The sequence below is a fragment of the Podarcis erhardii genome (assembly GCF_964252035.2).
Source record: "Podarcis erhardii genome assembly, chromosome: 15".
NCBI lineage: Eukaryota > Metazoa > Chordata > Lepidosauria > Squamata > Lacertidae > Podarcis > Podarcis erhardii.
The window spans coordinates 7,381,542-7,453,630 of NC_138505.1; the positions used below are offsets into that span (position 1 = coordinate 7,381,542).

Consider the following 72,089-nt stretch of genomic DNA (forward strand, 5'->3'; position numbering starts at 1 on the left):
TCTGCTTCTTTTCATTCCAGAGTCTTTTCTTTACAGTGTTTTGTTGTATTAGAAACCCTCTCATCACCGCTTTACTTGCGTCCCAGATTGTTCTTTTTTCCACCGTAGTGTTCAGATTTATCTCAAAGTAATCTTTCAAAGTTTTTTGGGCCTTCTTCACAATCTCCTGATCTCTGAATAAAGTGTCATTCATTTTCCATCTGAAGGATCCGGTTATATTTAGTCTCAATTCCATTTTCAAAGCATTATGGTCGGAGCAAGTTTTTGGGCAGATTTCCACTTTTCTAGTTTTAGGTGCCAGTCCTTTAGTTATCCATATTTGGTCGATTCGTGTCCATGACAAATGAGCTTCAGAAAAGAAAGTTCCTTCTTTTCCTAGGGGGTTCTTGACTCTCCATATATCAATCAAATCCATATTGTCTGTCATTTCAAAAAAAGTTTTAGGTAGTCTGCCTTCTTTTGTTATATTTACACTCTGCGACTTATCCATATTTACAGAGACAACCCCATTCATATCTCCCAACATAATAATGTTGCCATAATCCAGATAGTCCAATAAAGTCTCATGCAGCTTCTTAAAAAATTCCGATTTTCCATCATTTGGCGCATAAATTCCTAAAATCAAAAATTTTTCACCATGTATGTAAATTTCAATAGCCAAAATTCTGCCTTGTTCATCTTTAAATAGAAATTTCGGTGACAGGCTCTCCTTTGCGTAGATCACTACTCCTCTTTTCTTAACTCTGTCCGAAGAAATAAATTCTTGGCCTAGCCTTTTATTGATTAGCACTTTCCGATGAAGCCTTGTCACATGTGTTTCTTGCAGGCAAATAATGTCCAATTGCTCTTTCTTCAATATATGGAATACTTTCCTTCTTTTTTCTGGGGAATTTCCGCCATTTATATTCCAACTAAGAAGTTGCAGAGACATCCTGAGTCAATTTATAGGCCTTACAATGGGGTGTCTAGATCTCCCGTTCCCGGCGGTGGCAGTGATGGTCCAGCTCCAGGCTGTTTAGTTCCTGGTGGTAGAGGTGGCCAAGACGCAACTGCTCCTTTCTGGAGGTCTTCCCCGTTGTCGTGAAGAAACTTCTGCTGGTCCTCTGGTGTTCTGATTCTAGTTTTCCTTCCTTTATAGCTAAATGATAGTCCTTGCGGGAACTCCCACCTATAAGGAATTGTGTTGTTTCTCAGCAACTTTGCCAGTTCCAAGTATGAGGCTCTAAGATCCAATAACAATTTAGGTATATCTCTGTAAATTTCAGCCTTTTTACCTTCTATCTCTAGAGGTTTTTTGAAGTGTAGGCCTAGTATCTTGTCTCTTTCCTCTCTTGATTTCAGAATAACCAAACAATCTCTGGACTTGTCTTTCTTCACCGATCTGCCCAGTCTGAATGCAGTTACAATTTTGAAGTCTTTATCCTCTTCAATTCCCCAAAATTTGGAGAATAAAAGTGTCAAAAATCCCTCCAAGTTGCCTTCCTCCAATTCTGGGACAGCTCTCAACCTGAGGTTATTCTCCTTGTTTCTCAATTCCACCATCGACAGGTAGGCCTGTTGTTCCCCTACCTGTCTTTGCAGAGGCTTGATTTCGCCTTTAATCTCATCAACTTTTTTACTTGCTTGCTCCGCTTTTTGATAGGCTTCCACAGCTAATTTATGATTTTCAGCTGTAGCTCCTTGTAGATTCTCAATTGCCTGTGTGTTCTGAGAGACCTTTTCAGAAAGTACGCCAATAGTAGTTGTTGCTTGGTCTATTTTTAGTGATTGACTGTCCACTTTTTGATTTAAAATTGCTAGTTGTTCTAGAATTTGTTTCAAAACTGTGTCAGATCCTCCTGTTGCCATGTCCTCTTCAGCAGGCTGTTCGGCCTCCACCTCCTGTGCTATCAGGACGGTTGGAACAGATGATCTGCGATGATGAGCTAAAGTTGTTTGGACAAGTTGCACAGGCTTCCTTTCTTTTTCTTTTTCTTTTTCTCTTTCTTTAGCTTTGGCTGCTCTTGTTTTCCCTGTGCCACTCATTCCACACCTGCCTCTTGTTCAAGGTCAAGTTATCCTTTATTCCATGAGAAAGCAAGTCCGGAGTACACACAATTAAACCACAGAAATTCCAAACAAAAAATGTTTCCCAGGCCTCTATAGCTCCACAGTCCTCTAGGGGGAGTATCTTAAAATTTCAGGGAAGGAAAAGGTTTTTCCGCCATTTAAAGTTTCTGTAATCTCTTTTTTAGTTTGTAATTCCAAGACAAAAAGGAAGATTCGCAGAGTCCTTTACTTTCTAAGCTAAAGCCACTAGGAGCCAGACTGGTAATTGCAACAGTATTTCAAACGTTTAAAGTTTCAATATATGTAGCAGCTTAAAATCTTGTTACTGTAGTCCGCAGTTTGACAGCTCAGTTACATACTGACAGCCCGACGACTTGCGTTCTTAAAACAAAGTCCCAAATTTAAATCCCATAGGCAAAAAATAAAGTCTCTCTTGATCTTTTAAATAAGAAGACTGCAAATTCTGTAAATGCACGATAGTTCCACTTTACAAAGTTCCCATTAAGCGCCTCAGCGCTCCTCTGTACTTTTGCTTTTGATCTTGTAAGCAGTATCGGGAGACGGACTTCCTTTTACTCGTCACCCGTTTTCAAACCCGGAGAAAGGATATTTAAAGTCCAAATTGTAGTTCACTTTACTCACGGGTATGTTGCTTGCCGAATTGATGTTCACAGGAAGAAAGGTCGACGCTCATCAGCAGCAGCTGCGCGGCTTCGCCTCCCGCAGAAAGAGCGATGAACTCACAGCGCCACTCCCCCTTTCGCGCTCCGGAGCCCCTTACGGGGTCCCTTCCGCACTTCTGGGGAAGTTCCTGGCGCCCGCCGAGTCCCACGGCCACGGGCTCCCTCTGCCCGTGGTTTTTTCAAGCGGGTCGTCGCTATGCCGCAGCGAACGACCCTTTTCTGCGGAGCCCCTCTTCAGACGACGAAGAGGACCGCCATCGCTGTTTCGCGCCGCCTCCGGGGGTCTATTTTGAAGTGTGTGTTTCTGCCTGAAGCTCTACTTTCTTTTCCTCCTCCTTGTAATTTCTGAATTTGATCATTGTGGTTTGCAGAACTTTCATTGGTTTTATTAATAAATATATCCTTTCCACCTTCATGATGCTTCATTGTGAGGGGGGGGGGGGATGACAAATACCTACAAAAAATAATAACAGAACACTGAATGACTTATGGCATGGAAATATGGCAAAATGAGCTTGCGAAAGAGAAAATGAGAATCTGAAATTCTTTGTCCATCCTTTCATCCAAAATTGCAAGAGAAGACTTTCAGTTCATCTCTGTGCCCATCCTCACATGCGAAAGAGAGAGACAGGAGTAGGATAAACCCATTGCTTCTCTCCCCAATGACAACTAGTGGCTGTGTCCCTGCTCTCACCTGAAGGAGAGATGCCAATCATTGTTGCACAATCTACAAACATGGATCAGAATAGAGCTGAGATGGCATTCACCAAACATACCAAAATCTGAAATGATGCATCAATTACTGCAACCCAGAACCAATGCTGATGAAAGCAACAATACACCAAGCATGAAAGAGCAACATCACAAACCAATTAGCAGGAACAGAGTGAATATCCAAAATGAGCTGCTGCCTCCATCTCAAGCTGAACCACAACTGCAAATGAAAAACAACCCTTTTTCAATATAGCACATGAAATTCCCCAGATAATATGAATGTGTAATCATTTTGGCCAGCATACACATAGGAATCTTAGTTCTTTAGGACTGACTCAGTACCTCAAAGCTCCTAAGTGGCTGTAACACCCATCCCTTCCCTATATCAGCATCTATTTCATAATCATTTATTTCTCTTTTATCCTACGTTATTTTGTAAAGGTTGCATGAAAGCTTCCATCCACAATAGGGTCATTTTCCTCAAATGAAAAATACAGAAGTATACACGGTCACAACATTGAGATTGCTGGCAATGAAACTGATTTAATATTTTGTAAGCATTTTTCATATGCAAGCCTCCTGGAGAAACACTGGTTGACACGGAAATTGCTCCCCCAAGAAATAGCTCCACTGATTCTTTGTGATCAGTTCCAGTCTGGCTGGCAGATAGCGGTCCTGAACTCTCTGCAGAAATTGAGCCTTGCTCCTCAAGCCATCTGAAATTTGGGATTGGATCAAGCAAGATCCATGGTCAGGCAAATAATTATGGACATAGAGAGACAACAGGACTGCTTGAGGTCCCCGGATTACTTAATTGCAGAACACAAGAGATATTGCTGTCCCGACAGCACACCTCCCTTTCCTCATATCCAGAAATGCAAGATGGGCCTTTACTCTTGCCAGAAGTTTGGCTCTGCCCTCGCTGGTACTGGAATAAGGTTACCAGATTTCTATACACTTTTTTGGAAAGAGAAACAAAAAGTTTTTAAAAAATATTTTAAAATATATATTAAGAAGTAGATAGATAATTTATTACGGTCAAAGACTAGCTCACATAACATAACACAATAAAAACAATGTTCATAAAGATAAAATATACAGTTGGATCAGATTGCAGCAATAGCTCATGAGTTAAAATTGAGATATATATATACACCGTCAAAAACTGAGATTTGGATTACCATAAAGGGCAACTTCAGCATTTCCCTAGTAAGCTATTTTATTCTAGAGGATGATCTGTGCCTACAAATCTCGGCGCAGAATCTGGCTACCGGCCAGGTCTTCTTATGATCTTTGCCTAAGAGGAGAGAATTAAGTTTAGACTTGTCTGAAAGATCGACGAGCCTCTTCAGCAAAGGATCAATGGTGTCTCTATGAATCTCAACATAAAAAGGACATCTAAAAATATATATGTTCGAAGCTTCCTGTTTCCCCCAATGAGCAGGTGCCAGTTCTCTGCGCATACGGGACCCTTCTATAGGAGCCTTCCAGGCAAAAATCACAAGATGAAAAGGATGGTCGCCAGATTCTGCGTGCACAGATTTGTAGGCGCAGAACACCCCCGGGAACAAATAGATCACTAGGAAAACTGCCATGACCAGCCTCCTGGGTGTCCTAGGGGCAAACTGCATGTTAGTTTAACCTTAAGTCTTTTTGTGTTCATGCGACTATTTTAATTTCAATCTATAAGCTGTTATTGTTTAATGTTTTAAAATGTCTATTTCACTCTTGTGAAAGCAGTCTCAGTTGTGCTTCTTGAACTGGTCTTTGACCATAACAATAAATCATATAATAATGCTGAGTTGTTGCAACAGAATGGCGTTCCCACCTTTTTTAGAAATGGGAGGGAAACGCAAGCTCCTGACCCAGTCGCTTCTGTGGACTTCTCCTGTGCCTGCGTGGCTATCAGGTCAGAATCCAGCTGCCCCCTAGACTCTTCCTTCCCCAGACAACACAGGGGAGGGGAGAAGCATGAAGAGAATCAAGAAGCTGGGGGGGGGGGCAACTGGAAAACACAGTAAAACAAAGATCATCAGAATGATCTAGCAAATAGGATGAAGGAGAGGACTAGACAAAGGGGGAAACCCCACAACACAAGCACTCAAGCAAGGGTTTCTCTTTACACACAGAGAGAGACATGAAGACATGACCACCTTTGCAGCAGGCAGGGTTGGTTTGGAGAGACGGGGTGATTCCTCCCCTCTGCAGAGAATGTCGCAAGTTGAAGACCCTGCCTGTCTCCCATGGGGGAGTCATCCCTATCAGGAATGGTGTCCTCTTCCATCTGGTAAATAACCAGATACTACATGAGATAAGAGGCATCCTTTCCCTCCTTTCCTGTCAGCACCATGGCATTGTGGGTTATTTTCAAAGCTATAGCCAACCTCCACACATTCTTATACTACGAGTGTCTTCCCAAACCTTGTAGATTCCACCATGTTTGGGCAATAGTAAGTCTCTCAGAAACAAGCAAAATTATCAGGAGTTCTCTTCTCCTAATGAACTTATGGACCCTTTCAAAAATCTGTAAGCTATAACAGGAGTCAGCAACCTTTTTCAGCCATGGGACGGTCCACCGTCCTACAGACCATGTTGTTGGCCGGACTATTTTTTTTTGGGGGGGGGTGAACGAATTCCTATGCCCCACAAATAACCCAGAGATCCATTTATATTAAAGGACACATTCTACTCATGTAAAAACACGCCGATTCCCAGACTATCTGCGGGCCAGATAGTTGCCTACCCCTGATCTATACTGAAAGTACTCCCGATATATATATATATATATATATATATATATATATATATATATATAAATTATGGAAGTGAGAACTGGACCTTAAAGAAGGCTGATCGCCAAAGAATTGATGCCTCTGAATTATGGTGCTGGAGGAGACTCTTGAGAGTCCCATGGACGGCAAGACGATCAAACCTATCCATTCTGAAGGAAATCAGCCCTGAGTGCTCACTGGAAGTACAGATCCTGAAGCTGAGGCTCCAGTACTTTGGCCACCTCATGAGAAGAGAGGACTCCCTGGAAAAGACCCTGATGTTGGGAAACATGGAGGGAACAAGGAGAAGGGGACAACAGAGGAGGAGATGGTTGGACAGTGTTCTTGAAGCTACCAGCATGAGTTTGACCAAACTGCGGGAGGCAGTGGAAGACAGGAGTGCCTGGCATGCTCTGGTCCATGGGGTCATGGAGAGCCGGACACGACTAAACGACTAAACAACAACAACATTGGCACAGAAACTGCTTTGGTTGCCCTGTATGATGTCCAGATAAGTCTGAGACACTGTTAGTGGGTGGTTCCCTAGACCAGATGAGTGGGAGATCGAGAGGTCTGGAGGGTGGGAAAGCGAGAGCGAAGCCTTCTCTGTGGTAGCTCCCCGTCTGTGGAATGCTCTCCCCTGGAAAGTTCACCTACTGCCTTCATTATACACCTTTGGACGCCAGGCATAAATGTTCCTTTTTGATTTGTTTGACATCCCATGCCCTTTTAAAATGTGGGGGTTTGGAGGGGGAGGGGATTATTGGGTTGTTGCTCTTATCCTGTTTATATATTTTGTGGTGTTATATTTTGATTTTGTTCTCTGAACTGCCTTGAGACCTCCTGGTATAAGGCAATATATAAATTCTTAATAATAATAATAATAAAACAAACAATGCATTGAAGTGTAAAATAATTAAAAGACTGTTTTAAGGTTGCCTGCTGTGATTTATTCAAAGGTATACAGAGAAAAACAGAGCTTCTTGGGAAACTGGAAGCATCATATTCAGAGATCCATCAATGAATGACAAGCGTATGTCATTCACACTTTGGTGTCCCACAAATTTTGGTCAAAGTACATTAGGTACAAGGGGAGAGAAAGATACATATCCAAGAGAAAAGGGAGGAAAACCAAAAGATGCACTGAGCAGAGAGGTGTAGACCTGAGTGTCAGAGATGCTAAGAGATCCTTGATCCAGTCCATTTGGGCTTGTCTAGAAGCGAAGACCCAGCATTTCTGACACCTGAGCCCATACAATCACCAGCCATTCATCCAACACATGCAATTCAGGGACCATTTCCCCCCTTTCCTCTGGGGATCATGTTCAGATTCAAAAGAGGAATAAGTTAATCCTTCTCTCAGTAAAGGAGCTGTCACCAGAGGGGCAGAGCGCTAGTTGTATTTCAGGCGAGATGCAGTGAGCCCTGCATTTATTCACATAAAGTTGATGCCGGCTATTCTACCGAAACCGCCTCTATGTATTTTAGACGTTGTAGTACTTCGACCAGGAACAGGAAAAGGAAAAGGAATAGGAACAGGAATGGGACGTGGCTGGATGGAGACACTGATGTTCATAGATGACATCTTGAACGGCAGCTGTTAATCTGAAAAAAAGGAGAGAAACACTTAAAATCATAGAATCATTGAATTTGATTATGGTTATAGATGACATTGTGGAAAGGCAGCTCTGAAAAAAGAGGGACATCTAGTCCAACGCCCTGCAATGCAGAAATCTCAACTCAAGCATCCATGACAGATGGCCCTTGACATCCACATAAATAACAGAGGCAAGGAAAGATTGGAAAAATATATAAAATGGAAAGAAAAAGAATTAACAAATTCCCCTCGAAAAGAGACAGTAAAACAGGACATTAAGATATTACAAATACAGGTTTCAATTATAGCTGTTTGGGGAGTTGGGGACTCTGTAATGAAATCTTCAGTGAAACCAATGGCTTCACTTTTGCAAAGACAATGCTGAGTTTTCGACAAAATCTGTGGCTCACACAAGTCCTTGTTTCCAGAAAAACAAGGACTTCTATCTCACATAATTATCCATAGAAACTCAAGGTGGTAACAATTCTAGGAAGCCCAACAATAATATATTATGTACCATTCCCCATTCCCAACCCAAACTATTAAGCTCTGAACTCAAAAGCACAATAAGAAATTCCAAGAAGAGAGGTCCTCTCCCACAAAGTTTAGTTTAAAAGCAGACATAGCAACACCAGGAGAAAACACGGGAGCTGGAGACAAGGGAAGCCTCAACCTGCTATTGGAGAAAAAACTTCTATGTGGAGCCCTTTTATACAGTTTTGTTCGTTTAATTAGCCCCAAAGAGATAATTATTATATGCAATCTGCCTGGACTTCCTGGATATTTGCTTTTTGTGACCCTAAGCCCTAGAGGATTCCTATCAAATACATCTCAAAAAGATTTCAGTTGTCATCAGGCCACCTCATTTAATTGCTGTGTGGTGTGGTTTCTACCCCAGTTGATTAGTGTTTTGGAGGCTTAATGGGAGGGAGGCAATAAGCCAATGTTGGCCACAGAAGAGTGCCTGGTGGCTGCCAAGATGAGCAGTTGTCCATTGCAGTTTCAGTAGTGTTTGTACTTCTTTGGCACCTCCTGAATGGTGTTTGCACCACTTCCTCTTGGAAGAAGAAGGATGGCTTAGTCAGGGAGAAGGGGACGACAGAGGACGAGATAGTTGGATAGTGTACTCGAAGCTACCAGCATGAGTCTGACCAAACTGCGGGAGGCAGTGGAAGACAGGAGTGCCTGGCATGCTCTGGTCCATGGGGTCATGAAGAGTCGGATGCAACTAAATGACTAAACAACAACAATAAAAAAAAATGTTGGGCAGCCTCAGCACAAGTGCAGATATGTCCCCCTATGATTGCAACCCCTGCCATACATTTATGCTCTTCCAGAACTAATCTGGAACAGTAGCATAGGTTTCTATTCCAACTATGTCACAGCTGTGGAATGCCCTTTGGAAGTAGACCCTCAAGCAGGATTGACTCCTCCCCTCTCCACCTGTAAAATGGAGATTCAATACTGTGTGTTGTTCCTTTGCAAGGGCACTGCTGCTCATAATGCATTGTAGGGGAAGTTGCAATGTGAAAGTGTAGGCAATATTGAGCTAGATGCACCAATGGCGGACTTTGCTTAAGGAAGCTCCCTTTGAGACGGATGTCCCCTGAATTCAATTTGGAGGGCTTTGTTTAAAGCAAACATATGTAGGGATTATAAGGGAAGTTTAAAAGGGCATCTTTAAAACAGATAAACCCATCCCAGCATGGGAAGATGTGGTTTACACAAATCTCTAGAATTCAGTAGACGTGGAAGGAAGCTTACATTACACTTATACCGAAAACTGAGTCTGAGAAGAAACAATTTAAGAATAACCGCCCCATATCTCTGCTTAATGTGGATTATAAAATTTTTGCAGATATTTTGGCCAAAAGATTAAAAAAAGGACTAGTGGAAGAGATACATAAAGATCAAGCAGGCTTTCTCCCAGGCAGACACTTTTCTGACAATACAAGAAATATAATTAATATTTTAGAAAAAATTACAAGTGAATATTAATACTAAAGCAGTCTTGATATTTGTGGACGTGGAGAAAGCTTTTGACAACATTTCTTGGAGTTTTATGAAGAAGAACCTACAGGGGATGGGGGTTGGTCAAGGTTTTGGAAATGGTATAGGTGCAATTTATTCAGAACAAAAGGCCAAACTAATTGTTAATAATGTGGTGACGGAGGAATTTAAGATAGAGAAAGGACAAGGTTGCCCAATTTCCCCATTGCTCTTTATTTCGGTCCTGGAGGTTCTCCTAAATATGATCAGAAGGGACCAATTGGTCAAAGGTATACAAGTCGGAGCCAAACAGTACAAATTGAAAGCATTCGCAGATGATCTAGTACTGACATTACAGGAGCCAGAATCTAGTACTAAAAGAGTAACAGTGATTGAGAAAGAGAGGTTTCAGAAGGAGACAGGTTTAACACTGGTTAAAAAAGTAAAATACCTGGGGGTTAATGTGACTGCTAAGAATGTGAATTTATTTAAAGATAACTATGAAAAATGCTGGTCAGAAGTGAAAAAGGATTTAGAAATATGGTCAAATTTGAAGCTTTCTTTGCTAGGCCGTATTGCTGCTATAAAAATGAATATATTGCCAAGAATGTTGTTTTTGTTTCAATCATTGCAAATTTTGGATAAAATGGACTGTTTCAAGAAGTGGCAGAGAGATATTTCCAGATTTGTCTGGCAGGGCAAGAAGCCCAGAATAAAATTTAAAATACCAACCGATGCAAAAGAAAGAGGTGGATTTGCCCTGCCAGACTTTAACTTTATGATGAATCAGCTGCATTTTGCTGGCTGAAAGAATGGCTGCTTCTTGAGAACACAGACATTTTGGACTTAGAAGGTTTCAATAATGTATTTGGGTGGCATGCATATTTGTGGTATGACAAGGTCAAAGCACATAAAGTATTTAAAAACCATATTGTCAGGAAAGCATTGTTCAATGTCTGGATAAGATATAAAGACCTACTTGAAAATAAAACCCCAAGGTGGTTGTCACCGATGGAAGCGAAGGCTCAGAAAAAGCTCAATATGGAGGCCAAATGGCTGAAATATTGGGAGATTTTGGAACAAGAAGGAGATAAATTGAAATTGCAGCGCTTTGAGAAACTAAAAGACAAAGTGCGAGATTGGCTTCATTATTATCAAATAAGGGAGGCTTACAATTTGGACAAGAAAATTGGCTTCCAGGTGGAAAAATCAAAATTGGAAACAGAATTGTTAGATCCCAAAATTAAGAATTTGTCAAGAATGTATAACTTGCTGTTGAAATGGAATACTCAGGATGAAACGGTGAAATCTGCTATGATAAAATGGGCACAAGATGTTGGACATAACATTATGTTGGCTGACTGGGAACAGTTATGGACCACAGGTATGAAATTTACGGCATGTAATGCTTTAAGAGAGAATATTGCTGAAACAACTATTGAACTAGAATACAAAAAAGGGAGGTGTGAGGAGGTCAGGGAAACAAGCAAATGAAAGACAAAATATGGAAAGACTGACTTGTTTTTAATTGTTTTTATTTTTCTGTATTTTGTATTTTTTGTTTCTTTTTTTTTTCTTCTCTTCTTTTCATTTTTGTAACTTTTTTGAAACTTTAATAAATATTATTTAAAAAAATAAATAAAGCAAACATATGTAGGGATTATAAGGGAAGTTTAAAATGGCTTTTTAAAACAGATAAACCCATCCCAGCGTGGGAAGGTGGGGTTTACACAAATCTCAAGAACTGAGTGGAAGGGGGGTTGCAGCATAGTTCCCCTGCTCTCGCTCGAACAAGAGGCACCAACCATGTATACACATTTGTAGAAACATGGAGCAGAATAGATCTGAGCTGGCACATACCAGACACTCCAACCTTTGAAATGATTCATCAATGACTGAGGTTCAGAACCAATAAGGATGAAAGCAACAATACTTAGTGCTAATTAAAAAGAACACAGAATCTCATAAAATAAGGTAGAAATTTTATTGTCTTAGGAACACCAACTATTAAAGGAACAGCAGCACAAACCAATTAGGAGGAACAGAGTGAACTTCCAAAATGAGCTGCTGCCTCCATCTCAAGCCTAAGCACAACAGCAAATGAAAGAGAACCTCTTTGAATATAGACCATGGAATCCCCACAGAGAAGGGTGGGTGAACACTTATTTGAATGTCTAGCCATTCTTGCCAAGAGAACACATAGCAATTTTGATTCTTCAGGACTGACTCAGTACCTCCAAGCTCCTAAGTGGAGTTTAGAGGAGGCTGGTGTTATGGAGCCTGGATGAGCCAATAGTCTCCCATGCTCTCCAATCAGCCCTGCAGTTTGGGAGGTTTGCATTGACTAAGCCATCCTTTCTCCTCCAACATCCAGCGGCACCGTGCAATGTGGTTGATTATGTGGGGCATACCTTGTTTTCTCCTTCCCAGCCTCAATTAGCCTAAAATGTGGAACATTTTATGGTGAAATTTATCTTTGAAGAGTAAAATACCCCCTCACAAAAAAGAGTTATGTTTCTCAGGGATATGGATTTAAGTTGGGTGTTGGTGCTGCAGTGAGGGAAAAGCAAGAAAGAAACCCACAGAGAACAGCTGCTTTGCTGAAGCTAAGTTTAATGCATAAGAGGAAGACAGAGAACATTTTCATTCCAGAAACCAAGGAAGAATTGCCTTCCAGGCATTGCAGTAAGGGAATTCAAACATTGATCTTGATGACACTGATAATACATAAACATTCAGAATTGTATTGTGTTTCTATGGCATTCAAACGCAATACAAGTTGGATGCATCCAAACATTTGCCCCTCAACTGGAAATACATTTCACAGCAAAAGCAAAGAAGAAGAAGAAGAAGAAGAAGAAGAAGAAGAAGAAGAAGAAGATGATGACAGGGTGGCTCAGGATGAAGTGCATGTCCAACAATTAGTCAGGGAAGGTAGGACACCTGAAGGCAGTTTTTGTCTACAAGGGAGGGGCTTGCGGTCCTAGAAATGTATAAAAGGACTTGCTGCCCACGATTTTAACAACAGCTCCTCTCACCTTCACCTGAGTACTTCTCTTGAGACCTTGGTAAGTGAGAGAACTCCGTGCCTTTTGCTGCCTCTTCCTTGCTGCTATGAAGGAAGACTCCTTTCGTATCAACTCAGAGCTATCCTACATCTAGTTCAGTCCTGTCTACAGGAGTGACGTGGAATATCAATGGTCCTCCCAGAGTTGCTGGACTACAATTCCCATCCTTTCTGGCCATTGCCTGTGCCAGCTGGGCCTGATGGGTGTTGGAGTCCAGCAACACCTGGAGGTTCACAGATACCCCACCCTATTCCTGGTCCATGTGGACTGGTGCTGGGGGCTCTCCTGATTTTCAGCAGGGCCCCTTTCCTGCCTCACCTTGGGATGCCAGGCATTTCTTTCTCCAAAGTGTATTTGGCAGGGCTCCTAGAACATGTTGCAAAAAATCAGAAACGAAAACAAAAGGAAACACTGAAGGGGTAGCTTCTTGTTTCAAGTTTAGCTTTGCAACTGAAAAAGCACAGCATAAAAGGGAAAGGGAGTGAGGAAGGAAGAGGTGATTATGAGGCCACATACCTTCCATATCTGCTTTCTGTTGCTGGAGAAAGAATGGAAAACCTGTGGCTGCCATGGGATTGATGCATTCCAAATAGCATCAAGCTCAGCTAGTTTGGCCAAGGATGATGGGAGTTGAAGCAAAAAGTTAATATTACAAGAAACTGGATTTTTTGAGTTTTATGAGATTCCAACCAAACATGAAGATGAACAGTACCATGGAATATGCGACCACTGAAGGCATTGGCCTATCAATAGTCAGATATTTATTTAATATTTTTATAGTATTAAATCTTAACAATCAACAACATAGGTAAACACAACATAAAATGGTCCAGTCAAGAGAAAGGGTTTGTGTATGAGAAAGGGAAGAACACTAATTGATATCTTACTTTTCTTTGAGTTTTCCTGTGCTCTCACACCCTTCATAGTTGATTCTGAGGGGTCTGGACAACTCCTAGAAACCTAAAAGAAAAGCATGAAAATGTAATAATTTCAGGGTTTGCATGAACAGACAAGGGTAAACAAGAATGCTATCAGATCTGTTCTCAAAGTTAATCATAAGGATGATAGACACACTTTGGTGTGGAATGTGTTCCAAAAGGGGGGAGCTGCGTGGAAGAAGACCATCTCATGAGGTCGCAACAGAGACAAACCCATTGGTGACACCACCAAGAGGCCTCCAATTCTGGACTGCTGCACCCTTGCTGGATTGGGTATTTTTAAAGATAGGGTTTTTTTTTAATGGTTTCAGATTGTGTTATAATCTCCTTTTCTTCCTCTCCGTCTTCACTGCTGGTGGTAGGGCTTGTTGTTAGGGTTGTTGTTTTGTAATAAATTGGATGTGTAAATCATGAATAAATTGGATGAATGTTTGCTTATCATCTTTTCAGATCCAGGACCCATCACTCCGAAATGTATCCTAGCTTTGGCACTGCCTACAATGCTTTTGTGCTAATGGGGATCGATGGGGGCTATGGAGCCTTTGGGGGCTTAAGTGATGGTGGAGTGCCATCAAGTAGCCTCGCCATAAATCCTGCTGCCAGTGTTGATCGCATCACTCAGGTATCAGCATCACAAATAATCATCGAGCCACCTCCAGTTGTTGTGATCTTCCCAGGACCAATACTCTCTGCCTAGTGTGAGGCAGTTCGTGTGGGGGGATATACTGGCTGTGGGGGCACATCCTCCTCTGGAGCTGGCCTGGGATATGGCTGCTCTGGACGCTATTCATGCTATTAAAGGGAGCACTCAGACCAGCAGGATGCCCTCACCGGCAACTGATGAACTCAGCATGGCTTCACGATTGATGATCTCATGGGCCTAGGTGCCAGAAGTGCCAAGCGTCCCCAGTTAAACCACCAAGTTTGCAGGATTCCCAGATGTTTGGCTCATCCATGCTTGTCTTACCTGGAAGGCAATTCTTCCTTGGTTTCTGGAATGAAAATGTTCTCTGACTTCCGCTTATGCATTAAACTTAGCTTCAGCAAAGCAGCTGTTCTCTGTCGGTTTCTAAAATGCTTGTGCCCCACTCCAGCACCAACACCCAACTTAAATCCATATTCCTGAGAAACATAACTCTTTTTTGTGGTGGGGTATTTTACTCTTCAAAGATAAATTTCAACATAAATTGTCCCACATTTTAGGTTAATTAAGGCTGGGAAGGGGAAAAACAATTCCTGTTAGCTAGGGATGATGTGATTTGTAGTCCCGAACATTTGGAGGGCCACGTTTGGGGATGCCTGAGGTAAGCTATGCCCCACATAATTGACCACATTGCATAGTGCCACTGGATCTTGGAGGAGGAAGGATGGCTTAGTCAATGCAAACCTCCCAAACTGCAGGGCTGATTGGAGAGCATGGGAGACTATTGGCTCATCCAGGCTCCATAACACCAGCCTCCTCTAAACTCCACTTAGGAGCTTGGAGGTACTGAGTCAGTCCTGAAGAATCAAAATTTTCTTGGCAAGAATGGCTAGACATTCATATTAGTGTTCACCCACCCTTCTCTGTGGGGATTCCATGTGCTATATTCAAAGAGGTTCTCTTTCATTTGCCGTTGTGCTTAGGCTTGAGATGGAGGCAGCAGCTCATTTTGGAAGTTCACTCTGTTCCTCCTAATTGGTTTGTGCTGCTGTTCCTTTAACATTTGGTGTTTCTATGACAAAATATTTTCCTACTCCATCTTTTGAGTTTTAGTGTTCTTTTCAATCAACTGGAAGAAGTGTTGCTTTCTTCCTTATTGGTTCTGAACCCCAATCATTGATGAATCATTTCAAAGGTTGGAGTGTCTGGTATGTGCCAGCTCAGCGCTATTCTGCTCCATGTTTCTACAGTGTGTATACATGGTTGGTGCCTCTTGTTCGAGCGAGAGCAGGGGTACTATGCTGCAACCCCCCCCCTTCCACTCAGTTCTTGAGATTTGTGTAAACCCCATCCTCCCACGCTGGGATGGGTTTATCTGTTTTAAAAAGCCTTTTTAAACTTCCCTTATAATCCCTACATATGTTTGCTTTAAACAAAGCCCTCCAAATTGATTTCAGGGGACATCCGTTTCAAAGGGAGCTTCCTTAAGCAAAGTCAGCCATTGGTGCATCTAGCTCCATATTGCCTACACTTTCACCCTCCAACTTCCCCTTCATTGCATTATGAGCAGCAGTGCCCTTGCAAAGGAACAACACACAGTATTGAATCTCCATTTTACAGGTGGAGAGGGGAGGATTCAATCCTGCTTGGGGGTCTACTTCCAAAGGCCATTCCCTGTGTCTTCCTGCCTGATGTTCAACGCCTTTATAGCCCTTGATCTTTCTGGGTGGGCTCACCCAGGGTGTTCCAGGGCTGTGTCCTCCCAACTCGACCATGATCCTCCCAAATTGGCTCAATTCAGTGAAGGTTCAAAGTCTGGATGAATCCAGTGAACAGTCTCACCATCTAATCCAGCATCCCTAAGCTGTTTTTGAGTAGCTTGGCGTGGGAGGTAGAAAGACAGAATGTAAGATTTTAGTTCATTTATTTCAAAGTAATGCAGTTCTATTTTGAATATTATCTAAAAAGCATCTTTTGAGAGACCATTCAGTTGCAATACTAGGCTGCATTCAGGAAGGTGGCCGCCATCTGTCTTGGGAGACAATGGCACAGTCTGCCTTTGGGGATGAAGTCAAACTGTTTGAAGGTTGCATCCCCTGCTATGGCTGTAGAGACCAATACGGGAGAGACATGTTTTGTTTCAACTGGGGCAGATGAAGGCATGGGGTTTTGTTGCTGCAGATGCACCACGGCATTTATTCTGTCTGTGCCCCTCCCAGAAGCCATCCCTCCCTTGGTCTCTTCTAGGGATACATAACCTCCCTGCATTCAGACGGCACTTTATTCAGTGTTCCCAATGTTTACGGCCCAGGTGATATCCCTGTTTGATTTGTTCTTTCTCAAAATGTAAAAGCCACGAGAAAAACTGGACAACCAGCAAACGCCACTTTTCTCCTTAAAACCAAAAATTGTTGCACTAAACCACAGATGGGAGCCTTTTTTATTTGCACGCTGGAAGTTTTCTTTTTGATCCTGTCGCTGCAATCTCGCTCAGGAGAAGTGCTGGCAGCGAGGAGAAAGACCAGCAGCAGAGTCGGGGACTGAAATGGGGGCCTTAGCCATTGCCTGGCAGTGCCAACCCCTGGGAAGTCACCAACACCACAAAGGCAATGCATGAAATGGTTCCGTGTCGCATTTGGCACTTTTGCCTTTGGTCTTTGCTTCCCTGTACCTTTGGAGACGACACACCTAACCTCCAGCAGAGGCCAAGATGAGCGTCTTTCCCTTTAAAAAGGTAAAGGGACACTTGACCATTAGGTCCAGTCGTGACTGACTCTGGGGTTGCAGCGCTCATCTCGCTTTATTGGCCGAGGGAGCTGGCATACAGCTTCCGGGTCATGTGGCCAGCATGACTAAACCGCTTCTGGCGAACCAGAGCAGCGCATCGAAACGCTGTTTACTTTCCCGCCGGAGTGGTACCTATTTATCTACTTGTACTTTGACATGCTTTCAAACTGCTAAGTTGGCAGGAGCTGGGACCGAGCAACGGGAGCTCACCCCATCGTGGGGATTCGAACCACGGACCTTCTGATCGGCAAGTCCTAGGCTCTGTGGTTTAACCCACAGCGCCACGCGCATCTTCATGCTTGCCCCTCACTCCAGCACCAACACCAACTTTGATCCATATCCCTGAGAAACATAACCCCCTTTTTGTAAGTGGTTTCTTTTACTCCCCCCCCCCAAAAAAATAAAATGCATCATAAAATGTGGGAAATTGGGAAGAAGAAACACCATTACAAATATATCAATGTTGTGTGGGAACTTTGATATCGTATATCATATACTGTATATTGTATATTGAATATTGAATATTGAATATTGAATATTGAATATTGAATATTGAATATTGAATATTGAATATTGAATATTGAATATCGTATATCGTATATCGTATATCGTATATCGTATATATTGCCAACTTGAATAAAATATTTTGAGGGGAGGTAAGCTCTGCCCTACATAACTGATTACATAACATGGTGCACACACACTAATTGAATGGCAATGTCCATCAGCTTGGGGCTGGCAGCCCCCACAAATACAGTGGTGCCTCGCAAGACGAATGCCTCGCTAGACGAAAAACGCGCAAGACGAAAGGGTTTTTCGTTTTTTGAGTTGCTTTGCAAGACGATTTTCCCTATGGGCTTGCTTCGCAAGATGAAAACGTCTTGCGGGTTTGCTTCCTTTTTCTTAAAGCCGTTAATACCCAGGGAATCCGCGCTCCGCAAGACGAAAAAATTGCAAGACGAAGCAACTCGCGGAATGAATTCATTTTGTCTTGCGAGGCACCACTGTATTTTATTATGGGGAGAAGACAAAGGTGAAGAAAAGCAACAAGCATGAGCTAATTGAGTTTGGAAGAAAAGAAATACCTTTCGAAATACCTCAGAGTTGGGTGGGAATTTTGTAGGGGGAAATGGCCCCACCCCCATAAGGGTTAGTTTTCTAAGTGTCTCAACCGCTTCTCCTTCTCAGGAGATCCTGAGGCTCTATGAAAATGAAATTTAGACCTGTCACGCAAATGACATCAGTGAGAGAACAAGCCTGTGTCCCCCCCCCCCATATATATTTAGTAGAATAAGTACTTAATTCGTTCGGAGGTCCGTTCTTAACCTGAAGCACCACTTTAGCTAATGGGGCCCTCCTGCTGCTGCTGTGCCACCGGAGCACGATTTCTGTTCTCATCCTGAAGCAAAGTTCTTAACCCGAGGTAATATTTCTGGGTTAGTAGAGTCTGTAACCTGAAGTGTATGTAACCTGAAGCGCATGTAATCTGAGGTACCACTGTACATGTTTTCTTTTTTCATGTCCCATTCCATGAAGACATTCATAAACCTACATAAAGTAGGATTAAAGCCACACAATGGAAGTGGGAATTGGAAAGCACTAATGCAGATACTGTGGGGAAATAAACTCCATACTATATATCATAAGTATTCCTCTTCTTTGGAAAGCAGACAACCACCCATGGCCTATTTAAAGAACAATAACTTCATAATCGGAAAATATTTCTATCTCTAGCTGGGGGAAAAGAAACAGGTATTCCAAAATTGAGACAAAGTGAATTTATTCATCCCCTTGATCAACATAGCTCACTCATGAAAATGTGAATTAATCATCTCTGCTCATCCGCAGGCAGAATACATCACTTGTGACCAAGACTCTTCTATCTGGGTAGATCTATTAGTATTCTCACTCCAAAATCTCAGAGAGAGAGGCAGAGAAAAGGAAATGGGAGGAAGCGGGATTACCTTGAAAACCAGTGGAAGATTCATGCACAAGGAAGTCTGCCTCTGTTCACTTTGAAATTGTATTTAAAAGGGGAAAAAAACCCTCCGCTCATACTCTAGAAACAAAATGATCCTGCTGACATATTCATGAAGCCACGAAATGGGTGAAACCAGAGTCAATGGCAGACAGAGGCAGCTCTTTCTAGTTTTGTCCCCATCCTCCTTCTTCCTGAATTGAATATCTCCCCCATCCCTAAAAATGCAGGCATTTTGCAGAATGGTCATTTTGAAAATGAGTTTGCTCAGCTCCTGGGGTATTATTCTCTTTGGCCCACTTCAATAACAGATTACTTAATTTCATAGCATACAAATTTCTCATGATAGGCAGTAGGATTATAAAACTTTGCTACAGAAATCCAAAGAAATTTAGACTGAAATTTGTATTTGAGATTAAAATTGGCACCACAATTTCTCACACCTCTGGGGCATAAAATGTGATAATTCTTTGTAGAAGCTTATTATGCTTAATTGCCATGGAAGATCTGGAGGGGACATAAATTTGCACATGGCTCTAAGTTTGCTACTATGGATACATAGGAGCACGTGGGGATGCTATGTAATTTGGTTGGCTTTCTTGTCTCCTTTTGGGGAATAAGAATTCCCCCCTTTTTGAGATTCCAGTGAATTGAGGTTTCATCCCTATCTGTGTCTTAATGGATAGAATACCACACCCTCCAACATTTATCCAATGTAATTAGCTGTGTTAGACCAGAGCCAATCGAATACAGAATTAGCTTATTCTAGTTTTGTCGCCTTCCTTCTTTTGCCTGAAGTGAATCTTTTCACCATCCCTGAGAATGCAGGACATGTTGCAGAATGGCCTTTTTGAAAAACTACTTTGCTCAGCTGCTGAGATATTCCTCTCTTTGGCCCACTTCAAATCCAGATGACTCAGCATTATTATATAATTTATTGTTACGGTCAAAGACCAGTTCAAGAAGCACAACTGAGACCGCTTTCACAAGAGTGAAATAGACATTTTAGAACAATATACAATAACAGCTTATAGATTAAAATTAATATAGTCGCATTAACACAAAGAGATCTAAGGTTAAACGAACATGCAGATTGCCCCTCGGACACTCAGGAGGCTGGTTACGGCAGTTTTCTTAGTGATCTATTTGTTCTGCACCTACAAATCTGTGCACAGAATCTGGCGACCATCCGGGTCATCTTGTGATTTTTGCCTAAGAGGAGAAAATTGAGTTTAGGCTTGTCCGGAAGGTCAGCAAGCCTCACCAGATGGGGGTCGATGGTATTTCTACGTGCCTCATCATAAAAAGGACATCTAAAAAATAAGTGTTCAGGCCTTCCTATTTCCCCTAATGGGCAGGCGCAAAGTCTCTAAGCATACTGGATGTTCCCAAAAGATCCTTCCAGAATATGGTTACCAGATGTCCCCATTTCCCGGGGACAGTCCCTGGATTCACAAATCCGTCCCCAGACAAAATCTGTCCCCGGAATGTCCCCGGATTTCATTTAATGTCCCCAGATTTATATTTTAAGTGTTGTAGATTTATTGGTAGGGAATAAATCTACAGATTTATTGGTAGGGAATAAATCAACAGAGGAGACGACAGAAGAGAAGATATTACTTCTTAATAAATATTTTAAATTTTTTAAAAATCTGGTAACCTGATTCCAGAACCAGCAAGGGCAGAGCCAAACTTCTGGCAAGAGTAAAGGCCCTTCCGGGACAGCAATATCTCTTGTGTTCTGCAATTATGTAATCAGGGGACCTCAAGCAGTCCTGTTGTCTCTCTATGTCCATAATTATTTGCCTGACCACAGATCTTGCTTGAGCCATTCCCAAATTTAAGATGGCTTCAGGAGCAAGGCCCAATTTCTGCAGAGAGTTCAGGACTGCTATCTGCCAGCCAGACTGGAACCGATCACAAAGAATCAGTGGAGCTATATCTTGGGGGAGCAATTTCCATGTCAACCAGTGTTTCTCCAGGAGGCTTGCCTATGAAACATGCTAACAAAATATTAAATCAGTTTCATTGCCAGCAATCTCAATGTTGTGACCATGTATACTTCTGTATTTTTCATTTGGGGGAAATGACCCTATTGTGGATGGAAGCTTTCATGCAACCTTTACAAAATAACGTAGGATAAAAGAGAAATAAATGATTATTAAATAGATGCTGATATAGAGAAGGGACGGGTGTTACTTAGGCGCTTTGATCTACTGAGTCAGTCCTGAAAAACTAAAATTCCTATGTGTATGCTGGCCAAAATGATTACACATTCGTATTATCTGGGGGATTTCATGTGCTATATTGAAAAAGGGTTGTTTTTCAATTGCATTTGTGGTTCAGCTTGAGATGGAGGCAGCAGCTCATTTTGGAAATTCACTCTGTTCCTGCTAATTGGTTTGTGATGTTGCTCTTTCATGCTTGGTGTATTGTTGCTTTCATCATTATTGGTTTGGGTTGCCGTAATTGATGCATCATTTCAGATTTTGGCATGTTTGGTGAATGCCATCTCAGCTCTATTCTGATCCATGTTTGTATATTGTGCAAACATGATTGGCGTCTCTCCTTCAGGTGAGAGCAGAGGCACAGCCAATAGTTGTCATTGGGGGAAAGAAGCAATGGGTTTATCCTACTCCCGTCTCTCTCTTTTGGATGTGAGGATGGGTAAAGACATTAACTGAAAGTCTTCTTTTGCAATTTTGGATGAAAGGATGGACAAAGAATTTCAGTTTCAGGTTCTAATTTTCTCATTCGCAAGCTCATTTTGCCATATTTCCATGCCGTAAGTCATTCAGTGTTCTGTTATTATTTTTTGTAGGTATTTGTCATCCCCACCCCCCGCGACTCACAATGAAGCATCATGAAGGTGGAAACGATATATTTATTAATAAAACCAATAAAAGTTCTGCAAACCACAATAATCAAATTCAGAAATTACAAGGAGAGGAAAAAGGGGAGGATAATACTGAGCTAGATGGACCAATGGCCAGTCTACACAGGGAAGCTCCCTTTGAAATTCAATTTAGAGGGCTTTGTTTAAAGCAAACATATGTAGGGAAACTTAAATGGCTTCTAAAAGAAACATATAAAGCTGCTCCAGACAGGAAAGATGGGGATTACACATAACATCTGCATGCAGCCGCTGGGAGAGATCACCAGGGGGTTTGGGCTGGGTGTTCATCAATATGCGGATAATACCCAGCTCTACCTCTCTTTTAAATCAGAACCAGTAAAGGCGGTGAAGGTCCTGTGTGAGTGTCTGGAGGCGGTTGGAGGATGGATGGCTGCAAATGGATTGAGGTTGAATCCTGACAAGACAGAAATACTGTTCTTGGGTGAAAGGGGGTGGGCTGGTGTGGAGGACTCCCTGGTCCTGAATGGGGTGACTGTGCCCCTGAAGGACCAGGTGCACAGCCTGGGATTCATGCTGGACTCACAGCTGTCCATGGAGGCGCTGGTTAATTCTGTGGTAGGGCAGCTGTTTACCAGCTCCATCTGGTATGCAGGCTGAGAGCCTACCTGCCTGCAGACTGTCTTGCCAGAGTGGTGCATGCACTAGTTATCTCCCGCTAGGACTATTGCAATGTGCTCTACGTGGGGCTACCTTTGAAGGTGACTCGGAAACTGCAATTAATCCAGAATGCAACAGCTAGACTGGTGACTGGGAGTGGCCGCCGAGATCATATAACACCAATCCTGAAAGATCTTCATTGGCTCCCAGTATGTTTCCGAGCACAATTCAAAGTGTTGGTGCTGACCTTTAAAGCCCTAAACGGCCTCGGTCCTGTATACCTGAAGGAGTGTCTCCACCCCCATCATCCAGTCCGGACACTGAGGTCCAGCACCGAGGGCCTTCTGGTGGTTCCCTCGCTGTGAGAAGTGATATTACAGGGAACCAGGCAGAGAGCTTTCTCAGTAGTGGCGCCCGCCCTGGGGAATGCCCTCTGAGCAGATGTCAAGGCAAAAAAACAAACAAAAGAAAAAACTATTTTACTTTTAAAAGACAACTGAAGGCAGCCCTGTTTAGGGAAGTTTTTAATGTCTGATGCTGTATTATTTTTAATATTCGGTTGGAAGCCACCCAGAGTGAATTCAATTTCAAAGACATTTCTTAAAGGGAAGTATAAAAGGTCTTCTATGAACCAGATGGAACCACCCATGCCTGGGAAGATGGGCTTTACACCAGTCTCTAGAACTGAGTGGACTGGGAGCTTGTAACCCTGACATGCACACATTCTTTATGAAGCAGGGGGCAACACCTATTGAAAAAGGTATCATAATTAGTCATCAAAAGGAGTGAATAGGAGGATAATGAAAGGGGAATGGAATTGGATAAAACACATGCTATTGAATACAGGGCGGCTCAGGAATGGCTGGATAAAGTCCATGTCCAACAATTAGTCAGGGAGGGTAGGACACCTGAAGGCAGTTTTCGTCTACAAGGGAGGGACTTGCGGTCCTGGAATCATATAAAAGGACTTGCTGCCCACGATTCTAACAACACCTTCACTTGAGTACGTTTCTTGAGACCTTGGTAAGTGAAAGAACTCCATGCTTTTGCTGCCTCTTCCTTTCCAAACTTCATTCTCCGCTTCCTTTTTTGAACCCAGATCTGCCTCTCCTTCCTCATCTTCTTTCTCATTTCCTACGGGCACTTTGGCTATGAAGGAAGACTCCTTTCGTATGGAGTCAGAGCAATCCTTCATCTAGTTCAGTCCTGTCTACAGGAGGGACGGGGAATATCAATGGTCCTCCCAGAGTTGCTGGACTACAACTCCACTGCTTCCTGGACATTGCCTGTGCCAGTGGGGCCTGATGGATGTTGGAGTCCAGCAACTCCTGGAGGCTCACAGATACCCCACCCTATTCCTGGTCCACACAGACTCGTGTTGGTGGCTCTCCCAATTTTCAGCAGGGTCCCTTTCCTGCCTTACCTGGAGATGCCAGGCATTTCTTTCTCCAAAGTGTTTTTGGCAGGAATCCTAGAACATGGTGCAAAAAAATCAGAAATGAAAACAAAATGAAACACTGAAGTTTAGCTTTGCAACTGAAAAAGCAGAGCATAAAAGGGAAAGGGGGTGAGGAAGGAAGAGGTGATTATGAGGCCATATACCTTCCTTTGCCAAATATCGTAAGGGCTGTGGCATGGATGGCGGAACATATCTGCTTTCTGCTGCTGGAGAAAGGATGTGAAACTTGTGGCTGCCATGAAGTTGTTGAATTCCAAATAGCATCAAGCTCAACCTATTTGGCCAAGGGATGATGAGAATTGGAGCAAAAAGTTAACATTAGAAGAAATTGGATTTTTTGAGTATTACGAGATTGCAACCAAACATGAAGATGAACAGTAGCATGGAAAATGCGACCACTGAAGGCATTGGCCTATCAAAAGTCAGATATTTATTTAATATTTTCATAGTATTAAATTTTAACAATCAACAACATATGGTAAACACAATATAAAATGGTCCCATCCAGAGAAAGGGTTTGTGTACGAGAAAGGGAAGGACACAAATATATAATAGAATTAATATCTTACATTTGAGTTTCCTGTGCTCTCACACCCTTCATAGTTTATTCTGAGGGTTCTGCACAACCTTCAACTCCTGGAAACATAAAAGAAAAGCATGAGAATGTAATAATTTCAGGGTTCGCAGGAACAGACAAGGGTAGAGAAGAATGCTTTTAAATCTTTTCTCAAAGTTAGTGATAAGGATGATAGACACACTTCAGTGTGGAATGTGTTCCAAAAGCAGGCAACTGCCTGGAGGAAGACCATCTCATGAGGTCGCAAGGGAGACAGACCCGTTGGTGACACCACCAAGAGGCCTCCATTGCTGGACTGCTACACTATAGCTGGATTTGGATTTTTTAATGATGGGGGATGTTTTTAACAAACTTGCAGATTGTCTTATAATCTCCCCTTCTTCCTCTCCATCTTCACTGCTGGTGTAGGGCTTGTTGTTATGGTTGTTGTTTTGCTATAAATTGGGTGTGTGAATAATGAATAAATTGGATGAATGTTTGCTCATCATCATTTCAGATCCAGGATCCATCACTCCAAAATGACCTGTGGCTACACTTCCTCTTGCTGTTACCCAGTTGGCGGTCTGGGCTTGCTGGAACCAAGTAGTGGCTTTGGGGACTTTGGGGGTTTGGGGGAAAGTGGGGGCTTTGGCGGCTTTGGAGTCTATGGGGGTTCAAGTGGTGGTGGAGTGTCATCAAGTAGCCTTGCTATAAATCCTGCCGCCAGTGTTGATCGCATCAATCGGTCACCACCAATGGAAGTAATCATCCAGCCACCTGCATTTATTGTGACCATCCCAGGACCAATACTCTATGCCTAGTGTGAGCCAGTTCGTGTGGGAGGACACACCACCTTTGGTGGCACATCGTCTGTGGGAGGAGGCCAGGGATACGGCTGCTCTAGACGCTATTTGTGCTATTAAAGAGAGTGCTCAGACCAGCAGAATGCCCTCACTGGAAATAGACGAACTCGGCATGGCTTCACGACTGATCATCTCATGGTCCTAGGTGCCAGAAATGCCAAGCGTCCCCAGTTCAACCACCAAGTTTACTGGATTCCCAGATGCTTGGCTCATCCATGTTTGCCTTACAAATTTGCAGCTGCTTCCTAGGATGTGTTGATCCCAGCTTCTATTCACTATGCATTTTCTCCTCCTCCTCCTCCTCCTCCTCCTCCTCCTCCTCCTCCTCCTCCTCTTCTTCTTCTTCTTCTTCTTCTTCTTCTTCTTCTTCTTTGCTTTTGCTGTGGAATGTATCTCCAGTTGAGGGGCAAATGTTTGAATGCATCCAACTTGTATTGTGTTTGAATGCCATAGAAGCATAATAAAATTCTGAATGTGTATGTATTATCAGTGTCATGAAGATCAGTGTTTGAATTCCCTTACTGCAATGCCTGGAAGGCAATTCTTCCTTGGTTTCTGGAATGAAAATGTTCTCTGTCTTCCTCTTATGCATTAAACTTAGCTTCAGCAAAGCAGCTGTTCTCTGTCGGTTTCTTCAATGCTTCTTCCCCTCTCCAGCACCAACACCCAACTTAAATCCATATCCCTGAGAAACATAACTCTTTTTTGTGGTGGGGTATTTTACTCTTCAAAGATAAATTTCACCATAAATTGTCCCACATTTTAGGTTAATTAAGGCTGGGAGGGGGAAAAACAATTACTATTAGCTAGGGAGGATGTGATTTGTAGTCCCGAACATTTGGAGGGCCACGTTTGGGGATGCCTGAGGTAAGCTATGCCCCACATAATTGACCATATTGCATGGTGCCACTGGATCTTGGAGGAGGAAGGATGGCTTAGTCAATGCAAACCTCCCAAACTGCAGGGCTGATTGGAGAGCATGGGAGACTATTGGCTCATCCAGGCTCCATAACACCAGCCTCCTCTAAACTCCACTTAGGAGCTTGGAGGTACTGAGTCAGTCCTGAAGAATCAAAATTTTCTTGGCAAGACTGGCTAGACATTCCTATAAGTGTTCACCCACCCTTCTCTGTGGGGATTCCATGGTCTATATTCAAAGAGGTTCTCTTTCATTTGCCGTTGTGCTTAGGCTTGAGATGGAGGCAGCAGATCATTTTGGAAGGTCACTCTGTTCCTCCTAATTGGTTTGTGCTGCTGTTCCTTTAACATTTGGTGTTTCAGTGACAAAATATTTTCCTACTCCATCTTTTGAGTTTTAGTGTTCTTTTCAATCAACTAGAAGAAGTGTTGCTTTCATCCTTATTGGTTCTGAACCTCAGTCATTGATGAATCATTTCAAAGGTTGGAGTGTCTGGTATGTGCCAGCTCAGATCTATTCTGCTCCATGTTTCTACAAGTGTGTATACATGGTTGGTGCCTCTTGTTCGAGCGAGAGCAGGGGTACAACCCCCGTTCCACTCAGTTCTTGAGATTTGTGTAAACCCCACCTTCCCACGCTGGGATGGGTTTATCTGTTTTAAAAAGCCTTTTTAAACTTCCCTTATAATCCCTACATATGTTTGCTTTAAACAAAGCCCTCCAAATTGAATTCAGGGGACATCCGTCTCAAAGGGAGCTTCCTTAAGCAAAGTCCGCCATTGGTGCATCTAGCTCCATATTGCCTACACTTTCACCCTCCAACTTCCCCTTCATTGCATTATGAGCAGCAGTGCCCTTGCAAAGGAACAACACACAGTATTGAATCTCCATTTTACAGGTGGAGAGGGGAGGATTCAATCCTGCTTGGGGGTCTACTTCCAAAGGCCATTCCCTGTGTCTTCCTGCCTGATGTTCAACGCCTTTATAGCCCTTGATCTTTCTGGGTGGGCTCACCCAGGGTGTTCCAGGGCTGTGTCCTCCCAACTCGACCATGATCCTCCCAAATTGGCTCAATTCAGTGAAGGTTCAAAGTCTGGATGAATCCAGTGAACAGCCTCACCATCTAATCCAGCATCCCTAAGCTGTTTTTGAGTTTTTTGGGCATGGGAGGTAGAAAGACAGAATGTAAGATTTTAGTTCATTTATTCCAAAGTAATGCAGTTCTATTTTGAATATTATCTAAAAAGCATCTTTTGAGAGACCATTCAGTTGCAATACTAGGCTGCATTCAGGAAGGTGGCCGCCATCTGTCTTGGGAGACAATGGCACAGTCTGCCTTTGGGGATGAAGTCAAACTGTTTGAAGGTTGCATCACCTGCAATGGCTGTAGAGACCAATACGGGAGAGACATGTTTTGTTTCAACTGGGGCAGATGAAGGCATGGGGTTTTGTTGCTGCAGATGCACCACGGCATTTATTCTGTCTGTGCCCCTCCCAGAAGCCATCCCTCCCTTGGTCACTTCTAGGGATACATAACCTCCCTGCATTCAGACGGCACTTTATTCAGTGTTCCCAATGTTTACGGCCCAGGTGATATCCCTGTTTGATTTCTTCTTTCTCAAAATGTAAAAGCCATGAGAAAAACTGGACAACCAGCAAACACCCCTTTTCTCCTTAAAACCAAAAATTGTTGCACTAAACCACAGATGGGAGCCTTTTTTATTTGCACGTTGGAAGTTTTCTTTTTGATCCTGTCACTGCAATCTCGCTCAGGAGAAGTGCTGGCAGCGAGGAGAAAGACCAGCAGCAGAGTCGGGGACTGAAATGGGGGCCTTAGCCATTGCCTGGCAGTGCCAACCCCTGGGAAGTCACCAACACCACAAAGGCAATGCATGAAATGGTTCCGTGTCGCATTTGGCACTTTTGCCTTTGGTCTTTGCTTCCCTGTACCTTTGGAGACGACACACCTAACCTCCAGCAGAGGCCAAGATGAGCGTCTTTCCCTTTAAAAAGGTAAAGGGACACCTGACCATTAGGTCCAGTCGTGACTGACTCTGGGGTTGCAGCGCTCATCTCGCTTTATTGGCCGAGGGAGCTGGCATACAGCTTCCGGGTCATGTGGCCAGCATGACTAAACCGCTTCTGGCGAACCAGAGCAGCGCATGGAAACGCTGTTTACTTTCCCGCCGGAGTGGTACCTATTTATCTACTTGTACTTTGACATGCTTTCAAACTGCTAGGTTGGCAGGAGCTGGGACCGAGCAACGGGAGCTCACCCCATCGTGGGGATTCGAACCACGGACCTTCTGATCAGCAAGTCCTAGGCTCTGTGGTTTAACCCACAGCGCCACGCGCATCTTCATGCTTGCCCCTCACTCCAGCACCAACACCAACTTTGATCCATATCCCTGAGAAACATAACCCCCTTTTTGTAAGTGGTTTCTTTTACTCCCCCCCCAAAAAAATAAAATGCATCATAAAATGTGGGAAATTGGGAAGAAGAAACACCATTACAAATATATCAGTGTTGTGTGGGAATTTTGATATCGTATATCATATATCATATATCGTATATTGTATATTGTATATTGTATATTGTATATTGTATATTGTATATTGTATATTGTATATTGTATATTGTATATTGTATATTGTATATTGTATATTGTATATCGTATATCGTATATCGTATATCGTATATCATATATATTGCCAACTTGAATAAAATATTTTGAGGGGAGGTAAGCTCTGCCCTACATAACTGATTACATAACATGGTGCACACACACTAATTGAATGGCAATGTCCATCAGCTTGGGGCTGGCAGCCCCCACAAATACAGTGGTGCCTCGCAAGACGAATGCCTCGCTAGACGAAAAACGCGCAAGACGAAAGGGTTTTTCGTTTTTTGAGTTGCTTTGCAAGACGATTTTCCCTATGGGCTTGCTTCGCAAGATGAAAACGTCTTGCGGGTTTGCTTCCTTTTTCTTAAAGCCGTTAATACACAGGGAATCCACGCTCCGCAAGACGAAAAAATTGCAAGACGAAGCAACTCGCGGAATGAATTAATTTTGTCTTGCGAGGCACCACTGTATTTTATTATGGGGAGAAGACAAAGGTGAAGAAAAGCAACAAGCATGAGCTAATTGAGTTTGGAAGAAAAGAAATACCTTTCGAAATACCTCAGAGTTGGGTGGGAATTTTGTAGGGGGAAATGGCCCCACCCCCATAAGGGTTAGTTTTCTAAGTGTCTCAACCGCTTCTCCTTCTCAGGAGATCCTGAGGCTCTATGAAAATGAAATTTAGACCTGTCACGCAAATGACATCAGTGAGAGAACAAGCCTGTGTTCCCCCCCCCCCATATATATTCAGTGGGATAAGTACTTAATTCGTTCGGAGGTCCATTCTTAACCTGAAGCACCACTTTAGCTAATGGGGCCCTCCTGCTGCTGCTGTGCCACCGGAGCACGATTTCTGTTCTCATCCTGAAGCAAAGTTCTTAACCTGAAGCACTATTTCTGGGTTAGCGGAGTCTGTAACCTGAAGCGTATGTAACCTGAAGCGTATGTAACCTGAGGTACCACTGTACATGTTTTCTTTTTTCATGTCCCATTCCATGAAGACATTCATAAACCTACATAAAGTAGGATTAAAGCCACACAATGGAAGTGGGAATTGGAAAGCACTAATGCAGATACTGTGGGGAAATAAACTCCATACTATATATCATAAGTATTCCTCTTCTTTGGAAAGCAGACAACAACCCATGGCCTATTTAAAGAACAATAACTTCATAATCGGAAAATATTTCTATCTCTAGCTGGGGGAAAAGAAACAGGTATTCCAAAATTGAGACAAAGTGAATTTATTCATCCCCTTGATCAACATAGCTCACTCATGAAAATGTGAATTAATCATCTCTGCTCATCTGCAGGCAGAATACATCACTTGTGACCAAGACTCTTCTATCTGGGTAGATCTATTAGTATTCTCACTCCAAAATCTCAGAGAGAGAGGCAGAGAAAAGGAAATGGGAGGAAGCGGGATTACCTTGAAAACCAGTGGAAGATTCATGCACAAGGAAGTCTGCCTCTGTTCACTTTGCAATTGTATTTAAAAGGGAAAAAAAACCCTCCGCTCATACTCTAGAAACAAAATGATCCTCAAGACTTGAGGTTATATTATGAATCTGCAGCCTTCTGCTGGTTGAAAGATTGGATTTTATTGGAAAACACTGATGTCCTAGATCTGGAGGGGTTTGATAATGCTTTTGGGTGGCATGCATATTTGTGGTATGACAAGGTTAAAGTTCACAAATTGTTTAAAAACCATATTGTCAGAAGAGCAATTTTGATGGTCTGGACAAAATATAAGGACTTATTGGAGAGTAAGACTCCGAGGTGGCTCTCACCGGTGGAGGCCAAGGCACGTAAGAGACTTAACATGGAAGCCTATTGGCCTAAATATTGGGAAATAATTGAAAAAATTGGAGACAATTGGAGGTTGCTGAGCTTGGAAAAATTGAAAAACAAGGTGCGAGATTGGTTGCATTATGCTCAAATCCAGGAGGTTTTTAAAGTGGATAAAAAGGTTGGATTCCAGGTGGAAAAATCGAAACTAGAGACAGAACTGTTAGAGCCAAAAAATAAATTACTTTTGAGAATGTATAATTTGCTGCTGAAATGGAATACACAGGACGAGACAGTCAAATCCGCCATGATAAAATGGGCACAGGACTTGGGGCACAACATTATGTTTGAAGACTGGGAAAGGTTATGGAACACCGGAATGAAATTTACGGCATGTAGTGCCTTGAAGGAAAATATTATGAAAATGATATACCGGTGGTACATGACCCCAGTCAAACTTGCTAAGATATATCACCTGTCTGATAATAAATGTTGGAAATGTAAAGAGGCGGAAGGGACATTCTTTCACCTCTGGTGGACTTGCCCGAAAGTGAAGGCCTTTTGGGAGATGATTCATAACGAACTAAAAAAGGTACTTAGATTTACCTTACCTAAGAAACCGGAGGCCTTTCTTCTGGGCATTGTGGACCAGAGAGTGCTTAAGAAAGACAGAACTTTTTTTATGTATGCTACCACAGCAGCAAGGATCCTGATTGCTAAGCATTGGAAGACACAAGATTTACCCACGCTGGAGGAATGGCAGACGCAGTTGATGGACTATATGGAACTGGCTGAAATGACTGGCAGAATCTGAGACTTGGGAGAAGAAACAATCCAGGAGGACTGGGAAAAATTTAAAGACTATTTGAAAAAACATTACAAGTTGTATGAATGTTAAAAAATGCACTTTTTAGAAATTCTTGCTTCAGCATCGGTAAATTAATGAAATGGAAATTAAGGTACAAGAAGTCAAAGGTGGAATGATGAAATAACTTTATTATGTTTAAGCTAAAATATATAAGATTTGGGTTACAATAGTTTTGAAATTAGGCAACATGATAAAATGAAAGATACAATAAGCTTTGAAATAAGTTAACAAATTGCTGATATTTTGTAATACAGAGAATGCAGGGTTTGGAGGAGGTGGGGAAGTCCAATAGATATGCTGGAAAAAAGGATTATGGAAATTTGTAACTTCTATACTGTATTTTTCTATGTCTGTCTCTATTTCTTTTTTCTGTACTTCATAAAATTAATAAAATATTATAAAAAAAAAAATAGAAACAAAATGATCCTGCTGACATATTCATGAAGCAACGAAATGGGTGAGACCAGAGTCAATGGCAGACAGAGGCAGCTCTTTCTAGTTTTGTCCCCATCCTCCTTCTTCCTGAATTGAATATCTCCCCCATCCCTAAAAATGCAGGCATTTTGCAGAATGGTCATTTTGAAAATGAGTTTGCTCAGCTCCTGGGGTATTATTCTCTTTGGCCCACTTCAATAACAGATTATTTAATTTCATAGCATACAAATTTCTCATGATAGGCAGTAGGATTATAAAACTTTGCTACAGAAATCCAAAGAAATTTAGACTGAAATTTGTATTTGAGATTAAAATTGGCACCACAATTTCTCACACCTCTGGGGCATAAAATGTGATAATTCTTTGTAGAAGCTTATTATGCTTAATTGCCATGGGAGATCTGGAGGGGACATAAATTTGCACATGGCTCTAAGTTTGCTACTATGGATACATAGGAGCACGTGGGGATGTTATGTAATTTGGTTGGCTTTCTTGTCTCCTTTTGGGGAATAAGAATTCCCCCCTTTTTGAGATTCCAGTGAATTGAGGTTTCATCCCTATCTGTGTCTTAATGGATAGAATACCACACCCTCCAACATTTATCCAATGTAATTAGCTGCGTTAGACCAGAGCCAATCGAATACAGAATTAGCTTATTCTAGTTTTGTCGCCTTCCTTCCTTTGCCTGAAGTGAACCTTTTCACCATCCCTGAGAATGCAGGACATGTTGCAGAATGGCCTTTTTGAAAAACTACTTTGCTCAGCTGCTGAGATATTCCTCTCTTTGGCCCACTTCAAATCCAGATGACTCAGCATTATTATATAATTTATTGTTACGGTCAAAGACCAGTTCAAGAAGCACAACTGAGACCGCTTTCACAAGAGTGAAATAGACATTTTAGAACAATATACAATAACAGCTTATAGATTAAAATTAATATAGTCGCATTAACACAAAGAGATCTAAGGTTAAACGAACATGCAGATTGCCCCTCGGACACTCAGGAGGCTGGTTACGGCAGTTTTCTTAGTGATCTATTTGTTCTGCACCTACAAATCTGTGCACAGAATCTGGCGACCATCCAGGTCATCTTGTGATTTTTGCCTAAGAGGAGAAAATTGAGTTTAGGCTTGTCCGGAAGGTCAGCAAGCCTCACCAGATGGGGGTCGATGGTATTTCTACGTGCCTCATCATAAAAAGGACATCTAAAAAATAAGTGTTCAGGCCTTCCTATTTCTCCTAATGGGCAGGCGCAAAGTCTCTAAGCATACTGGATGTTCCCAAAAGATCCTTCCAGAATATGGTTACCAGATGTCCCCATTTCCCGGGGACAGTCCCTGGATTCACAAATCCGTCCCCAGACAAACTCTGTCCCCGGAATGTCCCCGGATTTCATTTAATGTCCCCAGATTTATATTTTAAGTGTTGTAGATTTATTGGTAGGGAATGATTGTTGCGTGATTGGTTCAACGTCACAAGAGACATCATATGGGGACTTCTGGCGAGATAAAATGGCGGGCACCACGGCAGTGAGCAGCTTCTGAAGCCAGCCAGAGCCAATTGCGCTACCAGATTGGCTCCGGGCTGCTGAGACTGCCACTGCTGTCGCCATGCCAAGGGGGAACCAGGAACGCTTGGTGCATCAACTGGGGGAACCGCTGACACACATTCCCACAACCCAAATCAAGCCGGGAGCAAGAGTGCCCGGCCACCCGCCCAGCAGCACTCCAGGGCAAGGAAAACGCAGGGAGAAGGAGGAGAGGAGAAGGAAGAGAGAGAAAGAGGAAGGAGAAAAAAGAGGGGAGCCTCAACCTTGCCACACGCTGCTGCTGAGCCCAGGTCTGACCCGAGCCTACTCCATGGTGGATAGCGCTCCAAGAGAGTAGGCTGGGGCCCAGAAGAAGGCCGCGCAACAGAGGAGACGACAGAAGAGAAGATATTACTTCTTAATAAATATTTTAAATTTTTTAAATATCTGGTAACCTGATTCCAGAACCAGCAAGGGCAGAGCCAAACTTCTGGCAAGAGTAAAGGCCCTTCCGGGACAGCAATATCTCTTGTGTTCTGCAATTATGTAATCAGGGGACCTCAAGCAGTCCTGTTGTCTCTCTATGTCCATAATTATTTGCCTGACCACAGATCTTGCTTGAGCCATTCCCAAATTTAAGATGGCTTCAGGAGCAAGGCCCAATTTCTGCAGAGAGTTCAGGACTGCTATCTGCCAGCCAGACTGGAACCGATCACAAAGAATCAGTGGAGCTATATCTTGGGGGAGCAATTTCCATGTCAACCAGTGTTTCTCCAGGAGGCTTGCCTATGAAACATGCTAACAAAATATTAAATCAGTTTCATTGCCAGCAATCTCAATGTTGTGACCATGTATACTTCTGTATTTTTCATTTGGGGGAAATGACCCTATTGTGGATGGAAGCTTTCATGCAACCTTTACAAAATAACGTAGGATAAAAGAGAAATAAATGATTATTAAATAGATGCTGATATAGAGAAGGGACGGGTGTTACAGCCACTTAGGCGCTTTGATCTACTGAGTCAGTCCTGAAAAACTAAAATTCCTATGTGTATGCTGGCCAAAATGATTACACATTCGTATTATCTGGGGGATTTCATGTGCTATATTGAAAAAGGGTTGTTTTTCAATTGCATTTGTGGTTCAGCTTGAGATGGAGGCAGCAGCTCATTTTGGAAATTCACTCTGTTCCTGCTAATTGGTTTGTGATGTTGCTCTTTCATGCTTGGTGTATTGTTGCTTTCATCATTATTGGTTTGGGTTGCCATAATTGATGCATCATTTCAGATTTTGGCATGTTTGGTGAATGCCATCTCAGCTCTATTCTGATCCATGTTTGTATATTGTGCAAACATGATTGGCGTCTCTCCTTCAGGTGAGAGCAGAGGCACAGCCAATAGTTGTCATTGGGGGAAAGAAGCAATGGGTTTATCCTACTCCCGTCTCTCTCTTTTGGATGTGAGGATGGGTAAAGACATTAACTGAAAGTCTTCTCTTGCAATTTTGGATGAAAGGATGGACAAAGAATTTCAGTTTCAGGTTCTCATTTTCTCATTCGCAAGCTCATTTTGCCATATTTCCATGCCGTAAGTCATTCAGTGTTCTGTTATTATTTTTTGTAGGTATTTGTCATCCCCACCCCCCGCGACTCACAATGAAGCATCATGAAGGTGGAAACGATATATTTATTAATAAAACCAATAAAAGTTCTGCAAACCACAATAATCAAATTCAGAAATTACAAGGAGAGGAAAAAGGGGAGGATAATACTGAGCTAGATGGACCAATGGCCAGACTACACAGGGAAGCTCCCTTTGAAATTCAATTTAGAGGGCTTTGTTTAAAGCAAACATATGTAGGGAAACTTAAATGGCTTCTAAAAGAAACATATAAAGCTGCTCCAGACAGGAAAGATGGGGATTACACATAACATCTGCATGCAGCCGCTGGGAGAGATCACCAGGGGGTTTGGGCTGGGTGTTCATCAATATGCGGATAATACCCAGCTCTACCTCTCTTTTAAATCAGAACCAGTAAAGGCGGTGAAGGTCCTGTGTGAGTGTCTGGAGGCGGTTGGAGGATGGATGGCTGCAAATGGATTGAGGTTGAATCCTGACAAGACAGAAATACTGTTCTTGGGTGAAAGGGGGTGGGCTGGTGTGGAGGACTCCCTGGTCCTGAATGGGGTGACTGTGCCCCTGAAGGACCAGGTGCACAGCCTGGGATTCATGCTGGACTCACAGCTGTCCATGGAGGCGCTGGTTAATTCTGTGGTAGGGCAGCTGTTTACCAGCTCCATCTGGTTTGCAGGCTGAGAGCCTACCTGCCTGCAGACTGTCTTGCCAGAGTGGTGCATGCACTAGTTATCTCCCGCTAGGACTATTGCAATGTTCTCTACGTGGGGCTACCTTTGAAGGTGACTCGGAAACTACAATTAATCCAGAATGCAACAGCTAGACTGGTGACTGGGAGTGGCCGCCGAGATCATATAACACCAGTCCTGAAAGATCTTCATTGGCTCCCAGTATGTTTCCGAGCACAATTCAAAGTGTTGGTGCTGACCTTTAAAGCCCTAAACGGCCTCGGTCCTGTATACCTGAAGGAGTGTCTCCACCCCCATCATCCAGTCCGGACACTGAGGTCCAGCACCGAGGGCCTTCTGGTGGTTCCCTCGCTGTGAGAAGTGATATTACAGGGAACCAGGCAGAGAGCTTTCTCAGTAGTGGCGCCCGCCTTGGGGAATGCCCTCTGAGCAGATGTCAAGGCAAAAAAACAAACAAAAGAAAAAACTATTTTACTTTTAAAAGACAACTGAAGGCAGCCCTGTTTAGGGAAGTTTTTAATGTCTGATGCTGTATTATTTTTAATATTCGGTTGGAAGCCACCCAGAGTGAATTCAATTTCAAAGACATTTCTTAAAGGGAAGTATAAAAGGTCTTCTATGAACCAGATGGAACCACCCATGCCTGGGAAGATGGGCTTTACACCAGTCTCTAGAACTGAGTGGACTGGGGGCTTGTAACCCTGACATGCACACATTCTTTAGGAAGCAGGGGGCAACCCCAATTGTAAAAAGTATCATAATTAGTCATCAAAAGGAGTGAATAGGAGGATAATGAAAGGGGAATGGAATTGGATAAAACACATGCTATTGAATACAGGGTGGCTCAGGAATGTCTGGATAAAGTCCACGTCCAACAATTAGTCAGGGAGGGTAGGACACCTGAAGGCAGTTTTCGTCTACAAGGGAGGGACTTGCGGTCCTGGAATCATATAAAAGGACTTGCTGCCCACGATTCTAACAACACCTTCACTTGAGTACGTTTCTTGAGACCTTGGTAAGTGAGAGAACTCCATGCTTTTGCTGCCTCTTCCTTTCCAAACTTCATTCTCCGCTTCCTTTTTTGAACCAAGATCTGCCTCTCCTTCCTCATCTTCTTTCTCATTTCCTACGGGCACTTTGGCTATGAAGGAAGACTCCTTTCGTATGGAGTCAGAGCAATCCTTCATCTAGTTCAGTCCTGTCTACAGGAGGGACGGGGAATATCAATGGTCCTCCCAGAGTTGCTGGACTACAACTCCACTGCTTCCTGGACATTGCCTGTGCCAGTGGGGCCTGATGGATGTTGGAGTCCAGCAACTCCTGGAGGCTCACAGATACCCCACCCTATTCCTGGTCCACACAGACTCGTGTTGGTGGCTCTCCCAATTTTCAGCAGGGTCCCTTTCCTGCCTTACCTGGAGATGCCAGGCATTTCTTTCTCCAAAGTGTTTTTGGCAGGAATCCTAGAACATGGTGCAAAAAAATCAGAAATGAAAACAAAATGAAACACTGAAGTTTAGCTTTGCAACTGAAAAAGCAGAGCATAAAAGGGAAAGGGGGTGAGGAAGGAAGAGGTGATTATGAGGCCATATACCTTCCTTTGCCAAATATCGTAAGGGCTGTGGCATGGATGACGGAACATATCTGCTTTCTGCTGCTGGAGAAAGGATGTGAAACTTGTGGCTGCCATGAAGTTGTTGAATTCCAAATAGCATCAAGCTCAACCTATTTGGCCAAGGGATGATGAGAATTGGAGCAAAAAGTTAACATTAGAAGAAATTGGATTTTTTGAGTATTACGAGATTGCAACCAAACATGAAGATGAACAGTAGCATGGAAAATGCGACCACTGAAGGCATTGGCCTATCAAAAGTCAGATATTTATTTAATATTTTCATGGTATTAAATTTTAACAATCAACAACATATGGTAAACACAATATAAAATGGTCCCATCCAGAGAAAGGGTTTGTGTACGAGAAAGGGAAGGACACAAATATATAATAGAATTAATATCTTACATTTGAGTTTCCTGTGCTCTCACACCCTTCATAGTTTATTCTGAGGGTTCTGCACAACCTTCAACTCCTGGAAACATAAAAGAAAAGCATGAGAATGTAATAATTTCAGGGTTCGCAGGAACAGACAAGGGTAGAGAAGAATGCTTTTAAATCTTTTCTCAAAGTTAGTGATAAGGATGATAGACACACTTCAGTGTGGAATGTGTTCCAAAAGCAGGCAACTGCCTGGAGGAAGACCATCTCATGAGGTCGCAAGGGAGACAGACCCGTTGGTGACACCACCAAGAGGCCTCCATTGCTGGACTGCTACACTATAGCTGGATTTGGATTTTTTAATGATGGGGGATGTTTTTAACAAACTTGCAGATTGTCTTATAATCTCCCCTTCTTCCTCTCCATCTTCACTGCTGGTGTAGGGCTTGTTGTTATGGTTGTTGTTTTGCTATAAATTGGATGTGTGAATAATGAATAAATTGGATGAATGTTTGCTCATCATCATTTCAGATCCAGGATCCATCACTCCAAAATGACCTGTGGCTACACTTCCTCTTGCTGTTACCCAGTTGGCGGTCTGGGCTTGCTGGAACCAAGTAGTGGCTTTGGGGACTTTGGGGGTTTGGGGGAAAGTGGGGGCTTTGGCGGCTTTGGAGTCTATGGGGGTTCAAGTGGTGGTGGAGTGTCATCAAGTAGCCTTGCTATAAATCCTGCCGCCAGTGTTGATCGCATCAATCGGTCACCACCAATGGAAGTAATCATCCACCCACCTGCATTTATTGTGACCATCCCAGGACCAATACTCTGTGCCTAGTGTGAGCCAGTTCGTGTGGGAGGACACACCACCTTTGGTGGCACATCGTCTGTGGGAGGAGGCCAGGGATACGGCTGCTCTAGACGCTATTTGTGCTATTAAAGAGAGTGCTCAGACCAGCAGAATGCCCTCACTGGAAATAGACGAACTCGGCATGGCTCCACGACTGATCATCTCATGGTCCTAGGTGCCAGAAATGCCAAGCGTCCCCAGTTCAACCACCAAGTTTACTGGATTCCCAGATGCTTGGCTCATCCATGTTTGCCTTACAAATTTGCAGCTGCTTCCTAGGATGTGTTGATCCCAGCTTCTATTCACTATGCATTTTCTCCTCCTCTTCCTCTTCTTCTTCTTCTTCTTCTTCTTCTTCTTCTTCTTCTTCTTTGCTTTTGCTGTGGAATGTATCTCCAGTTGAGGGGCAAATGTTTGAATGCATCCAACTTGTATTGTGTTTGAATGCCATAGAAGCATAATAAAATTCTGAATGTGTATGTATTATCAGTGTCATGAAGATCAGTGTTTGAATTCCCTTACTGCAATGCCTGGAAGGCAATTCTTCCTTGGTTTCTGGAATGAAAATGTTCTCTGTCTTCCTCTTATGCATTAAACTTAGCTTCAGCAAAGCAGCTGTTCTCTGTCGGTTTCTTCAATGCTTCTTCCCCTCTCCAGCACCAACACCCAACTTAAATCCATATCCCTGAGAAACATAACTCTTTTTTGTGGTGGGGTATTTTACTCTTCAAAGATAAATTTCACCATAAATTGTCCCACATTTTAGGTTAATTAAGGCTGGGAGGGGGAAAAACAATTACTATTAGCTAGGGAGGATGTGATTTGTAGTCCCGAACATTTGGAGGGCCACGTTTGGGGATGCCTGAGGTAAGCTATGCCCCACATAATTGACCATATTGCATGGTGCCACTGGATCTTGGAGGAGGAAGGATGGCTTAGTCAATGCAAACCTCCCAAACTGCAGGGCTGATTGGATCAGTGTTTGAATTCCCTTACTGCAATGCCTGGAAGGCAATTCTTCCTTGGTTTCTGGAATGAAAATGTTCTCTGTCTTCCTCTTATGCATTAAACTTAGCTTCAGCAAAGCAGCTGTTCTCTGTCGGTTTCTTCAATGCTTCTTCCCCTCTCCAGCACCAACACCCAACTTAAATCCATATCCCTGAGAAACATAACTCTTTTTTGTGGTGGGGTATTTTACTCTTCAAAGATAAATTTCACCATAAATTGTCCCACATTTTAGGTTAATTAAGGCTGGGAGGGGGAAAAACAATTACTATTAGCTAGGGAGGATGTGATTTGTAGTCCCGAACATTTGGAGGGCCATGTTTGGGGATGCCTGAGGTAAGCTATGCCCCACATAATTGACCATATTGCATGGTGCCACTGGATCTTGGAGGAGGAAGGATGGCTTAGTCAATGCAAACCTCCCAAACTGCAGGGCTGATTGGAGAGCATGGGAGACTATTGGCTCATCCAGGCTCCATAACACCAGCCTCCTCTAAACTCCACTTAGGAGCTTGGAGGTACTGAGTCAGTCCTGAAGAGAACTGAAGAGTCAAAATTTTCTTGGCAAGACTGGCTAGACATTCCTATAAGTGTTCACCCACCCTTCTCTGTGGGGATTCCATGGTCTATATTCAAAGAGGTTCTCTTTCATTTGCCGTTGTGCTTAGGCTTGAGATGGAGGCAGCAGCTCATTTTGGAAGTTCACTCTGTTCCTCCTAATTGGTTTGTGCTGCTGTTCCTTTAACATTTGGTGTTTCAGTGACAAAATATTTTCCTACTCCATCTTTTGAGTTTTAGTGTTCTTTTCAATCAACTAGAAGAAGTGTTGCTTTCATCCTTATTGGTTCTGAACCTCAGTCATTGATGAATCATTTCAAAGGTTGGAGTGTCTGGTATGTGCCAGCTCAGATCTATTCTGCTCCATGTTTCTACAAGTGTGTATACATGGTTGGTGCCTCTTGTTCGAGCGAGAGCAGGGGTACAACCCCCGTTCCACTCAGTTCTTGAGATTTGTGTAAACCCCACCTTCCCACGCTGGGATGGGTTTATCTGTTTTAAAAAGCCTTTTTAAACTTCCCTTTTAATACCTACATATGTTTGCTTTAAACAAAGCCCTCCAAATTGAATTCAGGGGACATCCGTCTCAAAGGGAGCTTCCTTAAGCAAAGTCCGCCATTGGTGCATCTAGCTCAATATTGCCTACACTTTCACCCTCCAACTTCCCCTTCATTGCATTATGAGCAGCAGTGCCCTTGCAAAGGAACAACACACAGTATTGAATCTCCATTTTACAGGTGGAGAGGGGAGGATTCAATCCTGCTTGGGGGTCTACTTCCAAAGGCCATTCCCTGTGTCTTCCTGCCTGATGTTCAACGCCTTTATAGCCCTTGATCTTTCTGGGTGGGCTCACCCAGGGTGTTCCAGGGCTGTGTCCTCCCAACTCGACCATGATCCTCCCAAATTGGCTCAATTCAGTGAAGGTTCAAAGTCTGGATGAATCCAGTGAACAGCCTCACCATCTAATCCAGCATCCCTAAGCTGTTTTTGAGTAGCTTGGCGTGGGAGGTAGAAAGACAGAATGTAAGATTTTAGTTCATTTATTCCAAAGTAATGCAGTTCTATTTTGAATATTATCTAAAAAGCATCTTTTGAGAGACCATTCAGTTGCAATACTAGGCTGCATTCAGGAAGGTGGCCGCCATCTGTCTTGGGAGACAATGGCACAGTCTGCCTTTGGGGATGAAGTCAAACTGTTTGAGGGTTGCATCCCCTGCAATGGCTGTAGAGACCAATACGGGAGAGACATGTTTTGTTTCAACTGGGGCAGATGAAGGCATGGGGTTTTGTTGCTGCAGATGCACCACGGCATTTATTCTGTCTGTGCCCCTCCCAGAAGCCATCCCTCCCTTGGTCACTTCTAAGGATACATAACCTCCCTGCATTCAGATGGCGCTTTATTCAGTGTTCCCAATGTTTACGGCCCAGGTGATATCCCTGTTTGATTTGTTCTTTCTCAAAATGTAAAAGCCATGAGAAAAACTGGAGAACCAGCAAACGCCACTTTTCTCCTTAAAACCAAAAATTGTTGCACTAAACCACAGATGGGAGCCTTTTTTATTTGCATGGTGGAAGTTTTCTTTTTGATCCTGTCGCTGCAATCTCGCTCAGGAGAAGTGCTGGCAGCGAGGAGAAAGACCAGCAGCAGAGTCGGGGACTGAAATGTAGGCCTTAGGCATTGCCTGGTGGTGCAAACCCCTGGGAAGTCACCAACCCCACAAAGGCAATGCATGAAATGGTTCCGTGTCGCATTTGGCACTTTTGCCTTTGGTCTTTGCTTCCCTGTACCTTTGGAGACGACACACCTAACCTCCAGCAGAGGCCAAGATGAGCTCCTTCCCCTTTTAGTATGTGGTTAAAGAGAGACGATCCCCTGCGGCAGCTCCATCGTTTGTGCTGAAGATACCGGATGCTGGAAGGTTCCTCTCCCTGGGCTTTGGTCCTCTGCTTATAGCCTAGCTGTCTTTAGTTTCTCTTGGTATCTCCACAGATCCCGGTGTCCTCGTGAGCAGTCGATTTTAAAAATCTCTCCTTTCTTTTACAGATAGGTAGCCGTGTTGGTCTGCCATAGTCAAAACAAAAAAAATTCCTTCCAGTAGCACCTTAAAGACCAACTAAGTCAGTTCTTGGTATGAGCTTTCGTGTGCATGCACACTTCTTCAGATACACTGAAACAGAAGTTTCCAGACCCTTCTATATAGTGAGAAGGTGGGGAGGGGTATTACTCAGAAGGGTGGTGGGAATGGGTGATTGGCAGATAGCTGTGATGAGCCTGTTGATAACTCTTAACGACTGCAATAGGTCTTACAGGAAAAAGCAAGGGGTGAAAAGGTGAAAAATGGCTTTGTCATGTATAATGAGATAAGAATCCAAGGTCTTTGTTCAGACCAGGTTTCTCCATGGTTTTAAGTTTGGTGATAAGTTGTAATTCAGCAGCTTCTCTTTCCAGTCTATTTCTGAAATTCCTTTGTAGTAAAACAGCTACTTTGAGATCTTGTATAGAATGTCCTGGGAGATTGAAGTGTTCTCCTACTGGTTTCTCTGTCTTGTGATTCCTGATGTCCGATTTATGTCCGTTTATTCTTTGGCGTTATGTCCGTTTATTCTTTTGTCCATGATGTGTTTTTGATGAGGCTCACCCCACGGCCTTCGGTCTCATTTTGCCAATATATCTAATGTTTCTCCTCTGCCCCCCCCCCAAATGTGTCACTTAAGCCAATGTGTTACAAGGCCTTTTGATGTTCTAGGGAGATCTTTGAATGCTGCACACATACATTGTCACTTGTGTCTATAGCCCTCTGTTGACAAGGGGCTGTGGTTTATGCTTTGACTCTGTTCTCGTTCTTTGAATTAAAACTTAGAATTGATTTTTTTTTTTTTTTTAAGTAAAAGCCACTTCTGGAAACCTAGTCCTATCTGGTTTAGCGCTCTTATTCATGTTAGTAGCTTCCAGAAAAATAAAAATAAATCTCTAACTCTGTTAAGCTGGAAAATCTTTGAAGTTTTACATTGTAATTTTCCCATTGTAATCTTCCCTCTTTTTTTGGTGGGGGAAGCCTAGAACTCTGTTCACTCCCCAGATGCTCCCCTGGACTCAGGCACGGGCACAACCCCCTCACAGGGGTTGACCAAACCAAGTTGAGTCCCTGGATTCCTTTAATGGAATACCATTCACATAAGAATGGTGAGACCGTTCTCCCATGCCTATCACCTGAACCAGTGCCTATCCGCAACCTTACAAGTTGTGTCAATTTCCTACGCGGCAGGCGAAACCCAAATGGCAACAGCCAATCAGCCAAGTGGGGAAAATTCCTGCCTCGCCCCTGTCCCAACGACAGACGACGCACAACGGCATAGCAAGGTCAATCGCAAAATGCCCTAAATGTAGGAAGAGGTGGGTGGGTGTTCCGATGCACGAGCCGAAAGAGGAAGCTCTGGGTCACGTGCATAGGTATATTTAGGCCCCTTGATCCGTTTAGACTGCACCCCATTGGCCAGATTAAACCCAGCAACGAGGGACCTACCAATTGGGTGTTGTGGCTATCCAATATACCCACCCACAACCAGGCGATCAGTCTCCAGGTCTCACCACAAAACATGCCCTCTTTTAGGGAGGACAAAATATAACAATGGGCTCTTCTTCTCTCTGAAGTTGTGAATGAAACTGTATAAAAGGGCACCCCACAGACTTTTTTCCCCAATAATGTGAATAGATGGCCCCATAGTCAGTCTCCCATGCTTTCTAATCAGCCCTGCAGTATAGGAGGTTTGGATTGACTAAGCCATCCTTCTTCCCTCAAGAGGAAGAGGTGGAAACACCATTCAGGAGGAGCCAAAGAAGTACAAATAGTACAGAAAACTGCAATGGAAAACTGCTCATCTTGGTAGCCACCAGGCACTCTGCTGTGGCCAACACTGGCTTATTGCCTCCCTCCCATTAAGCCTCCAAAACACTAATCAAGTGGGGTAGAAACCACACCACACAGCAATTAAATGAGGTGGCATGATGCCAAATGAAATGAATCTTCTTGAGATGTATTTGATAGGTATCCGGTTCTGGATTGGGTGTCACCTGTGGTAGGGGGGCTGCTATAGTGGTTTCGTCAGGAACAGATGGAGTCCCAGACATCTCAGGGTCCCCTACCTGTACCTCGTCATCCTGAGGACTAGCAGACCCTGGTTCATTTGCTGAAGCCCCTGGTGACTGCACCTCTGGGCCATTTTCACCCTGGTCTTGCAGCTCTGCGTCGTTAGCTAGGGATGAATTATCAGACTCCTCTCTGCTGAGCGCCCGGCGCCTCAGCTGATCTATATGTCTCTTCCAAACTTGCCCATTTTCCAAGGTCACATAATAGGACACAGGTCCACTAGCCCGGGTGACCACACCAGCCACCCATCGCGAACCTCGTGAATAGTTCCTCACCCAGACCAGATCTTCAGGGGTGAGATACCTTGTTGTGTCAGTCTCAGCTTGGGGGGTTGCTCTTGAATTACGGTTTGGCATTTTATCTGGGTGGACATAATCCAGCACCATTACCAGTCTTCTACCCAAGAGCAGCTCAGCTGGCGACTTGCCCGTCACAGTACACGGCGTCGCATGCTGCAAAAACAACATTCGCGCGATGCGAGCTGACCAGTTACCCTCCATTAAGCGCGCAATGGATTCTTTGGCTGTTCTTACCATGCGCTCCGCCTGCCCATTGGAGGATGGGTGAAAGGGCGCGGATGTGACCCCTCTTATGAAGTTATCAGCCAAGAATGCCCTGAATTCTTGGGATACAAAAGCTGCCCCATTATCTGATACAATGGTCTCAGGTAACCCGTGGGTTGCAAACAGCTGCCTCAACACCTTGATTACGGCAGCTGATGCCATGCTAGGGACCATCGCCACTTCTAACCATTTGGAATATGCATCGACGATAACCAAAAAGACCTTCCCCTGGAATGGCCCAGCAAAATCTAAGTGCAGCCGGCTCCAGGGAGATCTGGACTGCTCCCACCAGTGAACTGGTGCTCTGGCCACTTCTGGCCGCACCTCTTGGCATGCCTTGCATGTTTGTACCCATTGTTCTATGTTCTGGTCTATTCCAGACCACCACACATAGCATCGGGCTAGCGACTTCATCCTGACCATTCCCGGGTGTCCCATGTGAAGCGTCTCAAGAACACTGTTTCTCAGTGGTGCTGGGATGATCACCCTATCTCCCCACAGGAGACAACCCTTATGCATGGACAACTTGTGCTGCCTTGTCGCATAAGGCCCGAATTTGTCTTCATGCGGACCACCTGGTCACCCCCTCCCCACCCAAGTGAGCACACGGGAGAGAACAGCATCTTTCCTCGTTTTCTCAGCTATATCAGTAGCCGTTACAGGAGCCCCCGGAAGTGTTTCCAGCATCATTATGTGCTCCGCTGGAGACGGATCCTCATTGCTACCGCCAGGAAGGGGCAATCGACTCAGCGCATCAGCGTGGCACAACCGTTTCCCCGGCCCATGGGTCAAGGTGTACTGGAACCCGTTCAGGAATATAGACCAACGCAACATTCTGGGGGAGAGAATTTGTGGCGTTTGTTTGTTCGGGTTGAACAACCCTAACAGTGGTTTGTGGTCCGTTTCAATGGAGAAATGGCGACCGTACACATAATCATGGAACTTTTTGATTCCTGCTACAATTGCAAGCGCCTCTTTGTCAATTTGAGCATAGTTGCGCTCCGTGGCCGACAACGTACGGGAATAGAAAGAGATGGGCTTTTCCGACGTATCCGGTTCCCCAGGCCATATTGAGAGGCATCACATGCCAGGACCAGCGGCTTCGACTCATCATAATGAGCAAGGACGCTCCTGCTACTCAGCATTCCTCTCAAGGAGTCAAAAGCCTTCTGCTGCCCCGGCCCCCATCGCCACACATTCTTTTTCTGCAACAGTCTATGTAATGGTTCAGCTACCGAAGCTTTCTGGGGTAAGAACGAATGATAAAAGTTAATAAGTCCCAGGAATGACTGCAACTCCGTCTTGTTCTGTGGTCGTGGTGCCTCGATGATGGCCTTAACCTTAGCATCTGTGGGGTGGATGCCTGATGCATCAATTTTAAACCCCAAGAAATCCACAGTTGGCACCCCAAAACTGCATTTTTCCTTTTTTAGTTGCAACCACACCTCCTTGAACTTGAGCAACACTGCACGGACACGCGCAACCAGTTCCTGTGGGTCTTTTCCAGCAATCAAAACGTCATCAAAAAATGGCAAGACCCCCGGCAGACCTCTTAACAGGCGTTCCATGAGTCCTTGAAAAATCCCTGGGGCCACACAAACTCCAAATTGCAATCTGTTAACTCTGAACGCCCCTTTATGTGTGACAATAGTCTGTGCTTCCGCTGATTGTGGGGTTACTGGCAGCTGTTGGTAAGCTTGTGCCAGGTCAATTTTTGTGAACACCTTGCCCCCAGCCAGTTTAGCCAACAGATGTGATACGACTGGAATGGGGTATGAATTTCCCCTGAGCGCCTTATTGAAAGTACATTTGTAATCAGCACAGATCCTGACTTCCCCATTTGCCTTAAGGGGCGTGACGATTGGAGTCTCCCACTTAGCGGAGTCCATGGGTGAGAGAACTCCCTGCTTGACCAATTTATCCAGCTCTGCTTCGATCTTGGGTTGCAGTGCAGATGGCACTCGCCTTGGTTTTAGTCGGATTGGGGCCACCCCAGGGTCCAATTTGAAGTCAACTGGGTGCCCTTTATAACAACCCAGTTTTCCATTAAAGAGACCAGCAAATTCTTTGCATAATGCCTCGCTCATCTCAGGGCAGGTTTGGATTGAATTAAGCCCTGATATACTCAGTCCCAGGGCGGGGAACCAGTCAGTGCCCAGGAGACTGGGGCGACTGCCCTTCGCAATCACCAGTTTGAGTACCGCCTGTTTGTCCCAGAACTGTACTCTCACGGCACACATTCCCATGACATGGATGCGGCCCGCTGAGTATGACTGCAAAGTTGCCGGGAAGGGTTCCAGAGGGGGCAACTTACCCCTGGGGAAGAAAGTCCTCGCGGTCTGGTCCGACACGATAGTGAATCCAGATCCAGAGTCCACCTCCATGTCGCACAGCTGACCCTCAATCTTCACCTTGACGTGTGCCTTGCCTTGCGCTGGAAACTGCACGACCCTCCCGTTGATCTCCGTTACGTAGTGGCAGTCCTGTAGAACATGGGTTGCTGTGGGCGGTCTGCGATGCTCCAGTCTAGGTGCTCCTGTCGCTCCCAACGCCGCCGATCTACAGACCCTGGCGATGTGACCTGTCTTCCCACACGTCCGGAACATAGCATCCCGGAAGCGACAACTCTTCCGCTCATGGTTTCCGCCACAACCAGGGCACCTGCCTCGGTGATCTTTGTGCACTGTGCAGGCCTGACGCACTGACTCGACCCCACGGACTGGGCTCTGGCTCGGAGTAGCCTCTAGCTCGTCCATGGCATGCGCAACTTCTATCTGTGGCTTAGGGGCCCTGCAACTGGCATCAAGCTCCTCTCTTTCATAATTCTCCGTGGCGGTGGCCTCCTTCAAGGCTGAAGCAAGGGTAACCTCTTCTTTAGCCACGATGCGTCTTCTGGCTTTCTTGCTGCTCAGACCACCAATAAACCGATCCAGGAGAGTCTCTTCCAGATTTTGGAAGTCGCAGTGCTGAGCGAGCTTCCGCAGTTCAGCTAGAAATGCAGATACAGACTCCCCAGCACGCTGCTGCCTCTTATGAAACTCCATCCGCCGGGCCATCTTGGTCTCAGTAGGTGCCAAATGGCTTGTTAGGCAGGCAAGAATATCTTTGAGAGATGTCTCACTTAGCTTCGCTGGAGCAAGCAATGCCTTGGCCAGCGTGAAGATCTCAGGCCCACAGTAGCTCAGGAATGTGGCCCTTCTTTTGCTGGCATCGGTGATCCCTTGAGCCACTGTGAAGAACTCAAAGCGTTCGACGTAGTCTTCCCACGTGTGGGGCTCTGATGGCTGGAAGGGCTCCAATACCCTTGGACTCTCCATTGTCCTGTGGGCAGGGTCGTCTTCTCAGCTGGCCAGTGAGTCTTGTTCTTAGCTACAATCCGGACTCTGAGGCAGGGCTGTGTTTAACCGCTCCTCAGCATTCCGGATCCCATCCTCGTCGCCAATTGTTGTAGCGTGGGGTTTGTGATTTCTGCTCTCTTGACATAATATGCTGGAGACAGTTCTCCAGGAACACTTCTTTATTAAAGCAAACAAGACTGGGGCCTGAGGAGGGGAGAGCTACATTTATAGGGACAGGGAACTAGCTAGAAGGATACATTTTGGAGGGAACAATATCAGGCAATCACAGTCCTGCCTTTTGGAGGAAACCAATAAGACAGAGGCTCCAAATACAGTAGCTTAAATGAACCAATAGTAGCTGTACCCTCTGGAACCAAAAGGCAGTTACTTTACCCTAATGCAAATACAGACAATAATAATACAGATATAAAATCCTTTGACTCAATACACAACAGAAACCACACCACAAAGCAATTAAATGAGGTGGCATGATGCCAAATGAAATGAATGTTCTTGAGATGTATTTGATAGGAATCCTCTAGGGCTTAGGGTCACAAACAGCAAATATCCAGGAAGTGCAGCCAGATTGCATATAATAATTACCTCTTTGGGGCTAATTAAATGAACGAAACTGCATAGAAGGGCTCCACATAGACGTTTCCCCCTGCAATTGCAGGTTGAGGCTTCTCTTGTCTCCAGCTCCCGTGTTTTCTCCTGGTGTTGGTATGTCTGCTTTTAAACTAAACTTTGTGGGAGAGGACCTCTCTTCTTGGAATTTGTTATTGTGCTTTTGACTTCAGAGGTTAATACAGCGGTACCTCGTTGTCAGGGAACTTCCATCAGAGCCAGTGGGAGAGGGAGGGCTCCAGAGGGGTTCAGGAGAGTGTCCCGGGAGGGAGAGAAGCAGCCCCTCTGCTGGGGAAGGAATTCAGCGTAGCACCAGTGGAGAAGGGGGGCAGATGGGGGAATCAGCGAGGTGGCTCTATGACTCTTTGCCGGAGACCAGCGGGGAGAGCACGGGTCCTCCGCTGCCCACACCCTCCCTGCACAGAAGGCTTCCGCGCAGGGAGAGTAGGCGGAGACTAGACGTCAAAGAGCTTCTTTGCTGGAAGAAGTTCAAGAAACGCTCACTGATGGATTCTGCCAGCGACTGAGACAGCCACGGGTGAGTGGCTGTCCGGACAGAAAGGGTTCACCCAGGTAACCTAGCCAGATGTGGTGTCGATTTACGAACGAGCAACCCCTAGAACCATTACATTCGGGTTACAGATGCTTGAGGTTACAGATGCCTCAGGTTATTTGTGTCAAACTGGAACTGTTTTAAGGAACACTTGAAGAGTAATTGCTGCAATCTAAAAAGGGTGATGGATTTTGAGTAGTTTCTGTAGATAACTATTTTAAAATGAAAATTGATTTGTAAGAAATATTATAAACAAAAGGACAATGGACAAATATAGTCAAGAGGTTTATTAGTACAAAACGGAAGAGACGGGACGTCACTTATTTATGAGGAATATTATGATTTCAAAATTACATCTTTTTTCCTTTTTTCATTTTTTCTTCTTCTTTGTGTACAGCAATGTTTGCCACTCTGTGATAATAACAATTATGAACTTACTTTGAAAACAAGAATATGTATAATCACAAGATGTAAAGTTACGATGTAAAGATATACTTGTGAGTAATAAAGGAAAACTAATTTTTTTTAAAAGGGGTTTTGCTGGCAATTAGCTGCGATGGAAGTTTTTACAGCTGCATGACTCCCAAATTTTGATCAAAACCCAATATTGTCCTGGGAAAAGTGAAACCAAAGTGATTTGAAGGGTGGCTACAGAAACCAAAGTGATTTGAAGGGTGGCTACAGAAGCCCACTACCCCTTAAAAGCAACTGTCAATATGTTTTGTTCAAATCACTTGTGACTCAGTGATGAACCCCAACACTTGACTCAGTACCTCCAAGCTCCTAAGTGGAGTTTAGAGGAGGCTGGTGTTATGGAGCCTGAATGAGCCAATAGTCTCCCATGCTCTCCAATCAGCCCTGCAGTTTGGGAGGTTTGCATTGACTAAGCCATCCTTCCTCCTCCAAGATCCAGCGGCACCATGCAATATGGTCGGTTATGTGGGGCATAGCTTACATCAGGCATCCCGAAACGTGGCCCTCCAAATGTTCGGGACTACAAAACACATCATCCCTAGCTAAAAGGAAGTGTTTTTCCCCTTCACAGCCTCAATTAGCCTAAAATGTGGGAAATTTTATGGTGAAATTTATCTTTGAAGAGTAAAATACCCCACCACAAAAAAGAGCTATGTTTCTCAGGAATATGGATTTAAGTTGGGTGTTGGTGCTGGAGTGAGGGACAAGAATTAAAGAAAGCCACAGAGAACAGGTGCTTTGCTGAAGCTAAGTTTAATGCATATGAGGAAGACAGAGAACATTTTCATTCCAGAAACCAAGGAAGAATTGCCTTCCAGGCATTGCAGTAAGGTAATTCAAACATTGGTCTTGATGACACTGATAATACATACACATTCAGAATTGTATTATGTTTCTATGGCATTCAAATGTAATACAAGTTGGATGCATTCAAACATTTGCCCCTCAACTGGAGATACATTCCACAGCAAAAGCAAAGAAGAAGAAGAAGAAGAAGAAGAAGAAGAAGAAGAAGAAGAGGAGGAGGAGGAGGAGGAGGAGGAGGAGGAGGAGGAGGAAGAGGAAGAGGAAGAGGAAGAGGAAGAAGAAGAAGAAGAAGAAGAAGAAGAAGAAGAAGAAGAAGAAATGCATAGAGAATAGAAGTTGGGATCAACACATCCTAGGAAGCAGCTGCACATTTGTAAGGCAAACATGGATGAGCCAAGCATCTGGGAATCCTGTAAACTTGGTGGTTTAACTGGGGACGCTTGGCATTTCTGGCACCAAGGCCCATGAGATAATCAGTCGTGAAGCCATGCCGAGTTCATCAATTTCCAGTGAGGACATTCTGCTGGTCTGAGCGCTCTCTTTAATAGTACAAATAGCATCTAGAGCAGCCGTATCCCTCCCTCACGAACTGGCCCAAACGAGGCACGGAGTACTGCTCCTGGAATAATCACATTAACTGGATGTAGCTGCAATAATAGTTCCGTTGGTGGTAACGGATTGATGCGATCAACACTGGCGGCAGGATTTATAGCGAGGCTACTTGATGACACTCCGCCACCACTTGAACCCCCACTTCCCTTCAAACCCCTAAAGTCCCCAAAGCCACTACTTGGTTCCAGCAAGCCCAGACCGCCATCTGAGTAACAGCAGGAGGAAGTGTAGCCACAGGTCATTTTGGAGTGATGGGTACTGGATCTGAAATGATGATGAGCAATCATTAATCCAATTTATTCATACATTCTTGATAATTCACGGGAAGGTAAACGGTGTTTCCGTGTGCTGCGCTGGTGCAGGCTCGCCAGAGCAGCCTCATCACGCTGGCCACGTGACCTGGAAGTGTCTCTGGACAGCGCTGGCCCCCGGCCTCTTAAGCGAGATGGGCGCGCAACCCCAGAGTCTGTCACAACTGGCCTGTACGAGCAGGGGTACCTTTACCTTTACCTTTACCTTTACCTTTTCAGTGGCAAAGCTAAACTTGAACCAAGAAGCTACCCCCTTCAGTGTTTCATTTTGTTTTCATTTCTGATTTTTTGCAACATGTTCTAGGAGCCCTGCCAAATACATTTTGGAGAAAGAAATGCCTGGCATCTCAAGGTAAGGCAGGAAAGGGGCTGAAAATGATGAGAGCCCCCAGCACCAGTCCATGTGGACCAGGATTTGGGGGGTGGTATCTATGAGCCTCCAGGTGTTGCTGGACTCCAACACCCATCAGGCCCATCTGGCACAGCCAATTGCCAGGAATGATGGGAGTTGTAGTCCAGCAACTCTGGGAGGACCATCGATATTCCCCGTCCCTCCTGTAGTCACGACTGAACTAGATGGAGGATACCTCTGACTCCAAACGAAAGGAGTCTTCCTTCATAGCCAAAGTGCCCGTAGGAAATGAGAAAGAAGATGAGCAAGGAGAGGCAGGTCTGGGTTCAAAGAAGGAGACAGAGAGAGTGAAGTTTGGAAAGGGATAGGCAGCAAAAGGCATGGCGTTCTCTCACTTACCAAGGTCTCAAGAGAAGTACTCAGGTGAAGGTGAGAGGAGCTGTTGTTAGAATCGTGGGCAGCAAGTCCTTTTATACGATTCCAGGACTGCCAGTCCCTCCCTTGTGAAGAAGGTGTCCTACCCTCCCTGACTAATTGTTGGACGTGGACTTTATCCAGCCATTCCTGAGCCACCCTGTATTCATTATCATGTGTTTTATCCAGTTCCATTCCCCTTTCATTATTCTAATATTTACTCCTTTTGATGACTAATTATGATACTTTTTACAATTGGGGTTGCCCCCTGCTTCCTAAAGAATGTGTGCATGTCAGGGTTACAAGCCTCCAGTCCACTCAATTCTAGAGACTGGTGTAAAGCCCATCTTCCCAGGCATGGGTGGTTCCATCTGTTTCATAGAAGACCTTTTAAACTTCCCTTTAAAAAAGTCTTTGAAATTGAATTCACTCTGGGTGGCTTCCAACCAAATATTAAAAACAATACAGCATCAGACATTAAAAACTTCCCTAAACATGGCTGCCTACAGTTGTCTTTTAAAATTAAAATAGTTTTTTATAGCCTTGACCTCTGCTGGGAGGGCGTTCCACAGGGCGGGCACCACTACTGAGAAAGCCCTCTGCCTGGTTCCCTGTAACCTCACTTCTCGCAGCGAGGGAACCACCAGAAGGCCCTCGGTGCTGGACCTCAGTGTCCGTCAGGTATACAGGACCGAGTCCATTTAGGGCATTAAAGGTCAGCACCAAGACTTTGAATTGTGCTCGGAAACGTACTGGGAGCCAATGAAAATTTTTCAGGACTGGTTTGATGTGGTGTCAGCGGCAACTCCCAGTCACCAGTCTAGCTGCCGCATTCTGGATTAATTGCAGTTTCCGAGTCACCTTCAAAGGTAGCCCCACATAGAGTGTATTACAGTAGTCTAAGTGGGACATAAGTAGAACATGCACCACTCTGGCAAGACAGTCTGCAGACAGGTAGGCTCTCAGCCTGCATACCAGATGGAGCTGGTAAACATCTGCCCTACCACAGAATTAACCAGCACCTCCATGGACAGCTGTGAGTCCAAAATGACTCCCAGGCTGTGCACCTGGTCCTTCAGGGGCACAGTTACCCCATTCAAGACCAGGGAGTCCTCCATACCAGCTCACCCCCTGTCCCCCAAGAACAGTACTTCTGTCTTGTCAGGATTCTATCTCAATCCATTAGCTGCCATCCATCCTCCAACCACCTCCAGACACTCACACAGGACCTTCACCGCCTTTACTGGTTCTAATTTAAAAGAAAGGTAGAGCTGAGTATCATCCGCATATTGATGAACACCCAGCCCAAACCCCCTGGTGATCTCTCCCAGCGGCTGCATGTAGATGTTATGTGTAATCCCCATCTTTCCAGTCTGGAGCAGCTTTATCTGTTTCTTTTAGAAGCCATTTAAAGTTTCCCTACATATGTTTGCTTTAAACAAAGCCCTCTAAATTGAATTCAGGGGACATCAGCCTCAAAGGGAGCTTCCCTGTGTAGTCTGGCGGTTGTTCCATCTAGCTCAGTATTATCCTCCCCTTTGTGGCTGGGGAGTGGAGGATTTAGTCCTGATTGGGGGTCTATTCTGAAGTGTGTGTTTCTGGCTGAAGCTCTCCTTTCATTCTACTTGATTCATTCTGTTTTCAAATGCCAGAAATCCGGAATTAACTGCTTCGTTTTTCGAATGCTTTTCGAAAGTCGAACTGGCCACGCGGCTTCCATATTGAATTTTCCTTTATTAAATATTTCCGAGACTAAATTCTTTGCTTATTGAGTGTTTCAGAACTCAATCGGTTTTCAGGAACAGATTACATTAACAAAACGAGGTACCATTGTAAACCTTGATTTCACTGAGGGTGTTCCAGTGCAATTTCAGGAAGAAAAGTTGGTTAGAGACCATCCTAGAACTCTGGCTGTTTGCTTGCCTGCCAAAATTAGAAAAATACTGCCCCGCTTGTTCTTTTTGAATTTGATCATTGTAGGATGCAGATCTTTCATTGGTTATATTAATAAATATATCCTTCATTGTAAGTGTGTGGGGGGGGGGCTTTAAATATGACAAATACCTAAACAAAACAAAACAAATAGAACACTGAATGACTTACAGCATGGAAATATGGAAAGTGAGCAAGGGAATGAGAAAAAGAGAGTCTGAAATTGAAATATTTTGACCATCTTTTCATACACATTGCATGAGAAGACTTTCAGTTAATGTCTTTACCCTCCTTGACTAATTGTTGGATGTGGACTTCATCCAGCCTTTTCTGTTTTATAGAAGACATTTAAAACTTCTTTTATAATCCCTACATATTTTTGCTTAAAACAAAAATAAAAATATTTTTGAATTTGGGGGACATCAGCCTCAAAGGAGCTTCCTGGTGCAGTCTGGCCATGGATCCATCTCCCTCAGTATTATCCTCCCCTTTCCCCCCTCCTTGTAATTTTTGAATTTGATCATTGTGGTTTGCAGAACTTTCATTGGTTTTATTAATAAATATATCCTTTCCACCTTCATGATGCTTCATTGTGAGTCGCTGGGGGAGGGGGTGACAAATACCTACAAAAATAATAACAGAACACTGAATGACTTACGGCATGGAAAAATGAGCTTGCGAATGAGAAAATGAGAACCTGAACCTGAAATTCTTTGTCCATCCTTTCATCCAAAATTGCAAGAGAAGACTTTCAGTTAATGTCTTTACCCATCCTCACATCCAAAAGAGAGAGACGGGAGTAGGATAAACTCATTGCTTCTTTCCCCCAATGACAACTAGTGGCTGTGCCTCTGCTCTCAGCTGAGGAGAGACGCCAATCATGTTTGCACAATATACAAACATGGATCAGAATAGAGCTGAGATGGCATTCACCAAACATGCCAAAATCTGAAATGATGCATCAATTACGGCAACTCGGAACCAATGCTGATGAAAGCAACAATACATCAAACATGAAAGAGCAACATCACAAACCAATTATCAGGAACAGAGTGAATTTCCAAAATGAGCTGCTGCTTCCATCTCAAGCTGAACCACAACCGCAAATGAAAAACAACCCTTTTTCAATATAGCACATGAAATGGTTCTTCAGGACTGACTCAGTACCTCAAAGCTCCTAAGTGGCTGTAACACCCATCCCATCCCTATATCAGTATCTATTTCATAATCATTTATTTCTCTTTTATCCTATGTTATTTTGTAAAGGTTGCATGAAAGCTTCCATCCACAATAGGGTCATTTTCCCCAAATGAAAAATACAGAAGTATACATGGACACAACATTGAGATAGCTGGCAATGAAACTGATTTAATATTTTGTCACCTTTTTTCATATGCAAGCCTCCTGGAGAAATGCTGGTTGACGCTGAAATTGCTCCCCCAAGGTATAGCTCCATTGATTCTTTGTGATCGGTTCCAGTCTGGCTGGCAGATAGCTGTCCTGAACTCTCTGCAGAAATTGGGCCTTGCTCCTCAAGCCATCTGAAATTTGGGATTGGATCAAGCAAGATCTGTGGTCAGGCAAATAATTATGGACATAGAGAGACAACAGGACTGCTTGAGGTCCCCGGATTACATAATTGCAGAACACAGGAGATATTGCTGTCCCGGCAGCATATCTCCATTTCCTCATATCCAGTGATGTATTCTGACTGCAGATGAGCAGAGGTGATTAATTCACATTTTCATGAGCGAGCTATGTTGATCAAGGAGATGACTAAATCCACTTTTTCTCAATTTTGGAATACCCCTTTCTTTTCCCCCAGCTAGAGCTAAAAATATTTTCCGATTATGAAGTTAAGTAAAGGTAAAGGTACCCCTGCCCGTACGGGCCAGTCGTGTCCGACTCTAGGGTTGTGCGCCCATCTCACTTAAGAGGCCGGGGGCCAGCGCTGTCTGGAGACACTTCCGGGTCACGTGGCCAGCGTGACGAAGCTGCTCTGGCGAGCCAGCACCAGCGCAGCACACGGAAACGCCGTTTACCTTCCCGCTATAAAGCGGTACCTATTCATCTACTTGCACTTGGACGTGCTTTTGAACTGCTAGGTAGGCAGGAGCTGGGACCGAGCAACGGGAGCTCACCCTGTCACGGGGATTCGAACCGCTGACCATGCGTCCGGCAAGCCCTAGGCGCTGAGGTTTTAACCACAGCGCCACCCGCGTCCCTGATTATGAAGTTATTGTGATATGGGATTGAGGGGGCAACTCCCATCTCTTGCGGGGGTACAATTAGTGCCAGCATCGTCTGTTAAGAGTTTGGGTGTAATCTTCGATACCTCCCTCTCTATGGAGGCGCAGATTACAGCTATAACAAAGGCGGCATTTTTTCATCTCCGCCAGGCTAAGCAGTTGGCTCCTTATCTCTCTCACCCTGACCTAGCCACTGTGATCCACGCGACGGTCACCTCCAGGCTGGATTATTGTAACTCGCTCTATGTGGGGCTGCCCTTGAGACTGACCCAGAAACTCCAGCGGGTGCAGAATGCCGCAGTGAGACTCCTTATGGGGTCATCGCTGCGAGATCATATTCATCCGGTGCTATACCAGCTGCACTGGCTCCCGGTGGAGTACAGGATCAGGTTTAAGGTGCTGGTTTTAACCTTTAAAGCCCTATACGGCCTAGGACCCTCGTACCTACAGGACCGCCTTTCCTGGTATGCCCCACAGAGAAATTTACAGTCTGCAAATAAAAACATCCTGAAGATCCCAGGCCACAGAGAGGTTAGGCTGGCCTCAACTAGAGCCAGGGCTTTCTCGGCCGCGGCTCCAATCTGGTGGAACGCTCTGTCACAAGAGACTAGGGCCCTGCGGGACCTGACATCTTTCCGCAGGGCCTGCAAGACAGAGCTGTTCCACCAGGCCTTTGGTCAGGGCGCAGCCTGACCCCCTCCTCTGGCAATCTGCACAGAATTTTGCTTAATGGTTGCCATTAATTTGATTTTAATTTGATTTTAATTAATTTTATAATGAATGTTTTTAGAATGTTGGATTATTTTGATTGTTGTTAGCCGCCCTGAGCCCAGCTTCGGCTGGGGAGGGCGGGATATAAATAAAATTTATTATTATTATTATTATTATTATTATTATTTATTTCGCGATCAGCCTTCTTTATGGTCCAGCTCTCACTTCCATTATATATATAACCCGAGGACACCAAAACCTGCATATATATATATATATATATATATATATATATATATATCGGGAGTACTTTCAGAAATTTTTGATATTATAGATCAGGGGTAGGCAACTATCTGGCCCGCAGATAGTCTGGGAATCGGCGTGTTTTTACATGAGTAGAATGTGTCCTTTTATATAAATGGATCTCTGGGTTATTTGTGGGGCATAGGAATTCGTTCACCCCCCCCAAAAAAAATAGTCCGGCCAACAACATGGTCTGAAGGACGGTGGACCGTCCCATGGCTGAAAAAGGTTGCTGACTCCTGTTATAGCTTACAGATTTTTGAAAGGGTCCATAAGTTCATTAGGAGAAGAGAACTCCTGATAATTTTGCTTGTTTCTGAGAGACTTACTATTGCCCAAACATGGTGGAATCTACAAGGTTTGGGAAGACACTCGTAGTATAAGAATGTGTGGAGGTTGGCTATAGCTTTGAAAATAACCCACAATGCCATGGTGCTGACAGGAAAGGAGGGAAAGGATGCCTCTTATCTCATGTAGTATCTGGTTATTTACCAGATGGAAGGAGACGCCATTCCTGGTAGGGATGACTATGCGGAAATCGATCTCTGAGCTTGATCGATGGAGCCGCGATCTCAGACAGCTTTACGATCCCAATCAATCACTTACAGCGGTCCGGCACACTTCTGCTGTCTCTTCAGTCACGGCTTTAAGCAGAGTGAAACACGCAGCGTTGTAAAGCAGCCAGACTTTTCCATGCAAGCATACATAGACAGTGTGTCTATTTACAGATGTTTATTAAAATATTACAGCGTCAAAATCCGTCACTGCTTGCAGCCATTGCTGCAAAAACATGTCACCCCTCTTCGGATACACAGAGGGAACAGAACAATACAGAATAAAGTCTCCTCCTATTCTTCTGTCTCCGCCCAGCTTCTGTAAGCTGACGTCAGCAGGTGACACACACCAGGGAATTTAACCAGATAAATTCTGAACTCTCACAATGACTCCCCCATGGGAGCCAGGCAGGGTCTTCAACTTGCAACATTCTCTGCAGAGGGGAGGAATCACCCCGTCTCTCCAAACCAACCCTGCCTGCTGCAAAGGTGGTCATGTCTTCATGTCTCTCTCTGTGTGTAAAGAGAAACCCTTGCTTGAGTGCTTGTGTTGTGGGGTTTCCCCCTTTGTCTAGTCCTCTCCTTCATCCTATTTGCTAGATCATTCTGATGATCTTTGTTTTACTGTGTTTTCCAGTTGCCCCCCCCCCCAGCTTCTTGATTCTCTTCATGCTTCTCCCCTCCCCTGTGTTGTCTGGGGAAGGAAGAGTCTAGGGGGCAGCTGGATTCTGACCTGATAGCCACGCAGGCACAGGAGAAGTCCACAGAAGCGACTGGGTCAGGAGCTTGCGTTTCCCTCCCATTTCTAAAAAAGGTGGGAACGCCATTCTGTTGCAACAACTCAGCATTATTATATGATTTATTGTTATGGTCAAAGACCAGTTCAAGAAGCACAACTGAGACTGCTTTCACAAGAGTGAAATAGACATTTTAAAACATTAAACAATAACAGCTTATAGATTGAAACTAAAATAGTCGCATGAACACAAAAAGACTTAAGGTTAAACTAACATGCAGTTTGCCCCTAGGACACCCAGGAGGCTGGTCACGGCAGTTTTCCTAGTGATCTATTTGTTCCCGGGGGTGTTCTGCGCCTACAAATCTGTGCACGCAGAATCTGGCGACCATCCTTTTCATCTTGTGATTTTTGCCTGGAAGGCTCCTATAGAAGGGTCCCGTATGCGCAGAGAACTGGCACCTGCTCATTGGGGGAAACAGGAAGCTTCGAACATATATATTTTTAGATGTCCTTTTTATGTTGAGATTCATAGAGACACCATTGATCCTTTGCTGAAGAGGCTCGTCGATCTTTCAGACAAGTCTAAACTTAATTCTCTCCTCTTAGGCAAAGATCATAAGAAGACCTGGCCGGTAGCCAGATTCTGCGCCGAGATTTGTAGGCACAGATCATCCTCTAGAATAAAATAGCTTACTAGGGAAATGCTGAAGTTGCCCTTTATGGTAATCCAAATCTCAGTTTTTGACGGTGTATATATATATCTCAATTTTAACTCATGAGCTATTGCTGCAATCTGATCCAACTGTATATTTTATCTTTATGAACATTGTTTTTATTGTGTTATGTTATGTGAGCTAGTCTTTGACCGTAATAAATTATCTATCTACTTCTTAATATATATTTTAAAATATTTTTTAAAAACTTTTTGTTTCTCTTTCCAAAAAAGTGTATAGAAATCTGGTAACCTTATTCCAGTACCAGCGAGGGCAGAGCCAAACTTCTGGCAAGAGTAAAGGCCCATCTTGCATTTCTGGATATGAGGAAAGGGAGGTGTGCTGTCGGGACAGCAATATCTCTTGTGTTCTGCAATTAAGTAATCCGGGGACCTCAAGCAGTCCTGTTGTCTCTCTATGTCCATAATTATTTGCCTGACCACGGATCTTGCTTGATCCAATCCCAAATTTCAGATGGCTTGAGGAGCAAGGCTCAATTTCTGCAGAGAGTTCAGGACCGCTATCTGCCAGCCAGACTGGAACTGATCACAAAGAATCAGTGGAGCTATTTCTTGGGGGAACAATTTCCGTGTCAACCAGTGTTTCTCCAGGAGGCTTGCATATGAAAAATGCTTACAAAATATTAAATCAGTTTCATTGCCAGCAATCTCAATGTTGTGACCGTGTATACTTCTGTATTTTTCATTTGAGGAAAATGACCCTATTGTGGATGGAAGCTTTCATGCAACCTTTACAAAATAACGTAGGATAAAAGAGAAATAAATGATTATGAAATAGATGCTGATATAGGGAAGGAATGGGTGTTACAGCCACTTAGGAGCTTTGAGGTACTGAGTCAGTCCTAAAGAACTAAGATTCCTATGTGTATGCTGGCCAAAATGATTACACATTCATATTATCTGGGGAATTTCATGTGCTATATTGAAAAAGGGTTGTTTTTCATTTGCAGTTGTGGTTCAGCTTGAGATGGAGGCAGCAGCTCATTTTGGATATTCACTCTGTTCCTGCTAATTGGTTTGTGATGTTGCTCTTTCATGCTTGGTGTATTGTTGCTTTCATCAGCATTGGTTCTGGGTTGCAGTAATTGATGCATCATTTCAGATTTTGGTATGTTTGGTGAATGCCATCTCAGCTCTATTCTGATCCATGTTTGTAGATTGTGCAACCATGATTGGCATCTCTCCTTCAGGTGAGAGCAGGGACACAGCCACTAGTTGTCATTGGGGAGAGAAGCAATGGGTTTATCCTACTCCTGTCTCTCTCTTTCGCATGTGAGGATGGGCACAGAGATGAACTGAAAGTCTTCTCTTGCAATTTTGGATGAAAGGATGGACAAAGAATTTCAGATTCTCATTTTCTCATTCGCAAGCTCATTTTGCCATATTTCCGTGCCGTAAGTCATTCAGTGTTCTGTTATTATTTTTTGTAGGTATTTGTCATCCCCCCCCCCTCACAATGAAGCATCATGAAGGTGGAAAGGATATATTTATTAATAAAACCAATGAAAGTTCTGCAAACCACAATGATCAAATTCAGAAATTACAAGGAGGAGGAAAAGAAAGTAGAGCTTCAGGCAGAAACACACACTTCAAAATAGACCCCCAGTCAGGATTGAATCCTCCACTTCCAGCCATAAAGGGGAAGATAATACTGAGCTAGATGGAACAACGGCCAGTCTACACAGGGAAGCTCCCTTTGAGGCTGATGTCCCCTGAATTCAATTTAGAGGGCTTTGTTTAAAGCAAACATATGTAGGGAAACTTAAATGGCTTCTAAAAGAAACAGATAAAGCTGCTCCAGACTGGAAAGATGGGGATTACACATAACATCTACATGCAGCTGCTGGGAGAGATCATCAGGGGGTTTGGGCTGGGTGTTCATCAATATGTGGATGATACTCAGCTCTACCTCTCTTTTAAATTAGAACCAGTAAAGGCAGTGAAGGTCCTGTGTGAGTGACTGGAAGTGGTTGGAGGATGGATGGCAGCTAATGGATTGAGGTTGAATCCTGACAAGACAGAAATACTGTTCTTGGGGGTCAGAGGGTAGGCTGGTGTGGAGGACTCCCTGGTCCTGAATGGGGTAACTGTGCCCCTGAAGGACCAGGTGCACAGCCTGGGAGTCATTTTGGACTCACAGCTGTCCATGGAAGCACTGGTTAATTCTGTGGTAGGGCAGCTGTTTACCAGCTCCATCTGGTATGCAGGCTGAGAACCTACCTGTCTGCAGACTGTCTTGCCAGAGTGGTGCATGCTCTAGTTATCTCCCACTTGAACTTCTGCAATGCATTCTATGTGGGGCTACCTTTGAAGGTGACTCGGAAACTGCAATTAATCCAGAATGCAACAGCTAGACTGGTGACTGGGAGCAGCCGCCAAGACCATATAACACCAGTCCTGAAAGATTTTCATTGGCTCCCAGTATGTTTCCAAGTGTTGGTGCTGACCTGTAAAACCCTAAACGGCCTCGGTCCTGTATACCTGAAGGAGTGTCTCCACACCCATCGTTCAGCCCGGACACTGAGGTCCAGCACCGAGGGCCTTCTGGTGGTTCCCTCGCTATGAGAAGAGAGGTTACAGGGAACCAGGCAGAGGGCTTTCTCAGTAGTGGCGCCTGCCCTGGGGAACGCCCTCTGAGCAGAAGTCAAGGCAATAAAAATCTATTTTACTTTTAAGTAACAACTGAAAGCAGCCCTGTTTATGGAAGTTTTTAAAGTCTGATGTATGTGGTATTGTTTTTAATATTCGGTTGGAAGCCACCCAGAGTGAATTCAATTTCAAAGACGTTTTTAAAGGGAAGTTTAAAAGGTCTTCTATTAACCAGATGGAACCACCCATGCCTGGAAAGATGGGCTTCACACCAATCTCTAGAACTGAGTGGACTGGGGGCTTGTAACCTTGACAGGCACACATTCTTTAGGAAGCAGGGGGCAACCCCAATTGTAAAAAGTATCATAATTAGTCATCAAAAGGAGTAAATAGGAGGATAATGAAAGGGGAATGGAATTAAATAACACACATGCTAATGAATACAGGGTGGCTCAGGAATGGCTGGATGAAGTCCATGTCCAACAATTAGTCAGGGAGGGTAGGACACCTGAAGGCAGTTTTCGTCTTCAAGGGAGGGGCTTGCGGTCCTGGAATCGTATAAAAGGACTTGCTGCCCATGACTCGAACAAGAGCTCCTCTCACCTTCACCTGAGTACTTCTCTTGAGACCTTGGTAAGTGAGAGAACTCCATGCCTTTTGCTGCCTCTTCCTTTCCAAACTTCATTCTCCGCTTTCTTATTTGAACCCACACCTGCCTCTCCTTGCTCATCTTCTTTCTCATTTCCTATGGGCACTTTGGCTATGAAAGAAGACTCCTTTCGTATGGAGTCAGAGCAATCCTCCATCTAGTTCAGTCGTGTCTACAGGATGGATGGGGAATATCGATGGTCCTCCCAGAAATCCTGGATTACAACTCCCATCATTCCTGGCCATTGCCTGTGCCAGCCGGGCCTGATGGGTGTTGGAGTCCAGCAACACCTGGAGGCTCACAGATACTCCCACCCTATTCCTGGTCCACATGGACTGGTGCTGGGGGCTCTCCTAATTTTCAGCAGGGCCCCTTTCCTGCCTTACCTTGAGATGCCAGGCATTTCTTTCTCCTAAGTGTTTTTGGCAGGGCTCCTAGAACATGGTGCAAAAAAATCAGAAATGAAAACAAAATCAAACACTGAAGTTTAGCTTTGCAACTGAAAAAGCAGAGCATAAAAAGGAAATGGGGTGAGGAAGGAAGAGGTGATTATGAGGCCATATACCTTCCATTGCCAAACATCGTAAGGGCTGTTGCATGGATGACGGAACATATCTGCTTTCTGTTGCTGGAGAAAGGATGTGAAACTTGTGGCTGCCATGAAGTTGTTGAATTCCAAATAGCATCAAGCTCAACCTATTTGGCCAAGGGATGATGAGAATTGGAGCAAAAAGTTAACATTAGAAGAAACTGGATTTTTTGAGTATTACGAGATTCCAACCAAACATGAAGATGAACAGTAGCATGGAAAATGCGACCACTGAAGGCATTGGCCTATCAAAAGTCAGATATTTATTTAATATTTTCATGGTATTAAATTTTAACAATCAACAACATATGGTAAACACAATATAAAATGGTTCCATCCAGAGAAAGGGTTTGTGTATGAGAAAGAGAAGGACACAAATATATAATAGAATTAATATCTTACATTTGAGTTTCCTGTGCTCTCACACCCTTCATAGTTTATTCTGAGGGGTCTGGACAACCTTCAACTCCTAGAAACATAAAAGAAAAGCATGAAAATGTAATAATTTCAGGGTTCGCAGGAACAGACAAGGGTAAAGAAGAATGCTTTTAGATCTTTTCTCAAAGTTAGTCGTAAGGATGATAGACACACTTCACGTGTTCCAAAAGCAGACAGCTGCCTGGAGGAAGACCATCTCATGAGGTCGCAAGGGAGACAAACCCTTTGGTGACACCACCAAGAGGCCTCCAATGCTAGACTGCTGCACTCTTGCTGGATTGGGTTTTTGTAATGATAGGGATTGTGTTATAATCTCCCTTTCTTCCTCTCCGTCTTCACTGCTGGTGGTAGTGCTTGTTTGTATGGTTTTTGTTTTGTTATAAATTGGATGCTTGACTCATGAATAAATTGGATGAATGTTTGCTCATCATCATTTCAGATCCAGCGTCCATCACTCCAAAATGAATTCATACTTTGGTGCTGCCTACAGGGGCTTTGGGAGCTACAGGGGCTTTGTGGGCATTGGAATCTATGGGAACTACGGAGGCTCTAGGGCTGGAGTGCCATCAAGTAGCCTCGCTATAAATCCTGCCACCAGTGTTGATCGCATGAATCCGTTACCACTATCGGAAGTATTCATCGAGCCACCTCCAGTTGCTGTGATCTTCCCAAGACTAATACTCTCTGCCTAGTGTGAGCCAGTTCGTGTGGGAGGATATACTGGCTGTGGGGACACATCCTCCTTTGGAGCTGGCCTGGGATACGGCTGCTCTGGATGCTATTCATGCACTCAGGGAGCACTCAGACCGGCAGAATGCCCTCACCGGCAACTGACGAATTCGGCATGGCTTCACAATTGATGATCTCATGGGCCTTGGTGCTAGAAATGCCAAGCATCCCCAGTTAAATCACCAAATTTGCAGGATTCCCAGATGTTTGGCTCATCCATGCTTGCCTTACAAATGTGCAGCTGCCTCCTAGGATTTGTTGATCCCAACTTCTATTCACAATGCATTTCCTCCTCCTCCTCCTCCTCCTCCTCCTCCTCCTCCTCCTCCTCTTCTTCTTCTTCTTCTTCTTCTTCTTCTTCTTCTTCTTCTGTGGTTTTGCTGTGGAATGTATCTCCAGTTGAGGCAGAAATCTTTGAATGCATCCAACTTGTATTGCGCTCGAATGACATAGGAACATAATACAATTCTGAATGTGTGTGTGTTATCAGTGTCATCAAGATCAATATTTGAATTACCTTATTGCAATGTTTTGAAGACAATTCTTCCTTTGTTTCGGGAATGAAAATCACTGCCTTCCTCTTATGTATTAAACTTAGCCTCAGCATAGCACCTACTCTCTGTGAGTTTCTTTCATGTTTGCCCCTCACTCCAGCACCAGCACCAACTTTGATCCATATCAAAGTGTGGGAAGTTGTGTAACCAGTGTGGCATCTTCCAGAATTTGTTGGTCTCCACGTCAAATTTGTCTCACCCAAGTTGTCCTATGGTTAGGGATGATGGGACTTGGAGCTCCAGAACATATGGGGGGGGGGGACTTCATTGACTCCTCCTGCTCAATGACACACGTGGGGGAGCCTTTGGCCAACAAATATATTTTTGGACTACAAACCCCATCTTCCCTGAGCATTGGCCATGTTGGGGAATTGGCTGGGGAATTATTGGCGGTGTAGTCCAACAATGTTTAGAGGGCCACAGGTTTTTGAAATCTAATTTTTCATTAAAAAATATTCCCCATCACAAGAGGAAAGAGAGAAAAATGTATGCTCTGTGGAAAGCTTTTCATCAAGCCCAAGGGCTATCTAGTTCAGCATTTTGTATCTCATACAGTGGTACCTCGGGTTAAGAACTTAATTTGTTCTGGAGGTCCGTTCTTAACCTGAAACTGTTCTTAACCTGAGGTACCACTTTAGCTAATGGGGCCTCCCGTTGCCGCCGCGGGATTTCTGTTCTCATCCTGAAGCAAAGTTCTTAACCCAAGGTAGTATTTCTGGGTTTGCGGAGTCTGTAACCTGAAGCGTCTGTAACCTGAAGCATCTGTAACCCGAGGTACCACTGTAGTGGCAGAGCAGATTCATCTGGGGAGCCCACTAGCAGCATATAATATATTTCTTTCTTTCTTGCATCTATGCTCTACCTTTCATTTGAGTTCAAGGTGATACATGTGATGTTCCCTCTCTCACAACAAACTTGTGAGATTGCTTAGGATGAGAAATGGTGACTGGCTTAAGGTCATCCAGTGAAAGTCATGGCTGAGTGGGGATTTGAGCCCCTATTTTTCCACTGAAGCTGAAACTATAGGTTGCATCAGAGCCAATGACAGGAAGAGCCAGCTAAAGCTTGTTTTCTCCCCATCCCCCTTTCTGCTGAGTTATACAAGGGCAACACTGAGGTTAAGGAGGAGGAAGGTGACAGGCAGCTCCCCAAATCTGGAGTGTCTGCCAGTAAGAAGGGCAGACTATGGTTAGGGGGGTAGTTCCACATTTGTCCTAATGGACAAGCCTCAAACAAGAACATAAGACTGTTTGATCAGGTTGTCCATGAGCTAGTATCCACTTTCTGCCCTACATAATATTATAAGAACCTCCTTGATCATTCTGACTGCTCTTTTCTGCCCTGTTTCTAACACCTGACCTACCAGATGCCTCCATGAAGATCACAGGCAGGACATGATAATGGCACCCCTCAAATGTGTGTCTTTGTATTGGTAGAGCATGAGATTCTTAACCTCAGGGTCGTGGGTTTGAGCCCCACATTGGACAAAAGGTTTCTGGATTGCAGGGGGTTGGACTGTATGACCCTCATGGTCCCTCCCAACTCTACAATTCTATGATTCTACAGTGGTACCTTGGTTGTTGAATGGCTTGACTTCCCAAAAAATTGGCTCCCAAACGCCGCAAACCCAGAAATATGTGTTCTGGTTTGTGAATGTTTTTTAGAAGCCAAACATCCTACACGGCTTTCGATTGAGTGCAGGAAGCTTCTGCAGCCAATCGGAAGCCAGGCCTTGGTTTTCGAACGGTTCCGGGAGTCGAACGGACTCCTGGAATGGTTTAAGTTCAACCACCAAGGTGCCACTGTAATTGGGCCAGCTATTCGTTCTATGTGTAGCCAGCATTACTACTCAGGTGTAGAAGGCTCTAGTGGATGAGCAGAAAAACCCTTAATGGATAATTGCCTTGCCAGACCACAACCCAGTTCATCCAGTATCCTCCTTCCAACTGTGACCAGTCAGATCCTCCCATGAGAGGTCCAAAGGTTACCAGTTATCCCTGTCGTTTGGCCCTAGCGCCTGTGCTTTAGGGGTAGACTCCTGTCATTCACAGAGGCTCCATTTCGAATGCAGCCGATACAACACTCTCTCCCTCCCTCGTGCTACCCTCTAATCTTAAGAGGAACATCTCCCTCTGCTGTCAAGCTAGAAGCCATGCAATTTTGTGGCTTTCTATTTTGACTCCACTCCTGCAGGGTATTGTTGTAGCCTGTTCTTCCAGACAGTTGCTAGGAATTACACCTGAGGTGCAAAAGGAGTAATTACCATACTTCAATGACACATTGACATTGACAGTGCTCTCCTAGTCACTCCCAGCTCGGTCTTTCAGCCTGGCTGAAATCCACCATCAGGAATCAGTGTTTCACTCAGTTCTGTGAGAAGAAAGGAGGTAAACACAGAAGGTTGAACGTGTAATGAATCGGAGCTTCCCAAGGATGGGTAGTGATTAACAGACACACATTGCTCCCCTCCCCCTCCCCCTCCCGCGAGTATTTCAGACCCTCCAAGTGTCCCTATTTTCCAGAGACATCCCTGATTTAGAGAAGCCATCCCGGTTTCTGATTTGATCCTGGAATGTTCCCACTTTTCCTTAGGGTGTCCCTAGTTTCATTGGAGAAATGTTGGAGGGTATGGAGTGCCAAGGAGGGGGTCGTTTTCCTGAATCTTCCCTCCAAGCTACTAATCAATCACATGCAGACAACGAATGGGTTACCAGACTTTATTGCCTTCTTCTCCAGCACCAGCTACAGAACATCAAACAGCAATATTTATACATACATACATAAGGGACGTGGGTGGTGGTGTGGGTTAAACCACAGAGCCTAGGACTTGCCGATCAGAAGGTTAGTGGTTCGAATCCCAGTGATGGGGTCAGCTCCCGTTGCTTGGTCCCTGCTCCTGCCAACTTAGCAGTTTGAAAGCATGCCAAAGCGCAAATAGATAAATAGGTACCGCTCCAGCGGGAAGGTAAACGGTGTTTCTGTGCGCTGCTCTGGTTCGCCAGTCATGCTGGCCACATGGCCCAGAAACTGTACGCTGGCTCCCTCAGTCAGTAAAGTGAAATGAGCACCACATCCCCAAAGTCGCCCACGACTGGACCTAATGGTCAGGGGTCCCTTTACCTTTTACCTTTACATACATACATACATACATACATACCTCACTCTGGGTGGCTCCCAACAGAATATTAAAACATTATATTAAAAATTAAAAACATAATAAAACATCAAACATTAAAAACTTCCCTAAAAAGGGCTGCCTTCAGATGTCTTCTTAAAGTCGGGTCGTTGTTTATTTCCTTGACATTTGATGGGAGGGTGTTCCACAGGGCAGGTGCCACTACCAAGAAGACCCTCAGTAATACATGGCATGTTCTCTGCCTCCTCATGCAGGTTAACTTGAAGATTTATAGGGGCTGGGGAATGCTGGCAATCAACCAGCCCCATCACATGCTCCCGCTGTTGGAATTAATTGTTCCCACCTGCCTGAGGGGCCCCACCCAGCGATACTTGCTCACAGGTTCACTACTTCATGGCATGGACTTATCTGACCCATGAGCAGGTTGAAGGCAACATCCCCACGTGCTCCTATGTATCCATAGCAGCAAACTTAGAGCCATGTGCAAATTTATGTGCCCTCCAGACCTTCCATGGCAATAAAGTATAATAAGCTTCTACAAAGAATTATCACATTTTATGCCCCAGAGGTGTGGGAAGTTGTGGTGTCAATTTTCATCTCAAATACAAATTTCCTTGGATTTCTGTAATAAAGATTTATAATCCTACCACTTAGGAGAAATTTGTATGCCATGAAATTAAATCATCTGTTATTGAAGTGGGCCAAAGAGAATAATACCTCAGGAACTGAGCAAACTCATTTTCAAAATGACCATTCTGCAAAATGCCTGCATTTTTAGGGATGGGAGAAGATGTTCAATTCAGGAAGAAGGAGGATGGGGACAAAAGTAGAATGAGCTGCCTCTGTCTTCAATGACTCTGGTCTCACCCATTTTGTGGCTTCATGAGTATATCAGCAGTCTAATTTTGTTTCTAGAGTATGAGTGGAGCATGTTTTTCTTTTAAATACAATTTCAAAGTGAACAGATGCAGACTTGCTTATGCATGAAGCTTCCACCGGTTTTCAAGGTAATCCTTCTTCCTCCCATTTCCTTTTCTCTGCCTCTGTCTCTGAGATTTTGGAGTGAGAATACTGATAGATATACCCAGATAGAAGAGGCTTGGTCACAAGTGATGTATTCTGCCTGCAGATGAGCAAAGGCGATTAATTCACATTTTCATGAGTGAGCTATGTTGATCAAGGAGATGAATAAATCCACTTTGTCTCGATTTTGGAATACCTGTTTGTTTCCCCCCAGCTAGAGCTAAAAATATTTTCTGATTATGAAGTTATTGTTCTTTAAATAGGCCATGGGTTGTTGTCTGCTTTCCAAAGAAGAGGAATACTTATGGTATATAATATGGAGTTTATTTCCCCACAGTCTCTGCATTGGTGCTGTTCAATTCCCAGTTCCATTATGCGATTTTAATCCTACTTTGTGTAGGTTTATGAATGTCCTCATGGAATGGGACATGAAAAAAAGAAAACATGTATGTATATGGGAGGGAAACACAGGTTCGAAAGAAATACCATTCGAAATATCTCAGAGTTGTGTGGGACGTTTTTAGGGGGAAATGGCCCTACCCCCATAAGGGTTAGTTTTCTAAAAGTCTCAACCCTTTCTCCTTCTCAGGAGATCCCATGAGCTGCCACTTTGTTTACTGCAGGCTCTATGAAAATGAAATTTAGACTTGTCACGCAAATGACAACTGTTAGAGAACGAGCTTGTGCTTCCCTCCCATATATCTACATGTTTTCTTTTTTCATGCCCCATTCCATGAGGACATTCATAAACCTCATGATGTAACTGGGAATTGGACAGCATCAATACAGAGACTGTGGGGAAATAAACTCCATACTATATACCATAAGCGTCCCTCTTCTTTGGAAAGCAGACAACAGAAGGAGGGACAAGCATGAAAGAAACCCACAGAGAACAGGTGCTTTGCTGAAGCTCAGTTTAATGCATAAGAGGAAGACCGAGAACATTTTCATTCCAGAAACCAAGGAAGAATTGCTTTCCAGACATTGTAGAAAGGTAATTCAAACATTGATCTTGATGAGAGAGATGGTACATAAACATTCAGAGTTGTATTATGTTTCTATAGCATTCAAGTGCAATACAAGTTGGAGGCATTAAAAAAATTGCCCCTTAGCTGGAGATAAATTCCATACATAGCAAAAGCCCAGAAGAAGAAGAAGAGGTTGGGATCAACACATCCTAGGAAGCAGTTGCATGTTTGTAAGACAAACATGGATGAGCCAAGCATCTGGGAATCCTGCAGACTTGGTGGGCACCAAGGCCCATGAGATAATCAGTCGTGAAGCCATGCCGAGTTCATCAATTGCCGGTGAGGGCATCGTGCCGTTCTGTGTGCTTTAATAGCATGAATAGCATCAGGAGCAGCCGTATCCCACAGACGATGTGCCACCACAGGCGGTGTATCCTCCCACACGAACTGGCTCACACGAGCTAGCGAGTACTGCTCCTGGGATAGTCACACAACATGGAGGTGGCTGGATGCATACTTTCGATGGTGGTATCTGAGTTATGCAACCAACACGGGCAGCAGGATTTATAGCGAGGCTACTTGATGACACTCCACCACCACTTGAACCCCAAAAGCCCCCACTTCCCCCCAAACCCCCAAAGCCACAACTTGATGTCAGCGAGCCCAGACCGCCAGCTGGGTAACAGCAGGAGGAATTGTAGCCATAGGTCATTTTGGAGTGATGGGTACTGGATCTGAAATGATGATGAGCAAACATTCATCCAATTTATTCATGAGTCAAGCATCCAATTTGTAACAAAACAAAAACCATAACAACAAGCCCTACCACCAGCAGTGAAGACGGAGAGGAAGAAGGGGAGATTATAGCACAATCCATATCATTAAAAAATCCCAAGCCAGCTATAGTGCATCAGTCCAGCATTGGAGGCCTCTTGGTGGTGTCACCCACGGGTTTGTCTCTCTTGCGACCTCTTGAGATGGTCTTCTTCCAGGCAGCTCCCCCCTTTTGGAACGCATTCCACACTGCTGTGTGTGTATCTCCTTATGACAGATAGACTTTGAGAAAAGATCTAAAAGCATTCTTGTTTACCCTTGTCTGTTCCTGCGAACCCTGAAATTATTACATTTTTATGCTTTTTTTTAGGTTTCTAGGAGTTGAAGGTTGTCAAGACCCCTCAGAATAAACTATGAAGGGTATGACAGCACAGGAAAACTCAAAGAAATGTAACATATTAATTCTGTTATATATTTGTGTCCTTCCCTTTCTCGTACACAAACCCTTTTTCTGGATGGGACCATTTTTTGTTGTGTTTATCATACATTGTTGATTGTGAAGAAGAAGAAGAAGAAGAAGAAGAAGAAGAAGAAGAAGAAGAAGAAGAAGAAGAAGAAGAAGAAGAATTTATTATTTATACCCCGCCCATCTGGCTTGGTTTCCCCAGCCACTCTGGGCGGCTTCCAACTGAATATTAAAAACAGTACAGCATCAGACATTAAAAA

At 44.0% G+C, this 72,089-nt stretch overlaps 1 long non-coding RNA gene across 1 annotated transcript; it reads right to left on the reverse strand.

Annotated features, from left to right (window-relative positions):
- Positions 1-7,144: 7,144 nt before the first annotated feature.
- On the reverse strand, positions 7,145-52,782 carry LOC309330180. Its single transcript, XR_014151350.1, has 2 exons — positions 52,679-52,782; positions 7,145-7,822 (listed from the first exon to the last, which is right to left on the reverse strand). It is a non-coding gene; the product is annotated as an uncharacterized lncRNA (long non-coding RNA).
- Between the last annotated feature and the right edge of the window lie 19,307 nt (positions 52,783-72,089).